The sequence below is a fragment of the Colossoma macropomum genome, unplaced genomic scaffold, assembly GCF_904425465.1.
Source record: "Colossoma macropomum unplaced genomic scaffold, Colossoma_macropomum, whole genome shotgun sequence".
NCBI classification, from domain to species: domain Eukaryota; kingdom Metazoa; phylum Chordata; class Actinopteri; order Characiformes; family Serrasalmidae; genus Colossoma; species Colossoma macropomum.
Window position 1 is genome coordinate 20,162,962 of NW_023494801.1, and position 72,089 is coordinate 20,235,050.

General features: G+C 38.0%; 1 protein-coding gene across 1 annotated transcript; it reads right to left on the reverse strand.

Annotated features, from left to right (window-relative positions):
* Positions 1-25,035: 25,035 nt before the first annotated feature.
* Positions 25,036-56,314, reverse strand: LOC118820976 (SEC14-like protein 1). Its single transcript, XM_036589344.1, has 16 exons — positions 56,083-56,314; positions 53,715-53,811; positions 39,291-39,440; positions 37,864-37,995; positions 36,410-36,538; positions 35,669-35,858; positions 35,072-35,181; positions 33,279-33,468; positions 31,699-31,787; positions 31,549-31,619; positions 31,285-31,456; positions 30,669-30,803; positions 29,330-29,464; positions 26,446-26,697; positions 25,593-25,765; positions 25,036-25,281 (listed from the first exon to the last, which is right to left on the reverse strand). Exons 2-16 carry the CDS (start codon positions 53,775-53,777, stop codon positions 25,176-25,178), a joined length of 2,097 nt encoding a protein of 698 aa, XP_036445237.1. The 5' UTR covers positions 53,778-53,811; positions 56,083-56,314; the 3' UTR covers positions 25,036-25,175.
* Between the last annotated feature and the right edge of the window lie 15,775 nt (positions 56,315-72,089).

Genomic DNA, 72,089 nt, shown 5'->3' on the forward strand with positions numbered 1-72,089 from the left:
ATTAACAGATGCTCCTGCACCTGTTCCAGGGCACAGCTCGATTGGACTGGAGTCAGACTCATTTGGTTTGTGGGACAAAATCCATAAATCACCCTGTCTGGACTCAATGTCGCTTCAAACATCTCACAAACTCTCACTGAACCAGCTTCTGACACTTTAAGCAAGAACAAAAGTTCATGTCAAAACAGAGGGATTTTTAATGTCCTCATTTACTCTTTAGATAAACTTCATTCTGTGTAGTCAATGAGAACAACGGAATTAGACTCGGAGCATCTGAACGTTTTCTTTTTTTCTCCATGCCAGTTTGGCTTCACAAATACTTCTATCCCAGAATCTACGGTGCTTCTCACAATAATAAACAGTGTAGTTCCTGAATGGCCGTCAGGCTTTAGGGGTGTAAAAGTCAAAGCTGGATAAAGTCTGCAAATGTTTGATTTGAGTAATCGAAAAAACAGGATTCACGAAACTGTCGCAGTAACCATTGATTTGAGCCCAACTGATGAACTAGCTTCAGCATTTGGTCTTCAGGGTGTGCTCACCTTCTGGCCAGAGTTTATGCAGTGTGATTAATTATTATCAAAGAATGTCTTTGACTGCATTAGGCATTTTTGTGTTTCCTCATGTTCTTCTTGTCTTATATTCCATTTTGTATGAGGATCTGAAGCCATTTCAAGTGACAAATAAGCAAAAATAGAGGAAATCGAGAATTTTTTACAGCACTGTAGTAGTCTTAATGATTTTAAATCAAATGTGTTAGTTCCGCTGTGTTTATAATGGTTCAGTCGTTAACTCATTCACTGTTTACTACAAAGGATTTTGCATCCTGCATGGCATGACTGAAAAAGCAGTCAAGCAGCCTACACCCCCTTGACCAACCAAATCAAAAGGAAGGCAGGCCTTCGATTACAGTTGTAATGAAGGAGGGACTAGTGGATGTAGTCATGGATGCTGAATAATGACAGACAAAAAGCAGCTTTTATTAGTTTAGCTTGTTTTTACAAGCAGTATGACGCTTGGTTAGGCGGCCTAGGGTGCCAGAGAAATTTAGAGAGAAATTGAAACTTACCTGCTCTTCCTAGCAAGACGGATTGCATTCGAGAAATTAGAGATACAGACACCAAAATAACCAGACTTCTTACCTGTCTTCTCATGACTAGTCAATATCAAGCTTAAAGCATCGTCGCCGAGCATTAAAGTCAACAGGTCGACTCGTCTGTGCAAACCCTACCCAGTATAGCAAAGATGAAAGTTAAAAACACAGTGCTAACAGTGGGATTACCTATGATCCCAGGTTCTTATGTTACCACGACCATGAACAAATCCTTCTATCTCTAAAAAAGTAACTTTATAAAAAAAGAAAAAAAATGTTCTTAACGTTAAAATTTGAGCAAAATTCATTGATTTTTCATTGATTTATAGACCTGTACAATTTCTCTGTCTTCCCACAGTAAAGCGTAAAGAATACCAGAATGGTGATTTCAGCGTTGGAGTACTGGCACATTGAACAGTTAACCAAGTACTTGAGTACCTGTGCACATACCTAAACATTTCTCTAATAGGGAGCAATATTAAACGCAGCTTTCATGATGCACTGAATTCTTTCCTGAAGAACTGTAACTAAAAGTCAGAGATTTCTACCCCTACAATCCTTTTTTCAAAAGAAACAATAAGAATAGACTTAAAAGCTAAAGATGAATTGCAGTACCATATTACAAACTAGTAATAGTCCTACTCCAGCATGCCAGTACCTAATCCTCTACTAATTATCACACCTCTACAGACTACAAAGAGGGACAGCAGTTCAGCCACAGGTTATGGTGCAAGTGGACGGTTACAGGTGCCCACTCAGATGCCAGTTGTGCAATCTGGCTGCAGCTGCTGTCAGGCTGGCTGTGATCAAGTTTTAGTAGCCCTTGGCTGTGTTCCACTGCCCTGCGGCAGGTATTAAGCCCGCTACGTGAAACCATCTCATTTACGGAGTTTGACAGTCACTCTGACCGCTGAATGGACCGGGCTGACCAGAGGCTACTCACTTTAGATGATAACATTAAATCAGCATATTGCCTGTAAATACTTCACTCAGGGGCAGCTTTGAAAGCAGATTGTAAACAGTTAGCAAACAGATGAGCTCGCATGAGATGACATGCTAAATGCCTTCCATTCTAAAGCATGTTTATCGCTCTGGTCTTTTTGAAAGATGGCTGTATCCATACAGCCACGGATGCTGGAAGAGCCGATCCTTCATGTTTAATTAGAAACAAATGGCTGAGATAAGTCCTGTCATGAATACCCAGTCATTAAAATAAAGCAGCTGTGGCATTATTATGTTGGTAGTTAGAGAGAGTAAAATGTGAGCATACTCTGAGGCATTGGAATATAAGCTTCATTCCAAAGCCTAGGCTGCAGCTGAGGTAGTGGAGGCCTCGGTAGGACTGTCCTATGAAGACTCCTCCTTAGTAGCCTATCGGTCACACAAATGGAACAGTCCTAACGAGGCTGCGTGGTGATGTCACCAGAGTGGCATGGAACTCGTGAGGGAACTGGTGAGAGAAATGGAGCCCGTTGCATTGTGTTTGTTGCCTTTTCATTTCTTCACAGAAATGGAGGAGATGTTCTTGTGTATAAACTACATAGACACAAATACTTCATAATAAAATGTAATATATGGACGATATACAAGATACGGATGAATGCTTTAATTAATCAGTTGTTTTACCTTTTATAAGGTGACGAAGACGAATTCAAGGATGCGATCGACTTACATTTTAAAACAAGCTGTCATTTTCATGGTGTCCCTTTGCGTCATTCACGTGCAGAGAACTGTGGGTAACCAAACGCCTGGAAGGATAGATCTGATGCGCCCTTGAAATCACTCAGAATGTAGGCTGCATTTCTAGGCTGTATACGAAGGGTCCTTCACTTTGGAACGGCCTGCTATGATGTTGCGGCCGAGAAATGCAGCCTAGGCTTTGAAACGCAGCTACTGTGTGGTAGGCTGTCACTAACGTTCCAAACTGGATAGTACCAAATCCATTAGATGAGGTAAAAAAAGAATGCTTTGTGCTATTGTGTATAGTAAACGATATATTTTATTTTTTATTTATTTATTTTATTATTATTATCTTATTATCTACATATTTTTAGCCTTACTGAACGACTTCATCATCATCAACAAATGATAATTAAAGACCAGTCTAAGATACAGCACTGCATCCAGCATTCTGCCACCCATCTGGTGCCTCCCTCTGTGTGAATGTTCAGTAGTTTATCTCAATCATGGTCTGTAGGAAGAACAAGAATTTCATTTTGAATTCAAATGAAGATTCAGCCAAGAATACAAGAGAAAACAAAACAAAACAAAAAACAATATGTCTGTATTTGAAGAGAAAGAAAAGAGATTTATCAACATCTCCTGCAGCTCTTAATAGAAAGAAAGCTTATTCTATAGTAACTAGTTTTCAAATGGAAATGATGTGGTGAAGCTCTCCAAACTGAACTATGTGTGTTATTGCTGATTTTAACTTCTTTTCCTTCATAAATCAGTAGTACATTTCCTCCACTTCTGTATCAAGATGTCATTCCTCTCTACCACTGAAATGTAAAAGTTTGACTTGAAAGTGAAGGGTAAAATAGAAAGTGGTCCATTATGTGTGCTAAGGACAGCCTCCCCTTCTATCCTTCAGGCTTAATGAGGTATGGATGGATTGAAACAAGAATATTTCCAGCATTTCATGACTGAATTTCATTATCTATAGCTGGATAAAGGAATTTTTTTTGGAGATTTTGGTAGAGTTGTACAGTTGTAGAGTTTTGCTTCAACAGTCAAAAAGCAGCACTTTTGAGAATCAACAATTTCAGCCTGTTGAATACAGAATATTGATATGCGGTCATGTTATTATTTATAATCACAGCCTGTTGCGTGCCAATTAAGAGTTGAAATATTGGAAGTATAATAAAAGAAATTTATGAAAATTCTGGAACATATGGTGGGCTCTGCCCACGACCGTGTTCTATGGTTCAGATTTTGCGTGGATTGCCTGAAGCCTGTAGTGAAAGCTACACAAAAATCTGTAGGCACTACAGCTATTAGCTACATTTCATAAAACAGTAGAAGTTGTTGTTTCCAAGAAAATTTCAGTGAGGGAACATGGGGCCCTGGTAACATAGGCCTACTTACAAATAGGGAACACAGGGCCTGGGGAACATAGGGTGCTTAAACACAGGAGTGTTTTCTAGACGTTTCAAAGAGCAAACAAAGGGCCCTGGGAACTTATGACACAGGGAAAATAAGGATTACCCCTGCTAACATAATGCTAACTGGACATTATTGTCCTGCTTAAAACAAACGTTGCATTCTGTGTTTGGGCTTCATAGCAAAACTAGAAACTTGGTTAACACAATCAAAAGATGTAGACACGTCCTACAAGGGGGCGGCATGGGTAATGGAAAACAGAACTCATACAGTTGCTAACCTATTCAAAGGGCTGCAAACTCGTAAGTCCCCAAAAAGCATTTAAAGTGAAATTACATTCCAACTGCACTGTACAGCCCTCGGGAAACATTACAATGAACCCAGCACATTTCATGGCCCAGCCTGAGGCGAAAGGGATAATGAATTTTCATTGTTCAGTGCAGACAATCAGCGCAGAATCTAGCGGAAGCTGGAAGCCATTTACACACCGGCCTAATGGGTAATTTCCCCACTGCAGACACTGAGAGAAGAAAGAAGTTTCTCCTCTTATCCGGTGCTACAGTCTGCTTTCGAGCAACACGTTACAACAAAGCCATGTACAATATCCTGTATTCGGTAGTAAGATGAAAACTAACTTCTACTAACATAATTACAGCAGATAATGACCACGTTGTATGTGCCAAAGCAAAGGGTAGCATCATACAGTATATAATGTCCACTCAATCTCACGTAAGAATGCTTTTATTGGCATCAAGTGATACCGCTAGAAGCTTATTTCATTGCTGAAGGCAAAAGGAAGCATTCATAAGACACTACACAGCACTGAGCTAGCGCATATTAAATCCGTGCAGGCTACGCAGAAGCTATAACTGATTTAGGACGAGTGCAGCACTGAGGATCAGCTTTCCAAGCCTGAAGACTTCCTCTGGGCCGTAATCAGGTAAAAGAAAGGAAATCCTCTATCATGGCAACAGCTCACAGCGCCTGATCCTTTTTTAACACCTTCTGCTGCTGAGAAGCTGCCACTGCTGCTGCTACTCTTTGATCTCCTGAGCAATCGTCAATCTGAAATGTAGATTTCCCAAGTGTTTGATCCGAACCTCAGCCTACCGTAATGCAGACTGACACTCTGATCAATCTGATCTCTCAGGAACATGGGCACGGTCTGATGAGGCAGGGGATACGGCAGTTTTCCTTCACTCTCTCTGTCTAGAGTTTCCGAGAGAGCTGGATTAACAGAGTAGCGTGCTGGGATATTACATCTGATAATGCATGGGAGGAACATATGATGAGTGCATCTGGCTCTCGTCAACCAGTTTTAAGGACACATACAGTAGCCTATGCTCTTCAATAACTGTTTTTATGGCTAATGCTGAGCAACGCTAACATACACTAGCCCCCTCGCTTAAAGCACCAGAGATTATAACTGCGTGGGAAACAGAATGAGGACACAATGACTACAACAAGAACTAGTATTAAAAAGTTTTGTCATAGACCACAATCTCCCAGTTTTTATTCAGTTCTGAAAGAATGATTAGCGGAGTATTGTGCTAAGCTATTACCTTTAGCTCAAAGGAAGGAAGTAAAATGGCAAAAAAGAACTTCAATTCCAAGTTTTCTTTAGTGTGGTCTTCTCTTTAGTTAAAAAGAGTCTGGTGCTCTTACATAAAGTATGCTGTTGAATAATAATCTTTTTTATCCAAACCTGGACAATGCTAGCATAGCATACACATAGCACCACTACATACTACTTCACCTAAAGCACCACTGGAGAATATGGTTGTGTGGGAAGCATATAGATCAAGAAAATACATCACCACACTAAATTTACATAATAAACTGATGTTAAAAAGTTTTGTCATAGACCACTTTCTTCCAGTTCTTACATCCCTCAGAGTTCTTGAGAGAAAATGATTAGCTGAGTATTAAGATATTAACTTTGAAGGCTCGGAAGAAAGTACAATGGCAGGCAAAACGTTTTGAGATGTTTTTACAGTGTCTGAAGGTGTCGAATCAGACTTTAAGTACATGTCGTATGTTTACCTGTAGTTTTTATGCCAATGCTAACAGCACATACAAGCTTTCTTAGCACCACTGAAGACCATGGCCCTTTTCACAAGAAACGGAAGTATGTAAATGCCAGGGTAAACAAATTCTGCTATGACCTTACAGACAATTATTAACCTCAGAAACATTCACGTTTGAATTACTTCAGCTCACCATGGGAAGGTATGTCACTTTCTCTTTGTCATAGTTGTAGTTTGAGGAAGTTTCCAAAATGGTTAAAGATCACCAAACACCAAACAATGTGTCAACTCACCAACAAGTACATGCTCTCTCAATTTTTTGAAGGAAAACATGCAAATTGTTCCACTGAAAGCAGCTGGGAACAGCACCAACTTTGAAGTGCAAACTGCCTCCAAGGTAACGTTAGTCAGAAACGGTGAAATGCTAACACCAAGATACTTCCCCTCCGTATGACAAAGTTTATTCCCATGTCCCTCCTAATTGCACAAAACAATTTTTTCTTTCTTCAGTTTTCTCATAATCAGCTGAGAAGCCATTTGAAATGGAGGTAAGGTTGCTTTTGCTTTAAGCTCAAACACTTTGGTAAGCTGTAAAAGCTCTTATTCATACAATGAGTAATACCAGCAGAAAAAAATGTGGAAATGTGAAAAGAGCCTATTGTGGACGTACAGGCCACACAAGGACACATTTAGAACTTGAACTGATATTAAAAAGTTTTGTCATAGTTTTTCTGCGCTCATGCTGTCTAAAGTAGTGTGCTTGAAAACTCATGGGAAGAAGGTATGATGGCAAACAAGAACTGAACTTCGATTCAAGGTCTTCTTGACAGTGTCTGATGCTCTCAAAACAATTCTGAAGCACATATATATATATATATATATATATATATATACATATATATATATATATGTATGTTAAAAGGTCATTTTTATGGCACATACTGAATGAAGCTAAGATAGCAAACACTTACCTCTTCACTTAAAGCACCCTTGGAGATTATTACTGTGTGGGAACAGTACAGGCCAAAATGAGGACACCACGTTTACAACATAAGCTAATATTAAAAAGCTTTGTCATAGACCACTTTCTTCGCCAAGGATAAGATACCAGTGCACTGCATATACTGTGTGTGCCAATGTAACTGATGAAGATAGGGAGTGCGCAGAATAATAATACAGAGGCACTGGAGAATTAACAGGGAAACAGTGCAACCAGGTGGCAGGAATAGATCCTCTTTTGCAATGAAGAGAATGATGTGGCAAAACCCTTTGCACTATTTGCTAGCACCTAAACGATGGCTAAGTCATTCATGCCAATTGTTAACCATAAGGAAGTGCTTTATTCATGTAAACATGAAAATCCCACTTCTGGCCTCTAAATTCTTTTCATTCACTGCATCAATTACCACTGAAAAGGCAACCTTCAGATGTCAAATAAGCTTGGCTTCTTACAAGGTCATTTTACTATCTTTAACAATGTTAACAGGCCTGCAAATGGGAGATGGTACATCTGTAATCTTCTTTAACTCCTTCACCTCTGTAAATCACAAAAATCAGATTGCACATTCATGAGTCTCTTGTTCCCCAAGCCCTTGGTATGAATGGCATGCTGGCAGAAAATCAGTTTAAAATAAAAGAGCCGTATTTTAAACGACAAACGTGGCAGAGAGAGCCATTACAGCCGTTAGGTTAATTAACTCGGAGCGCGCCGGAGTACTGTCCCCAGGACAACGGGGATGGCCGAGTCCGTCCCCGGTCATGAAAAGTTCCACCCGCTCGCACTGTGTGTGGGAAGATGGGATTTTAATTGAAGCGTAATAAAAGTGGAAGAAGGGAGTTTAATGTGATTTGCTATTGCAATTCTTCTTCGCCCTCCAAGCGCTTGTATCAGCTAAAATGGTTGTGAAAGAGCGAGGAACGAGATGGATGACTGATGGTGCCAAAGAAGAGGAACATAAAATTTGGCTCACGTTACAAAAAAGTTCAAGGAAACGTGAACAGCAATGGCTGATTCTTTTTCGGGAAACATTATTATAGGAAATAGGCCACAAACACTGGGTGAAAGATGAACAGATTGTTTCTGGCTAAAAGGGATCAGGAAGAGCAATAGCTGATGTTTGGTTTGATATCGTGGAGGGACAGTACAGATTGTGTTAGGCGCAAAAGTCGCTCGTCTGCTGCGAGTTGCAATTTTCTCCAGGCCCCTTTGGATGAGATGGCTGTGTTTACCCACACTGCAGTCAACAGACTGCTGCTGGGTGTCTCTTATGAAAAGTGAGAAACATGCTCTAGTGATCTGTCAGTCATGCTGTGTGGAAAGAAAATCTTGCTTGCAGTCACTTCGGCACAAACAGCACATGCTAAAAAAACACCAAAGAAAAAGACAAATGAAAGATTTGATAAAGAAAAAATTGTGGCCTGAAGTAATATAAGTGGATTCAAATGGGTCAGAAGACTGAAATATCTAATTGCTCTTTTTGTATTCGCAGTAAGCATCATACAAGCCAACCCATCTTGCCATAAATGTAGGCACCTAGACACATACTATACTACAAAAATGCAAGGACACCCCTTCTAATTATTGAGATTGGGTGTTTCAGCCACACCCATTGCTAACAGGTGTATAAAACCTCTCCATAGACAAACACTGGCAGTAGAATGGGTCATACTGAAGAGCTCAGAGACTTAAATGGTGCACCTTTGCCATAAATCAGTTTGTGAAATTTCTGGCCTACTAGATCTGCTCCAGACTACTGTAAGTGCTATTATTGTGAAATGAAAGCATCCAAAAGCAACTACAACTCAGCCACAAAGCAGCAGAACATGCAAACTCTCACTGCAGGTCTGCTGAGTTCTGAAGCACATCTTCTGTTGCATCAGTGACTAAGTTTCAAACTGCCTCTGGAAGCAACATCAGCACAAGAGCTGTGCATTGGGAGCTTTATGAAATGGGTTCCCTAATTTCACAGTCGAATAATCTATCGATTACTGAAACGAATAATCGATTATTCGGATTATGAATCACTACATTACAGATTAACTTTTATGTAGTTTTCTGCTTTTAAATTTAGCTTGAGGTTGTTTTATACATTTGCTAACTAACAGTAAAGACAATAAAGATGAATAATATTAAAGAATTCACTGTTTTAATGAATTTTCCTGCTAACACAAAAGATACACAACTTCAATGTATTTTTCTTGTCAAAATTTATAACCAAGGATGTACCAAATAGTAGCAATAAAATACAACAAACTAAATCAGTTAACTGACCTGTGATTGTAAAATTTAGTTGCGGCAGAGTTTAGACAGACAGCAGAACGCACAGAGCACGGACTGCACTGTTCAAATTTAACATTTAAATTTAGATTTCTTTTTTTTTATTTATTTGATTAAAGAAAAGTGTAAACGTTATCTGGAAAGTGAACAGGGTCGCTGTGAATAATAGTTACTCGCTCCTCTGTTCCAACTCTGTTCACGATTTCAGAGAGCAGCATTTTTAAATAGAAAATGTTACAGCTCGGTTCATAACATGGACGGACAAGTAGGACGGAATTTAGCGCTTACATTAGCTAACCAGCTCGCTAGCGCCACTGTCGCTGCGTCCCAAACCACACACTTCTGTACTTCACACACTTCACTAATGAGTGCAGTTATAATGGTATATGCGCTATTTTTACACACTATTTAGTGTGCTAGTATGCGCTTTGGGACGCGGCGTATCTTACCGAGATGAATCTTCTTCATCCAGTGAGCCGCAGAGTTTCCTCTTCAGATACTCCAACATGGAGGATGTGCTCCGTGCCAGCTAAGCTCGGCTTTACAAACAGCACAACTGACTCTTTTTTTCTGAGTTAAGCTCCTGCACTTTTGAGGATTTTTTTTCTTGAGGCTGCCATCGCGCTGCTGTAAACTCTCCAGTGAGCTGTAATGTCAAAACGTTTCTAGTGAGCGCAAGAAAGACGCGTAATGACGTCACCAACTAATCGAGTACTAAATTAGTTGCCAACTAATTTGGTCGTCGATTTTAGTCGACTAAGTCGAATAATCGTTGCACCCCTAATACCTACTACCTTGTTACTCCAAATAATTGGGATATTTGACCATTTAATTTATCAGTTTAATAGCCAGGACTTGTTATTCATTTCATTGTAATTTAATAAGACTGTCTTGGAACTTACCATCATGTTACTTAAAATAATTATCTAGTACTTTGTAGTTTGTACCTCGTAGTTACCTGGTTAATACTTAGAACTTACGGAAATGTAAAAGAAAGCATTATCACAGTTTTAATGGCCTGTACAAAAGCTATGTTTTATGTATATATATATATATATATATATATATATATATATATATATATATATATAAACATAAATATTTATATTATATATAAATATATAAACCCCATTTCCAAAAAAGTTGTGTAGGATGTAAATAAAAATAGGATGCAATGATATGCAAATCATGTAAACCATAAGAAAATACTACAAAGACAACAAATCAAATGTTGAAACTGAGAAGTTTTAGTGTTTTTTGAAAAATATATGCCCATTTTGAATTTGATGCCAACAACACGTTCACCACTGTGTTTCATCACCTCTTCTATTAACAGCACTCTGTTAGCGTTTGGGAACTGAGAGCAAATCACTGCCAGCAAATACTGTTTTTTGGCCTTGTCCCTTGCATACAGAGATTTCTCCAGATTCTTTGAATCTTTTAATGATATTATGTACTGTAGAAGATGAAAAGCAAAAGTTCTTTGCTATTTTACGTTGAGAAACGTTATTCTTGAATTGTTGCACAATTTGCTCGCACAGTCTCTCACAGAGTGGTGAACCCCTCATCATCTTTACTTCTGAAAGACTCAGCCTGATGCTCTTTTTATACCCGATCATGTTTCTGACCTGTTGCCAATTAACCACCATTACACAACTTTACCAGCCTTCTGTTGCCAGCGTCCCAACTTTTTTGGAACATGTTGTTCGCATCAAATTCAAAATGGGCATATATATATATATATATATATATATATATATATATATATATATATATATATATATATATATATATATATATATATATAAAACAATAAGATTTCTCGGTTTCAACATTTGATTTGTTGTCTTTGTACTATTTTAATGAAATATAGGGTGCACATCATTGCATTTTGTTTTTATTTACATTTTTTTTTGGAAATGGAGTTGTATATAAATATCTTAACCTCAGCAAATAAATAGAAATTGTGCAGTAAACCTTCAATAAAAATGCCATATTTAAGCGTGTTCTCTGTAAAAATTTGACCAAGGGTGCTGAAACTGTTGCGTACAACTGAATGTCATATAAGGTCCACACCATTGGAGTGCCTGAAAGGAGCATCTCAGGACGCTAACACCTTTATTCCGACTCAGCTGACCACTTCATCCCTCAGACAGGATTGTCGTTCACACAACAAGTACATAATGGGCTTAGGAGCTCAGAACCGCTTTAAGACTCAGGATTCACTAGTCTTACTCGTTCTCAGGTCAGCTCATTCAGCCAGACACCGGCTTTCGCCAATCCATCCAACAGCCTCACACCAAATAGATTGTGATACTGCGTGGAGATTTGAGTGAAACTGGCACATGAACACTGACATGGATCCAGTGTCTTCCTACAAAGTTCTGGCAGGTTTTCAGATCCAATCTTTAATTGTCCAAGGGTTGCCATGACAACCTTCATTGTGAGGTCATAGAAAAGACATCCCTGAAAATCCCAGCAAGGTCACAAAGTCTTTTCTATTGTAATGATTATGAGGGTAACTATTTTGAAACAAAAATTGGTTCTGTATTTTCTGAGCAATATTAATGTTTTGTCATTCATAATCTTGCATTTTGGAGACTTTCTGGACATCCACTTTTTAATTTTTTAAACTCCAGGCCTGTTATTCAGTTATTAGCCTTAGGGCTTGTTATTCATCATGATGAGAAATTATTCAGCATCTACGATGAAACTAATATGTATATTATGTAGTTCTGAGGATGTAGAATGGAACTGCCTTAAAGCTTAAACTCCCTGTGTGAGATTTACTGCAGTAGAATATTAATAAGGAAAACTCACCAGCTCTCAGAACACACTTAGAGAAGAAACCCTGGTGCCTCAGATGTAAAAAGAAAATAAAATCCAGACTGTAGGAACGGATTAAGTGTAGCTTCATATTAGTATGACTGTACAGATAGGGTCTTAAAGATAGGGTTGGTTAAAATGATGATACTTTATCATTACAGTGATTAATTACATTTTGATTTATACCAATTATACAGAGCCTATAAACAATAACAACCAGTGTACTGTAACTGCATAAACAGCACAGTAACAAGTAACTGATTGATTTATTTCTTAGTTTTTGCGATACATAAAAGGTGAGATAGTGGTTAGAAAATGCAGCTACACTTAATTTTTTACTTTTTTTTTATCAATAAGCATATACTGCCTATACGTGCCCAATCCTGGTCCTGGAGATCTGCCACCCTGCAGAACTTAGGTCCAACCCTAATATGATATGGGTAATCAAGGTTTCCAGAGGCATCTGACTACTAGAGTCAGGGCTATTAGATCTGAACTCTCCAGGACCAAGACTGAGCACCCCTGACCTAGACAACAGGGGTGTAGCGACACAAATTTCACAATACAACAGGGACTATTGTTTAAAATTAGTACAGAAATGCTAACATAACCTCAATGCTTATGCTTGTTGGGTTTTTTTTTTGTAATTTCTATTTTTATTTCTAGCTGCACAAGTCCATTTACAGTCAGTCAGATCACTCCCAGCAAACTGCGGAAGCCACAACTAAGTAAAAGTGGACTCAGCAGTGACATGTAACCACTGCTGCAGTTAAGGTGGAAGGAAAATTTGAATAAGATGTTTAAAATAACAATAACTTAAGCTTTGCGTTCTCTCCTCGCTATGGTAACTGATATTTGGCTGATGTCTTCACAAATGAGTTAGCATACTTGGTGTTAGCACAGGTATTTGATACTCGTCTTAAGCAATGTCAGCACCCTGTTATGGTTCAATCTACCCTTCTTTGTCCATCATTTTTGTATTTAACTGCAAAAAATTGCAAAAAATTCAAACAGTTTGGCTAATCAACCTTTCAAGGTCATTTTTGTTAACTTCTGAGAGCTGTGCAGTGAAGATTTTCACATTTGAGGTTATAACTGTTAGCAATGTCATGGACTGTGTTAAACTAATGTAACTTTCTGAAAGAGAGGAAACCCAAACCAGCAGGACCTCACAGATGCATGTACAGCAGTTGTACTCAGGCTAATTAGAAACTGAAGAAGAAAATGAAGAATGACTTAAAATGTACTCAGGTGAGCTGATACAGTTACTCTGGTAATGTATATTTTAAATAGTGCTACTGGTCTCTCTTTTAGTAAGGAATAGAGCTTAATGGACACTTCAAGGTTTTTTTTTTGCTATAATATTTTATATTCATTTTTTTTTCGAAAAGTACTCGACTGTACTCAAGAAGTACTGTGTAGAACCTTTCAGTACTTGAAAGCCCAAATACTTGTTTTGTGTTGTTTTTTTCATGGACCTTTGCACATGTAGAGCATGCCTTATTGCCCACCCTTAACTAGAACTGATCTTGGAGCAGTGTGGTACACTTCACATATATACAGGCCCAGATAGCTGGGAGAAGACTTAGGAGTGCTGTAGACTCAAAGGAGAAGGATTCAATGGGACAGACAGCTGCAGGCACAGACACAGCCTCAGGCTCCTCCAACCTGAGACCAGCTTCATTTCCTGTCTTCCGCCTCTGCAACACAGACAGGAATCCCAAAGAGACCAGGCTACAAGCAGACAACCGGTCCCAGAGGAGCCCTCAAAGCACAGGAGCGCTCTTCGTTTTCTCCACTTTCCTACTCTTCATCAAAAGAACCCCCTCCCCCATCCCATCACCAGGCAGAGACAGTTGCCAGGGTCTATGCTTAGTCAGTGAGAGTTGGCAGGTGAGTCGAGATAAGATGGATGTTCTGAACTCCACCTTCTCCATGATCTAACAGCCCGGTGCTGGCAGAGATAGATCTCCTTAGGTAATTGTTATGGGCCTTTTTTCACCCCATACACAAAACTTGATCACTGGAGAGAGGATAATTGAAATTCATTTGGAAAGCATTTTGGTACGAGTCGCGGACTTCTGGTCTTCTTACTGACAGAGATTCAATGTGCGGGGTTAGCATTCAAACCCTGGGTTCGGCGGCCTACAAACAGACACACAGCGCTGCAGTGGTATTCATCAGAATGGGTCTGACAGTTGTCAAAGGTCTGAAGATGGATGGCTGCACTTTTAACATTTAAAAAGAGGTGATATTCCTTGGCTGGCTGGACCACCTTGTGTTAAAGAAGGGCAGAAACGAAAATGTCACCAAATGAAGGCAGTCAGGCAGAAAAACTGCAGCGAAATAACATCCGCTCTGATCTGCAGATACCAGGAAAACAAAAAAGTAGGATTTGAGCAGAAAGCCAATAACAATGTGATCACTCGGTAAGCCACTCTAATACCTGCAGAATCAGGCAGAACCGATTTGGAGAGAAGCAATTCGTAGAAATGTATTATACTATAGTGCTCAAAATCACCCAGATTCAGTTTGGAGAGCTGAATTGTCCAGCATGAACTATTACTTGGCTCATTTTTGGTGTGGTTCATTAGGTTCATTAGAGCAGTGGTTCTCAGTCTTGGTCCTGGAGTACCACTGCCCTGCACATCAAAGTCTCCTCTGCTCCCAAAACACCTGATGCAACATCTAATAAAATAATGAAAAAAGCCCTCTCTCAGGTCAATTGGGTATCCGGTCACACCAGATTGCTGCAGCGCTATTTTCTTTGCTGGGTGGAGCAAAAATTAGGCTAGCATGGGCAGTGTTAATGAGATGGGGTTTTGGAGGGAAGGTTTACTTGGTAAACTCACCCTCTTGTTTTCTACTGGTTCATGCTTCTGAGGCTTATGGATTCATGGAGTTTAACTTAACATGAAGAAAAATTAATTCCATGTTCATGAGTTCATGAATGGATATACAGTGAACTGCAGAGAAGGAAAAAACAATGGCAAAAAAACTTACTAAGACTACTTACTTAATAGCTTACATTTATTTTGTTTTCATGTCTTAAGGGTAACATAACAGAGACTACTTAAGAAGATCTAATGGGCTAAAACTACAGCTAAAAGGTACAACAGCGGATGCTAATGGAGATCATCTTCTACCCCCCCATAATCCAATCTTTACACCTCCGATTTACTACCAGTCCAGTGGGGCTGCCCCGATTGTGAATTGTAAATATTAGACATGTACAATATTTACAACTCAGTATCCTGTACTGTGGGGTGGATGCCGATTCTCTGGCATGAAATGCGGTGTTAACGTCATGCCTGAAAGGCCGTCAACCAATTAGAGCAGAGCTGAATGAGCTGAACGCTTTTTCACCAAGCACACACCAACAGGCATAGCAACAGCCTCGCTGTCATCCACCATGTTTGTTTAGATATAAAGTCACAAGTTGCTGAGAAATCTCACGATGTAGCAGTTTGCAAGAAAGTCCTGCGAGGTTTTGAGAATCAGACCCATTGATTAGGACAAAAAAAAAAATCAGTGGAAAATCTCATAACATCTGTTAGGATCTTTAAAATCCTCTAGCGTGGGCCGCGCATAACCGAGTACTTGAGTACTTGTGCACATCCCTAGTTTGGTGTGATTCTGACTTTTGAGCAGGGAAAACACTAAAACATGCAAGGGGAAAGGAACGAGAACCACTGCATTACAGTGTTTGTTCACCCAAGTGATAGAATTTATAAAATCGGAAAAGATTAACATTAGTACAATGCAGTCCTTCTAACACCCTATCTGACTGGAAAACACGTTATAAATGTACAAGCAATCTGGAGAAGTCTGAAAGCTCAGCCCAGGCTGAAAAGCATTCTTGCATAGGGTTTAAAAAACAGCAATGTATAATACTTAACTGTATGTATTAGCTGTGATAATCCAGGTTTGGACTGTGATTAATTCAGGTTTAGACACTCAGACTATGATTAAGACAGGTATAGATACTCAGGCTGTGATTATTCCAGGTGTAGATACTCAGGCTGTGATTAATTCAGGCATAGATACTCAGACTGTGATTAATCTAGGTTTAGATCCTCAAGCTGTGATTGATTCAGGTTTAGGAACTCAGGCTGTGATGAATCCAGGTTCGGATATTCAGACTATGATTAATCCAGGTTTAGATACTCAGGCTGGGATTCATCCATGTTTAGACATGCAGGCTGCGATTAATCCAGGTTCAGATACTCAGGCTGTGATTATTCCATGTTTAAACATGCAGGCTGCAATTAATCCAGGTTCAGATACTCAGGATGTGATTACTCCACATTTAGATACTCAGACTGTGATTATTCCAGGTTTAGATACTCAGGCTGTGATTAATCCATGTTTAGATACTCCGACTGTGATTGATTCAGGTTTAGATACTCAGGATGTGATTAATCCAGGTCCAGATACTCAAGCTGCGATTAATCCTTGTGCATGTGCACACAAAAGCGTGACGTTTATGATGAACAGCCATGTGTGAGAAACATGAGGAGTTGCCAAAAGAGGAAAAAGAAATCACACTACCTAAATACACAGAGAGTAATGCATTTATTATGGTGAAATAGCAACACTGTCATCACTGCCACCAGAGTTAGACTGAACTTAGCTTAAAGCTGAGTAAGCAAGAAATACAGACCTCTCAATGCTGAGACCATCTGTAATTTAAACTGTAACTTAGAGCTTTAAATGAGCATCCAACCAACAGCAATATACAAATTGGCCAGCCATAAATGTATATAATTTACACAGCTTGTGGAAGTCATTGTTATTGGTTTTTAATTTTACAGTGCCTGAGCTTGCAAGCTGGGTTCTGCCAAAAAATCTTGCTTATGGTCCCTAAAAGGCTAGACACCAAATTAAGAGAAAGGGAGCACTACTCAGCCAACTGAAGAGACCCCTCTTAGCCTGATGGTTGTGCTATAGAGCATTTTAGCTTGCATGGGGTGTTTTAAACTATGTATATTTACTGACCACATCTTTAGAAACAGACCACCTGGCTGGATGTTTTTGGTTGATGAACTATTTTCGATTCAGCAGTAACACTAAGGTGATGGTATGTGTTTCTGATAAATTAGCCAAGTGTAGGTACAAGGTAGATGTGTCTTAACTAGGAAACACATACATATATACATATTCTGCTCATACAAATACACAAGCAACAATCTACCACTGAGGCACTGCATGAGCTTCATGCTATAGCCTTCAGCTACAGAAGACACAAACAGAGGGAGTGGCACTGTGGACAGGACCATGATCAGGCATCATTGCCCATTCAGCGCAGCGCTCATAATACATCCACAAATCAATAGGAATGGCTCCGAGTGCCTTGGCTGGGGACCAGGCTGTTGCTGCTGTCTGGACCAGTCTTTCTCAATTTCCCTGCCCTCTCTTCTGCACTTTCCTCTCACCACAACACAGTCGCTCTCTGTTAAACACTGCTACCATCTAATCAGGCATAACAGGTGGCTTTGCGATTAAACATGGCGATCGTTTGTAAAGGGGGTTGATGAACATTTGGCTTTATCTAAGAGTTATTGGTGATTCCTGCAAGCTCTAATGTTGACTCTGGGCTACTGAGCTCCTGGATTTATAACCTATGTATTACTGTTGTTTATAATAAGTACAGCTGTCACAATTAATTGACAAACTTAATTATTAAATAAAAAAAATCTAATTTACCATCTTGATGAATAAGCAATGATCAGCTGTCAACAAAATAATTATTACCCAAACTGCAGGTTGAAAAACCTCCAAGGGTCATTTCTGTTTTTATCATTGAAAGAGAGGAAACCCACAGCAGCAGGATCTCATGAATGCACATATTGCTGCAGTAACAAATTGCGTATATATGAAGCAAAGGGTCTGACACCATACTAAACATATCTTATAAGAATATTGTTTTGTTTACCAACTAGTTCTCAAAAGCTCAGCAGAAAACTAACAAGGTAACAGTCTGCTCCAATGATACCGACAGTCAGGTTTTAAATGGCACTATTTTCGTAAGGACTGACGGTGAAACTGTGCATACAGAACGTTACTTGAATGTCTGTTACAATGTCAGGCCTTGTCCACAAGTAGGCAAATATTTTTTTTTTAAATGTAGTTTTTTCCCTCCATTTTCCCATCTGAAAAAAATGCCAGCTCAATAGGGAGGTAATACCATACAAATTTGATGTCATACACCTCAAGAACATCATTGTGAGCATGTGCATTGTACAAATTACAAAACACACAGTGAAGCTAAAATTTTGATTTTTAACAATATGAGGACACCGTGTTACAAATACAGTAGACTTTGACCTGAAGGCCATCAAACCTCCATAATTCAATATTTCACACAGATTCAAGTCAGATTTCTGCTGGAAAATCACATTTGCCCTGTGGTTGTATACATTGCCAGTAGACCTGTCACAATTATTATGTAATCACATGATCACAATTATTTGCGCGGATCATAATTTTTTAAGCTGACTGCAATTATTTTCCACAGTTGTTAGCTTTCACAATGACATGTTTGTGTTGCAACAAATAAACTCAATTGGGTGTGAAAACATCTTATGAAGTTCTGACTGCTGCTGTAACACCTTTAGAGGGCCGCGATGAGTAATGTTTGCTTAAGTGAGCTGGAGCTGTGTCTGCTGTCAGTTGGGAGCTACTAAGTATCAACAGCTAGAAAGCAAAAAAGCTAATAAGCTTGCATTTTGATAGATGCATACACCACATATAACTGTTAAACAAAAAGAATAAAAGGCCAGACAAAACCTGTTAATTAACAGTAATAGTATGTTTTCTTAATATGGTAAAAATCTGTAAAAGTACATTTAAGTCATTTAAATTCTTACTAAATACTACTGTAATTCAACAGTCTTATTAGTTATCATTGCATACAGTATTTCACCATGATAATAATAGTAACAACCATTAAAATAAACAAATGTCTGTAAAAAAAACATTTTGGTGATAATCTGTTTTTTGGGAATTACATTCCATTTCTGCAAATTAACAACAGCAGTGTTACAAAACAGCATACATATGATTTGTATACATTCGTTTAACCTTTTAAAAAAAATGGTTATTGACCATTAAATTTTACAGCACTTCTGAATACATAATAAATGAAAACAGCTACAGACATGTGTGATATCAGCATTTTCAAAAAGCTGCGTTTTGCCTGTCCACACAAAAACAATGCCTTAGTGTTACAACTGATACAGCTGTTAGTGTTTAAGCTAGAGCTGCTGTACACTGTATTAAACCCAGTGTGGGAAGCAAACAGACACCAGTAGCTCCCCGCTAACATAACACTGTAAATCCCATCGGGTTCCATTAGCAGAAATCTGCATCACCGTATCAGGGGGTAATCAGGTACACTAAGGGCTTGTACACAAAACTGCAATATTCTCTGCATTACTGTGGAAGGGTTATGATTACATGATTATATTAAAAGCCTTCCTATTTTTTCTTCCTATTTCCAAATAAACAATTTGTAAAAACTGGAAAGCTATAAATAATTAATTCAGTAGAATAATAAGTACTAATATAATTACTATTACATTAGCATCTAATAGGTAACACAGAGCAAGTACAAAAGCAGATCAAATATAACTTCTAGTACAGAGACTTACTGAAATCTCAGTGGTAAAATGAATAAAATCAATAAAAAAAGTAATAAATAAATAAAAAGACAAAAGCCTATTTAAATATGTCCCAGGAAAGCTTGACTTATTATAGAACCATTCCACAAGCACTGAAAAATGCTCCCTCACCCACAATGTGCTAAGACACACAGCATTACAACTAGGCCTGAGGAAGGGTGAGAAATGATAGCAAAGATGGAGAGTTAATGTATCCGGTTGTAGCTGCAGGCAGTTGATGAGTTTATGGAAATTACACTTGTATATACAGTATGTAAATCAATCTGCAAAGCCAACCTCTAGCTCCTGAATTGAAATTAGAAGTGGAGCAAAAAAGATAAAAGAAGAGCTACACATTTAGGCACATATAAACACAGCAATAACATCAACATTCAATATTCCAACAATATTTCTCCAGTTAGTAATCTGTGTAGACCTAGGGGAGGAAAGTAGAACAAGCCTTAGTCTCTTAAACTGAATTATGAAAATGAGAAAGGAAGAATTTCAGAAAGTGAACTTTTTGAGGGAACGACTCAATGACCCTGCAGTATGCTTTCTCAGAAATTAGATCTCACCTAGGAGCTGGCGGGTTTCTTTTTGGTAATATTTCGATGTTTCAGTTGTCAACAACAAAACAGAATGAAATTAATCACAAAAAAGTGAATGAGTAAAAAGTAAATATCTTTACTCACTAATACACCTGAGTGGAAGTAAAAGTATTACGAGTCGAAAATACTCACAAGAGTACAAAATCATCAGTATTTCACTTAAGTACTTGGACTTGAGTAAATGTAACTAGTTACTACCAACTTCTGGTCACAATATGCTTTTCTGAGCATATCGTGTATCTCATCAGTGCTTAAAGAATAGACTACCGGCATGTTTCATTAATAAGAGAACATAAATAGTGATGATTAATTAGATTTGGTTCAGTGCAGTTTGTGAAATACTGAATTAAATGATAGTAGTAGTAAGTTTATTGTAGTATTTTTAGAAGTGTTCATAAGATTTGGCACTATGGGTTCTACTTTGACTGATCCAGCCTATTAAAGCTCAGAAAAATCGTGCATATCGTGCACATTGTGTATCGTGAAAATGTATTGAAGTATCGTGATCATATTTTTGCCATATTGCCCACCCCTAAACCACACATCTGATTGTTGTTTTTATGACCTGACTGCAAAACTAATGTAAACCTGATTAGTTGACAGCATGAACAAAGTATCTCCCTAAGGTTATTCCTCTCTCTGAAGTCTTCTACAGCTTCTACTGATAGTTGAGACATGTGTTGAGGAGGGATTACTCATTTTCCATATTTAATAATGATGGTGCATCTACCATGTTCCAAAGGCTGTTGGAATCTTGTTAGAATGCACCTCCAACTAGGGCAACAATCCAAAGCAAACCCACACCTCCAAATCCAGATCAAAATGGATCACTGACCACAAAATCAAGTTTTGCAATGGCCATCACAGTCCCCTGATTTCAACTCAGCTGAAAATGCACCAGTTCCAATGAGCAGGTTTGTCAAGGTTTTTGGATGGAGAACTGGTCTCAGATCTTTTTGTATTTGTTCTCTCATCTTATCCTGCATTATAAGAGAAAAGTCACAAATCACAAACTTTTGGAAGCCTGGTTGTGCCACTGGAAAAAATATATAGCCATTTAGTAAGTCATAACAATGAGAAAACATTCCATACTTGTGACTTTGTGTCTCATAATTATGACAGCACATCATAACTATGATTTGCTACCTCTTAATGATAATGAGATTCAATCTCATAATTATGCCTTAATATGTCAACTGTGATTTGGCATCACATAATAATGACTGTCATAGTTATGATTCGGTATCTCATAATAATGATGTAGCATCTCATGACTTACTATGCCATACTTATGATTTTACATCTCATAGTGTTTCATAATTATGACTTACTTTGTCACAGTTATAACTTCTAATTTGACTTTGTCATACTTACGACATGGTATCTCATATGAGAAAAAGTCATAGTCACGAGACTACAAAATTTCATTATGAGTTAAAATATAATTATGGGATGATGATCATATGAAAAAACCTGTATTAAAAAGCGTACATTAAAATACATCACATCCAGACAGGACATAATAAACACATCTATTTATATTTGTCTGTACACATATAAACATATTTTATATATCTTGTCTTTTTATTATGCACGTATTAATTGAGATGGATTCATTAAATAAAGCTATAACGAACTCAAACATGAATAGCCTGGCAGGCAGTTTGTCTGTGCCCTTTTCTCCATGTTTTCCTTGCATATAGTCCCCACCATGGTTTGCTCTGCTGCATGGAGATGCTTCAATTGCTCGGAGAAAGGAGTAAAAATGTTTGGTTTCTCCACTGACACAGAGAGAAGAAAAAACTGCTGCAGCCACACCACTGGGAAGCTTAACGTTTTATTTATTAAAAATAAGGAACAGGTAAAGAATTGCAAACCCCAGGGAGTTGAGACTCAGGGTGCAGGGTGGGGGTGCTGTCTTATTGTAGGGAGTCTCTAGGCTGAGTTGAATCCCCCTGTGGTTCTTGCCATTAATCCAAAATCAACGTAACTGCAACATAATGTTCAGATAACAGTCAACAGAATCACAAAGCCTGCAAACACTCAATCCATAAGTCTTATATTTGTTTACTCTTTAAAGTCTCCAATATGCGCTCTAAATCCGTATCAGTAGTGACAAATCATGAAAATAGCTCCTTCTTTTTACTGTATAACTTACGTTAGCTCGTACTCCAAAATGGATAACGATATTCTCATTTTATCTCCTCCACCTCCTCCCCTCTACAAGCTCTGCCCCAATGTTATATTTAACTAATATTTAACTCCCATCCACCCCGTGCAAAATCATGTTTAGAAGCCTTTTCTAAGATTCAACAACGGTGGATGAAATGAAGTTAAGAGCAGGGATTTTACAATTACTAGGCTGTTTATGGTTCACATTATGGGTTCCTAACTTTACTCGGTATCCTAGCCTGATCTGTTATCTGTTAATGTTCCTTAAATCTACTAATTTAATCGGGGATAATCCATGACATATTTTAATCTACATATTAATTTGATTCAGATGTGCTTATTATATACAAACTGATTCTTTAACTGTTTTACCCTTTTAAAGTGCATCACAACCGGGCTATTCTACTGCAACTCGGCCGCGCTGCTAGTATTTGCTGCTAACTTCCGAGAACTACTGAGGGGCTCCACGATCCGCCATTGCTGTAAAAAATGGTTCATTGGAGTGAACGGAGTTGACGCAACTCTCTCTGTATACGGCTCTGGGGAAACCCAGCCCTAGTCGTTTCCCGCATACACTGGAAAGACTAGGCAAATGCAGGACAGCTCCTGTTTGCACGCAACGTAGCCTGAAGCCAAATTTGACGTTTTTCCTCCTATGGTGAAGAATTATCCAACAGGTCAGCACCGCCTGATCCAGGTAAGCTAGTGGTGTTAGCTTTATTATCTTGAACTGCGAACTGTTAAGCTTGGCACCCAAAGCAGTGGGAACTTTATCAACTATTAGCCTAAACATTGAGCAGCTAATGTCCAGACTATTAGCAAACAGTGCCTGACTACATAGCAGCTTAATGCCTACACTGAAAAGTCCACCATGAGATACTAACAGACTGAAATAGAACCACTGACGAGGACAAAACTCCGAGAAGGTGGGCTGGAGTTAGGGTTGACTTCTTTGTGCTTTAATGTCAAACTCCTTTAGCTACTTAAGATTGTAAACATGGACGCGACTGGAGAACATGGAGGTGGTGGAGTGCAAACATTAGGAAGGATGAAAGGAGAATTTACAGAGTATTCTTTCTGTTATTGTACAAAAATGTACACAAACACAACTTCCTAGCATATAATAGTAAGTAATGTACAGTGAGGCCTGCACAATCTGTTTGGGGAGCACTCAGTTTAGACGCCAGTTTTGGAGTCACATGTATTGTTATGCTACTGGATATTGGCGTCTACAAACTTACAGAACTGCTACTGTGGACTGTAAACAAACTATAACTCATTGATACATTTTAAACGCTTATTTTTTTTGCTTTTCTTTATAAACGTAATGAAACAATGACCCAAAGTGCAAACTTACGGGAACACCTGCAGAGCCGTCGGCGTGTTTCACTGCTCGGGTTTGAACACATTCCTCATCACTGGATTTCGCGCCATGTTCTTGAGCATCCTTTGACTCTCAGGGTGTAACACTGCCATCTCGTGGACAACACGAGTATTGATGTTTGCCCGAGATCACTGACGTCAACAGTTAATATCCACCAGCAATAAATAATCTCACAATAAAAGAGGGGAAATCGGATGAGGAAGGCAAAACAGTTAACATTGCTTTTCTCCAACAATGCTATTCTGCACACTTAAAAAGATGGTTCTTCAAGAGTTCTTTTGTACAGGCAATGGGTCTATTTGTTCTATATAGAACCATTTAATGCTTAAACTGCTCTTTGCATGGTGAAATTTTTTTAGGGGAATGTGTTTTATGTGGTTGTATACAGAACCTTATTGGAAATGGTTCTGTATAGCACCAAAAAGAGTTATTCTTCTATTTTGATATCAAGTGTTATTATCTGTCTTTGCATCAGTCAAAAGTTTGCAATACACTTGACTTATTGTAATCTTAAATACAATTTGCCCTAAAGGTTTAGGCTAAAATGCAAATACAAACATTTGTTTTAAGATGCAAATAGTGAAGTTGAAGCCTATGTGAGGACCACAAAAAAAAAAAAAAGTGATTTTCAGTAACAAGATCTCAGCATATTTATTTAACACTTTTTTGGTCTCTGCCTAATTTCATATAAAAATAAAGAAAACCAATCTATAAGTGTGTCCAAACTTTTGACTGTACATAGAGTAGCCTACTCCTTGTCAAAACTCAAAAACATGAAAGAATGACACATGAAATGACATCTGAAAATTTATTTGTAAAAATGGACATACAGTATGGTCACATGGATTGTATAGCTGACCTAAGAAACAATTGACTGAGCTTTAACAGGTTTTATACAAGAATTACATACTTTTACATGTGCTTTACTGACAGTTCCATTCATCTCAGACTGTATGTCATGTGTGACTTTGCACTGTAAGGCAAGTTCAGTTTTCTCTTTGGGTTGGGGGGGACGTTGATTTCTGGTTCTATCGAGAAGTGACAGAGCTGGAATGTGACTGGCCAGAAGAGGTGGTGGCAGCACTAAGCTGGGAGAAACCGCTGTGACTGGACGCCAGACTGGTCATTGAACCCCTGACATACACATACACAATTGAGAAACACATGCAAACAGACTGGTAAACAGTAACTATAAAGACATTTCACATTTAGAGTTTTTGCAGTACAATAACAGAGACAGGTGAATATAATCATTCTGATATTTTTGTTCACTTGTTTTTATGTGCAGTAATATATCCTAAACGATCTGATGTTTAGCTCTTGCTTGCTTGCCTTGTCTTTTTTCTTGTCTCTTTTGAAAGTTTAATGCAAACACTTTAGGCTAAACCTACATTATGTATGACCTTTCCTTTTTGTTAAAGAAATATTAAAAGTATAGGACAGACCTGAAGTCGGCAGAGTGCAGCACTTCGGTGTAGTACATGACCTTGCACTTGTGGGAGGAGACCTGCAGTGAGGCCAGGACATCGTCCACACGGCTGGATGCAGAACAGGCTGGTGTGTTGTGGAACCGCCACTGCAGGATGTAGAAGCCAGGCCAGCGTGTCACATGAGATCCCTGCAGGGAAAATCTAATTTCTACCGTTTTCCTTTCAAACCAAATGTAATCAATCAGCCAAAACAGATTCAGTGTCCAAAGTTTGCTTCTTTGGAGCTACGAGGTTAATGTAGCTAATATTAATAAAAATCCAGGCTTCAAGATGGCTGCTATCACTGTTTTTAGCTATGCAACACACTTTTGTTCATTATTTTTCTCTTAACAAATAAGCTCAAAAGCGTTTAATGCCTCTACCTCACAGAATGCTATTGCACCAAATGCTGACAAACACACTGTATGATGCCTAATATGTTGCTTTATGATAGTTTTAAAATTAAGGCTTTGGCCTAAAATGCGTTTTTTTAAAAACATTCTTGAGAGAAAGGTACATGCAGGATGGTATAAGGAAAAATATTTTTTTCAGATTTACCATCATTTTACCATCAACATTTTATATAAATGTATATTATTTGTAATGTTTATATTTGCGTTGTAGACATTGTACAGAAACCTTGTTAAGTTCTGATAAGTTTTTCTACAATAAACCATTTCACATAAAACCTGAATGACTTGGTTAACATCTCAGTGATTGAACTATGCAGAAAAATCACTATAATTCTCATTCAACTGATCACAGGCTACATTAGCAATGCTTGATGACATTCTGAACACATATGCATGCCACAAATAGCCATACACACCTGTATGCTCTCCCCTTCCCTGCAGGTGAGGGCTGACTCCACCATGCTGTAATCCTGCCCCAACATCCATGACCTGTCAATCACCTGCATGTTGTTACCGCTAGGTCCCGCCAGGCCATGACTACCCAGGGTCTCTCTCTTCGAAGGCTGTGTAGCTCTTTTAGAGTGGTAGATGTTGAAGATGATGTCACCTTTACACACATCAAAGTCCCAGGTGATGACGGAGGACACCTCTGTGATCTCAATCAGCAGCTGAAAATAGAAAAGGGCATAGATTTAAAAGCACAGATTTTAAAACAAATCTGTTTTGCTTTGTAGAGCTGTTAATTATGACTTCCAAATTCCAAATTCTGTTCAGTTGAGTTCAATCCAATCAGTTCAATAGAACCTGAATTATCCCCAAAGGGCAATTAGTGGCAGGCAGGCCCAATACACATACAGTAATAAAATAAAAAAGACACATATAAAAAACAACACAGAACAATGAGATATAATATTCAGTCCATTAGTTCAATTTCCTTGATGTAGGCGATGCTATTACAGGACCAGTTTTCTTTAAAAGGGAACTTGCAATTGGGATAAAATACCTCCTGTGGACTGTTGTACTATATTCAGTAAACACTGATTATTTTGCTTTTAATTCTTACTGCATTACTTTAAAGCATCAGCAGATGGCACTATTCTCCATAACATTTTGTGGCAACAGAGCCCCAGAGCTTCAGCCAGGGGTATTCAGTCCTTTGCCTGGAGGTCTGGTGCCCAAACACACATACAAAACCTAGCAATTAACATACAAGTTGAAACAGGTGTGTTTGAGCAGGGAATCACCCTGTCATGCTAAACTAAATACCCCTGTCCTAGAGCCTAAAAGTAGGCTAATTGCGCTACTGCTTCAGCACTGGATGAGTTATCTAAAGTCAGGTAAGTAAGTCAGTGAACTGTGTGGACTGGACACAGGGTTCTGTGTGGCAGTTGGGTTGAACGGCATGTTTTAACACTTTTCCTCAGTAAACGTTATCACTGGTACGAGGCTGAAGTTGACTTCCTACTTGCTAGCTCGTGTAGCAGTTACAGTGCCCTGCCAAAGTATTTAGCCACCTTAAAAGTCATCATTCATCTCGATTACAGATGATACTTTGATATTTTGTGCTGTGTCATATCTTAAAAGACTGACACACAAGTTTAATTAATTTAAAGTGATATTGGTTTCATGTAGAAAAGAAAAAAATCCTGTGACAAAAATGTCTAATTACAAAATGCTGTTTGCCTAGGTATTCAGCCCTTGTGCTGTGAAAGCTTCAAGTTTACACAGTCCTTATGTACATTGACAAGACAGGAAAAGGCTACAAAATAATATCCAAAACCATTTGGAAATCCCAGTGAATACTGTTGGACAAAGCCTCCCTTAAAACTCAGCATCAGAGCAAGAAGGAAACCTGTGAGTTACAGAGCTAAAGGGTTCAGTCCTTCAGTGCTTGAAGGTGCACCAGTCAACAATATTAATCGCTCTGCAACTGCTATGTATGGTAGGGTGGCTAGGAAGAAGCCATAACTGAAGAAAAAACCACAACAAAGCACATCTGCGGTTTGCCAGAAAGCATCAGAGTGATCCAGCTTAAATTTAGACTAAGGTTTTGTGGTCAGATAAGACAAAATTGAAAAACCTGTGTGGCACAAACCTAACACTGCCTAGTCATCCGCACACACCATCCCAACAGTGAAGCATGGGGGTGGCAGCACTCTATTGTGGGCATGCTTTTCCTCAGCGGGGACTTGGCGTCTTGTTAAAATTGAAGGAAGGACATATGGTGTAAAGTATAGGAAGACACTGTAAGACAACCTGCTTAGGAAAAACCTAAAGCTTGGGAGAAATTCACCTTTCAGCAGGACAGCGATCCCAGGCACAAGGCCAAAGCAACACAGGAGTGGCTGAACAACAGAAATGTGAGTGTTCTACAATGGCCAAGTCCAATCGAGAACCTGTGGCACTATTTGAAAATTGCAGTCCACAAGCATCATCTGAACAATCTGGAGCAAATCTGCGAGGAAGAATAGGCGAAAAACTCTTCCAAACAGTATGCAAAGGTGGAAGAAACTTACCTGAAACTTACTTGAAAGCATACTTTAACAGCATATTGGTTTGCAATAAAAATACCGGCTGGAACAATCTGTGCAAGTGTCATTTATAGTCCAGATAAATCTAATGTCTTTTAAGGGGGTTCAGTATTTTTGCAAAGCACTGTACGTTTTGTTGCCAGCGAATTTTCTGTTCCACCTTGAGCTATGCACCAGAATGTAACTGCTGCATTGTTTAAGGTGGAACAGAACATTTGAATAAGAAGCTAACTTCAGTCTCATAGCATTAGTGATATTACTGCTCAAACACTGAAATAATTAAACATTGTCATGTCGGTTAGTCTAAAGGAGAAACTAAAAATGTAAAGTTAAATCACATAATATGACCAACAGATAGTGAGGTATAACTTTACTCCCAACCTGTACAACCTTGATTATATTCTAATAAACATTAGACAGCTAACTGAAGCTGACTAACTTGTCATGAGATCCTGAACTTACCTTTGTGGTGAAGAAAGTAAATCTCTAAGAAAAGCTTGTAGCCCTTATCAAGCTTTTTTCCTCTCAGAAAATAAAAACTTCTCCATCAAACGATCAATGTCTTTCATGGGAAAAAGTAGGTAAATAGATGTTAAAATAAGTCAGTCCTCTACATCAGAGACATTATAAAGGAGGACTTTGTCTGCATTTTTATTTAGAAACGCCTGTGCTGCTGTATTGTTTTCCCTGCTATGACAATCTCTGCTGCTTTATATACAGAAGTGTGAAAAGGCTCTATTGTGGAGAAAGCCCAGCAGGAGAAAGCTACCTCATGTGGAGCTCCTTTGAACACACTGGCAGTTTTGTAGATGGTTTCAGTCCAAAGTTTGACCTCCTCGTTCTCCAGCTCCTCAGCTGTGTGGTATAAAGACTTGGGGACCAGCCCGCCTTCTGGGACATCACACTGTACAGTGAAGAGAGACAATGAATCAGCAGAGATTGGATCAGCTCTCTTTACTTGGAGATTATTTTTGTCTTTTAATTCTTGATGGACTGCTAATTTTGAAGATTCTTTGATACAGATTAAAAATTTGTTTTATCTTAGGTTCCCTTATGACATAATTCATTTTTACATGATTTCTCTATCATTTGAAATTAAAAAAGTTTAATTCCTTTAAGACTGATGTATGTAAATGACCTCTGTCCTGTTTGGCTTCCCAGTGTTGTGTTTCTAAAATCAGTCCAGGTTGAAACACTCCTTATAACTTCACTGTGAATGGGCTGGGCTTAACTGTTGTAGGCTGACTTATCAGATGTATGTAAATGTTTTGGTGTTTGTGACACAGAATTAGAATGAATAGATAAGAATGAAACCCTATAACCACACCGGCCCATTGCGGATAAGAGATAGAGCAGGAAAAACACTGTCCAAACATCCCTGTTGCAACTAATTCTCTAATTAGTAGCTTGGAAAAGACTAAAATATGTACCAGAGTTGGGAACCACTTCTGTAAACATATGGCATAAATAGAGATAGTAAGAAGCTATATATATATATATATATATATATATATAAATACTTTCTATTGGGTGGTAGCCGTTCCAAACCCTAACCCCTACATTTCAACTTGTAAAAATAATACTTAAATTGTTTTGGACATTTTTTATTTCTTTTAAGGTGATATTGAAAGATTTAGATTTATCATGAGTTTAGTCCATGGGCGGAGCCTTATTTTAGCCACACCCCTGCATATATCCCATTGTTTTTTAAGTAAATCTGCCCAAAAGTCTTAAAATCAGTTTGCAACATTAAGAAATGTCACTACTGAAACACATCTTTTCTGTATTTAAGTAAACATTTTTGTGTTTTAATGAAACATATGATTTTCTGTGTGTACAACTGGCTAGCGTTTTATAGTGATAATTGTTTTGGTAGTGATACAATGGAACGTTCAGTCGTTTTTTCAATAAAAAAACAATTAAATTATAGGGTCATTCAGAGAAAACGGATTGTAGTCTAAAGTCCAAGTCAGTTAAAAGTCTGTGTTTTGTGTTTTCAACTCTGAACTTCGAACCAATTTGGTAGAATGAAGTGTTCTTGTATCTCTCACCCCATTAAGTTTGACTCCACTTAAGCTGAACATCTGACCACTGCACAAGGTTCTTACCTGACAGTCTCCTCCAAGGAAATCAGGGATGAAGTCTCTGCTGATGTAATCCACCAAGCCGTCTGAGCCCTGATAATCGTTCCCAGCGTAGATGAGGAACTTCTTACGAGTATTCTCATCAATAAACGGGCTGATCTATGTGCGTAAAAGGCAAAGGTCAATAATGCCAAAGGCCATTTGCATCTGCACTGCAGTTAAACAAGTACAGCACAAACATGGCATTTACAGAGGCCTTCTAATTAGCAGCGCTAGAGAGAGTAATAACATCTTCCAAATATGGACTAACATGTGACATTTAAACACAGATGGTTCGATGTCTGTTGACATTTAGAGCCAGTCAATAAAGAGCAGATAGGTGAGTGTCTGGATATATGTAAGCAAATACGACCCTTTCAGACAGGACAACACAGTGTGTGTGAAAATCTGTGTGACACCAGTGTAAGTGTGCTTGGATGGTCTCTAACAAGTGAGTGTGAATGTAACATACGCTGCCAATAGCTATTTTAACTAGCCTTGTAGGTCATAACTAATAACTAAATTGCCCCATAACGAATATAACCACCTTGGCATCATTAGTCACGTATACCCAGCAGTAGGCTTCACCACCGGTTCTTACCAGCGTCCAGAGCACAGGGAAGACTCTGGGAGCCCTCACTATAAGCAGCCGTCCTAGTGTCTCAGGGTAATTTGCTTCCACCACCTCAATGATCCTCAGCAGGGCTTTAATCCCCGGCCTCCACAGGTGCCTCATGTTCAACCCCTCCAGATCCACCAGGCATGTCCAGCAGCTAGCCATTTTAAAAAAGATTACACACAAAAGAATAAGTATACTGTACTTCACTACATAGACATTAGCAGCTGTACTAATTCAGTTTACTACCTGATGGGTCTACCAAAGATATTTGTGTTCTCTTCACAGCGTCTGAGACCTTCCTCATTGATGGACAGCACCTGATGGAGGAATGAGGAAGAGATCAGAAAGTGTTTTTATGTTATTACTGCATAGTCAGTCAGGGGATGTGCTGCTCACATGTCTAAGAAGACTCTCTTCTCCCAGTGCACGCACAAGTCCTTTGGTGTCCATTTGTCCCAGTCGTAAGATGTAGAGGGGGCGGCCATCTATGTGAAACACACACAAGCACATACACGTTTGCCTCCTTGCTCTGACTTCAAAATATAGAGTCAGCTTTCATATTGAGGTGACTGTACTCCATAATGAGCCTGTCACTGCAGTGGTACTATTCTAATTACTAATTAATGAATTCAGATATTTCTAATAATAATAGTAATAGTATATATTAATAGTATATAATAATAGTTTATTGGAGGCAATGCAAAACCTAACTGGAAACCACTGAAAACTGACCGGAGTAATCTACTCAAACTTTCTTTTCCTCATAAGCATTGTCATATGCACAGAGAAACAGTTTGCACTATATAATGAATTTCTTACTTTACATATTCATGCCTGGTGCCACAATAAATACTAAAAAGAAAAAAAAAAAAACATACAAATAAAAAATGAATATAGGATTATATACCTTTAGACAATAGAAGATATTAAAATAGAATCAAACTACGTGAAAAAAAAAATATATATAGATTAAATGTAAGTATAAAGACTAGATGGTACAATAAAAGCTATTTACATATATACAAGAAGTAAGAGGACCAACAATAACAGAGGTAGACACTGAAAACTGTCAAATAAAGTGCAGTAATTATGCAAGGCTATTAGCAGTGCTACAATTAGCTACATAGAGACAGAGATGTCTTTAGAATTTGTCTTAAAAATTAAAATTAGAGTGTTAATCTGTGCCTAAAATACATCACACAGTAGGTCAGTGAGTGAACTTGTCTGTGGAAAATGTGCAGCTCAAAAACTGAGTCATCACATTACTGCTCATTTGCCATTACATGTGGTGTGCTCTCTGTTTTCAGCTCAGGTCAGTGAATGAGGGTATCCATTAACAGATGCCTGTCTGTGCATTAGACCAGTGTAACACAAGTATTGAACTATATATATAAAGCTATAGCTACATAAATATATAGCTTTTATGACATGCAAACAGTTTTAGGAGAATAGTTTAGAGGAAATAAAATCAAATTTACACAATATTTCCCCTTGTACCCCAAATGCAGACATCAGCCAAGCCATGTTTGGTGTCTGAAGTTTGCTTCTTTGGTTTTGTTCTAGAGGCTGATGTAGATATCAGGTAAAATTAGTTTAAACCCCACCAACTACTATTAAGTTATGGACAAAAATAGACAAAGTACGTTGCATAAAAAATGTCTGTCCATTGTTATAGATAACAGTTTCTCCTAGAAATTTGAGATACCTAACAACTCAAAGCAGTTTGAGGCAAGTTTGCGATGATTTAGTCATGCAGATTGCACAATACTAACTGTGTAGATTAGCTTTCCTTCCTTACTTAGCCTCTGAGTTCCAGTGCAAAATTAAAGACGCAGACTTTGGACACCAAACATGTCTCTGCATAACGGCTACGTTTGGGAAAGCAGAAAAATTGTGTAAATTTGATTTTTCGCTGAACTACTCCTTTAAGCATAGTTAAACAGCAAAGAGTTGGATGCTATATAAAGCTATAATGCCTTTGTCGTGATGGTGCCATCCTCCTGTGTAGTAGTCGTGCAGCAGTTGCGGACATTGCCACGTGTCCAAAAGGAAGTCCACCTGGTGCTGTTTCCTCCAGGTCAGCGTCTGGCACAGTGCCTCCCGAGCCTTCTCCAGGCTGAAGTCCCGTGAGCGCAGGAAGCGCAGCACATGCTGGTCTTTGGGGAGCTGCAAGACATGGACATGACAGAAGAAAACTAATATTGTGTATCTATTAAAGCTTTAATCAGGCCAGAAACTTGGAACCAAATTTAAACACTGCCTGAGAACGTTCTGCCCAAATCCATGAGGTTTTGAGTTTTACACAAACATAGCCTGACAAAATTTAATCCGACCCCAACTTAGTACCAACTGTAGACTAATTAAAGCTCCACATGTCTAACAGTGATGTAAGAATGTAGTGATGCATCGTGCTGCACTGATCTAGGGGCAGTCGTGGGCTGGAGGTTAGGGAACCAGCCTTGTGACCGGAAGGTCACCTGTTCGATCCCCTCAGCTGACAGTACATGACTGAAGTGCCCTTGAGCAAGGCACCTGACCCCCGACTGCTCCCCGGGCGCCATGGATAGGGCTACCCACCGCTACCCACTGCTCCGGGCAAGTGTGCTCACCGCCCCCTAGTGTGTGTGTGTTCACTAATGCGTATGTGGTGTCACTGCATGGATGGGTTCATTTCATTCATTTCATCTAAAGGTGGTGACTCATATCCATTGAATTTTGCGGTTGACTGTAACCTATAATCAGTTTTAACAATATTCAAAACTGTGCTTGTTTTGACAGTAAAATTCATGCTATTTAAAATGCAAAAGTGAAAAAGCCTATTTTATTATCTATAGTGAACTGCTAACAATACTGTGCATTAATAAATTCTGCATATTTTGAATCATAGTAAAATCTGAGACTTCATTATGCACAGAAAGGTCTCCTTCACTGTAGAAAGTAAAACAGGGCCAAAGTTGATTCAGGGTTTTAAATTGATGCAAAATATTGCTTTTCTTCATATGATCTAAAATGTTACTTTGCTTCGTGCCATTTACTGTATTGATTTGAGATTAAAAAACAGGTCAAACTGATTGTTACCACATGAAGTAATTTTTCAGGCTTAACCGACAAACTGTTTCTTTGAGGGTAAAGAATCGTAATGAAATTGAATCAGGATCAGAGATTTACCCCACTTGTTACTAACAATGGTTTCCTTGATGTAACATAAGTGGGGTTTCCATTCAAATCAGCAGTCTTTCCATCAACTGCTGTTTTGCACAAATTCCTGAAGATGTGACATGCTTGTGCCATACTGCGTGAAACAACGCTCTCGCTCACTGTGTGTGGCATATGCAATTGAGGGATTTGAACCTTTATTATCTCTCTGTAGAGCAATTTTGACAGCCCTCTGTCAGCTGTATGTGACCAACAGGTCAGAGTCATGGAGTGGCAAGTGGCCCAGTTGCTGTTCCACTTTGTTGTCACCAGTTTCTATCACACTTCTTTTGCATTACCACTGTATCAATAAAATACTTTTTAACCCTATCCAAACATAAAAACTTCTCTTGCAATATTTAGGCATTTATTTTGAATTTCCATCCAATGTTTTGATGCACATTTTGAAAATTTGCATTAAAATGTCGACAGAAAACCTTCAAGTTTCAGCTTTTCAGAATTAAATTCCACTTGGGAGATGGCTGTGAGAAAGCTGACCAAACGAGACATAAATAGTCAAATCTTATCAATCAACACTATTCCAAGTTTTAGTGTGTATGTGGCGTCTCGCTACCTTGCCCTTGTGTGTTTCCTGCAGCCACTGTCGCAGACGGATGAGGCAGCTCTCCTGCAGAGGGCTCAGCTCTCCCAGATAGCGCCTGATGTAGTCTGCATCTAGCTTATCTGGAACAGACATACCACAACATTAACACAAATTATACATAAAATCCATCTGTAATACATCTAATCATGTATACAATGTATACAAATGTATACAAATGCACTTGAATTCTAGCCGTATTTTTCCTTTCAACAGTCTTTCCCATTCAGACACAAGTTAATACCCACTGCTTACATACTCTCCCTCATCAAATGCTTGGGGAAACATTTTCAAAATGTTGTGATAACTGAGCGTGCTTGATCTGTCGATCAACCAAAAATTAAATAGAAAATTTATTAAAGAGAAGCTGTGGGTTACTATTTAAAAGATGCTGTGGGTTGTAGAACATGCCCCATGTATTAATAAATAACTGTTTTATGTTTAAAAACAAAACTTTTGACCTAATTGAAAAAGTAAACGGCCTACTTTGTAAATTTTCTAAGCTTTTGACAGATAATGTCAAGCTGCACACAAATATAGATATCTAGAAAATACTGCAGGTCACCTCACCTTCGGGAGACCCAGGTAAGACCTCTGCAGGGCTGTTGGGGGCTCTGCTGTGCTCCTCTCTGCTGCTGGATGTTGGGATGGCTTTGGCTGAGCTAACTATAGCGCTAGTGGAAGGAGGGCTCCAGCGGGGTATGAAGGTTACACCCTCTGCCTCCAGCTCCCTGAGATAATACTCAATTATCTCCTTCCCCTGTAGAGAGAAATATGAGAGAGAATAGAGAGAGAGAGAGGGAGAGAGAGAGCGATAATAGGAACCTCCTTAATAAAAGTCACTACAATTAAAAATTTGAAATCACTTGCCAAATATATAGTTACATAATAATAGCTAACTTTTTTTAAAAGTCAAATTGTACCATTTTTCAAATTCGAGACATTTTAGATATTCATTTTATTATTATTAACATTGCTACACAGCTTTCTCAATGGAACCATAAAGAGCCCTGTTCACTCAACATTTCGTAATTCCATTGAATTTAATTTTCAACATCTACTAGGTTGCAGAGTACTAGAGCAATGTTGCATGTATCTGCATAAAAACTGTTTTTATATTACTGAAAATACAGATTCCAAACTTCTGTATTGCTTTCAAACAGTAATGTATATACCTTAGCACAAAACCTAGTTCGCATAGTTCATACCATACACCGAGAAAGCTTCTAATGATGAATGTACCAATCATCACTAAAGTGAGTGGATCTAGAAGTGATGTGATTCTCAAAAAATGCAATCTATTTTTTTTACCTTTTTAATACTGGCGGCATACTGCCTCATGGCGATCTTCTCTGCTGTGCTCTCAAAGCCGAAGAAGGACTTCATATCCATGCTGGCTGATTGCTCAAAACACGTCCAGTCCTCATTTTCCGGGTGCACCTGTGGCGGAGATATTGGACAAGGACAGAAAATATAAATGGAAACAAACCTTATTTAACCTTGTGTGAAGTGGTTTACGGCAGATCAATCCTCCTACAAGTTTAGCAGTTAGGTCTAACACTAAAATCTACCACAGCTGACTAACTATAGATTAGATGAAGCAAGTGTGTTACATTTGGGTTGGAGAAGGTATCTCTCCAGAAGGGCTGCTGACCACTAGTCTTGGGGAAAACTGATCTAAATAATGTCATTATACACTGCATTGACAGTTTATTAGCTTGTACCCATAATAATTGGGCATTTTATCACATACACCACAAAGGTGCACAATATGGGAATACAGTTACTGATTTGTTATAATTGCTGCATGATGTTTCAGCCTGGATAGGTCTAGCAATATAATGGGACAACCACTGGACCACCACTTACCAGCTATTACTTGGGTGCGGGACCACAGCACAGCAGTAACACCACAATGGTAGTGGCAAGGTGGGGTATGTGTTGCTAGTACGAGTGTATCTTTATGTCATTATAGCTTGGGGGGTAAACACTGTGTAAACATATTGCACACATTTCTAGACACACCTACGTAATTGGTACAGCTTGTAGGTGTACAGTAGGTTCATTCATATACAAAACATCGTTTGTGTTAGCTGTGTTAACTTGTAGCCCAGGCCCCGTGTCAGAAGGTCACTGTCCCACCAACTAGTCATTATGTCCCCCACTATTTTATACATGATTCTATAGCGGCAGGCTGCAAAAACAATCGGCGTGAAAGAGCTACTGCTACTGCTTTCCTCATGTGCAGGGCATTAACAGGCTACACTGATTACTATAGGAGGGTTTGAATACATCACTTTTAGGGATGCTGCCTTTTAGGGATGTTCTGGATATTGTAGTAAGATAAATTAGCAAATTTTCTAAATGGGCAGATCGTTGGTGATTGGCTATAAATGTAGCCCTGCTGCTGATTGTCTCCTGAAAGTGTGGCTCCGTTGGTCAGAGACATCATAAATTTCTCACCCCATATTTTCCTTATTTATTTATTTGTTTATTGATTGATTGATTGATTGATTGATTGGCGCATGGAAATACAGCACATGCAGTGACTATATAACTACAAAGCGCATAAAGAAAGGCACTCAGTCCATATTATATTTTTCTTTAAATATAATAGGAAAAGATATCAACACTTGATTATCCGATTCACATCTTTTGTTTTGAGGTATAACAAACAACAAAGTAAGCTCTCTGTTTTTCCCCAAAAGTCTGGGTTAGGAACATCTGCTCTAAATTGCTCTAAATAAGTAATGTGCATTCCTGACCGTGTAGCTGCAGTACTCTCTGACGACCACTCTGCTGGAAAAGGACTCATTGTAGGCTTCAATATGCAGTGTTCTCTGTCTCCAGTCCAGGGTGTTCTTCTGCACAAAGTACAGATATTCCACCCCTGCTATCTGTAGGTATACACAAAGGCCACAGCTGGTCATTGTACATCCAGTCCTTGTGAGAGTATATGAGACTGTAGTGCTAATCTATCCATCTGATGAGTTAGCTTAAGGGACAACTAGGGATGCCTGATGACATCAGAATCATATGACTATCAGCAGATAATGACAATTATAGCAATTATCAGCATTGGACAGCTGTTTAAATTTCATTAAAACAGATATAATGATGTATTTATTGTATCTGGATGAGCTGAATGTTTAAGTGATACTAGGCTACTGAGCTAAAATATCTGCATTTTATTCATTTTACTGCATTTCTAACCCTGCAGAAACAAATGCAATGCTAATCCAGGAAGATGCAATCCCAATTTCTACATTTTATAAATGTACAGTATCTGTATCAGCAGACATAGAAAAATATTCAACCCACAATTCCTGTCTCAGTGCATCCCTAGTAACAACTTCATTAAAAGAATAGTTATGCTTGAACTCAATCATGAACTCTTAAAATGATTAATCATATCTTTTAAATTACATACTGACATGACTACATTTTGGATGACAGGAAATTTCGTGAATTTGATTCCTGAAATATCATTTTAAGTCACTCTTTGGCAGTGTTACTTCTCTCAAACTGTAATGGGAGTACTTCACTGATTACTTCCTGGAAAAAGTAATCTCACTACTCATTACTTCACTTCTAGGTTACTTTGTAAAACCCACACAAATCCAACTTGAAAGTGAAATCTCACAGTCTTTTCAGCTCATTATTTAGAAAGAAATAGCCAGTCACACTAATCCTAATTTTCACAACGTCACAAGCCCTGCCTTTTAACGAGATAAAGCTAGATTTGCTAGATGCATGGCTGTTTGAAAGCCTAGAACCTAGTCAGCAGAAACTGTTCAAAAACAGCTCCCTCATAATATAATCTTTCTAAATTAATTAGTTGCTCCTAAATGAAAATCGAGGCTGGTTGGTTTGGGTGTCGTTGGGGCTTTCTCTTCATCAGCATGGGGATTTTTATTCATCAGTTTTACATTAGTGTGACTAGATGGGTCAACAGATTGTTTGTCGAGTTTACTGTGCTTTACTTTGTACAACGATACCCTCTGTTCTCTTTTGTTACAAGCAAAAAGTAGTCGCATTAATGTAACGCATAACTTTGTACTTTGGTAGCCCCAACACTTCTCTTCAGTCATAAGAGTCAGATGTACATGGGGTAAAACTTAAGATTAATATCTGCACTTGTGTGTATTATTTTAGGTTGCCCTCCAGCCTTGTGTTACACTAGGAGGATTACCCTTTTCAGTAGTCGAGGGGCGTCCACGTCGAGAGTGCATCTGCGCTCAATGACATGAGTCGCTCCATCCTCACTCTTGCTCTCGTAGATAATGTCACTGTGTACAAAAATGGGGATGAGAGGACATGTTGGGAATCTTCTCTGGTAGGCCTGTGGAAATGTGGAAGAGGGCAGAATAGTAAGACACTATTAGGACAGTAAAACAAACATGACAAACAATGCTCTTCCATATCTTTGTGAATAAATCAACATATCATTTGTTTAACACAATACAAGCCTTTGAAACACTGATATTGCAGAATGCTGCAAAATACAGATGAGCCAGTCACTATTTTTAATGTGTCTACTGAGTGATCAAGTTGACCTCAATTTTGGGTCAAGATGGCAAGAGGAAAAGATCTGATTTTGTGATTTTGAAAGAGGGTTCAAATTTTAGCTGAAACTAATTCCTGTATAAAAATTTGCGAATGGCAGTTTAATTGTCTTGTTCATTGTACACTGTTTTTTCACTGTAAGAATGCTGTAAAAATTAATGGTCAATACCTGTTTTTTTTAAAAAAGGGTTATGCATGTAAACAAACCATATATATACTGTATTTTAACACTGCTGCTGTAAATTTAAAGAAATAGAGGATAAATTCACAAAAACAAATGACCACTTATTTTAATGGTTCTTAGTGTTATTATTATGGTTTTGGGTCATTCTACAGAAACGTCAATTTTTGTGTCCCTAGCGTTTATGGATATATTACACAAAAAAAAAATGTTAGGGTTACAATTTATTTATATTTGTAAAAAAGTTATTTTAACAATTACACCTTCTTCAGCCATCAATTTAGCAATATCAGTTTTTAAATCAATCATCTAGAATTCCAAGCACCACAGAAGTGCTTGTCCCCACAGTCATGTGTAAAGGGTGAGTGGCATATTTTAAAGTAAAAACACGTTTTTTTGCAATTTTAACTACAATAATCTATACATGACTATGGAATATATAAATTAAATGACAAAGAAAACAAATGGCAAATAAATATTATAAAATATATAAAGAAAGTTGTTGTCCCCAGGGGTCATGTCACTGGTGTTACCGCATAACAAAAAATCTCTTATTTTAAAATAAAAATGACTGATTGACTTCCTTTTACCTATTTTCTGAGGATCTATGAAAAAAGCACATGGTAAGTCCACTGTGTCTTTCAGTTATCAGAAATTTTCTCATTTAGCTCATGATTTCATATGAAGCTTTTAGTTGAAGCCACTGGTACAACCTACTTTATTCTTAAGTAATTATGAAAAAATAGAATACAAATGGATTAAATTACATATTTTAGTGGATATTCCATGATTGACAACATGTGGTTTGATGCTCTGTAGCAGCAATTTTGTAAAATTCATTTTTCATTAAAAATGTCACTGTGTTACTGTCACTCTTGTTACGTTTCTTATGTGTAACACCAAGGAGGATAGGTAACACCAGTGACACCTATGGATAGACAGAAAAGTGGACGTTTCTGTAGAATGACCCTTATATACTGTTTGTTAGAGTAACTAGTTGAACTACAGAAACTACTGAGTTACAAGGAAAGGCAGTATTAAATGACCGTAATTTTACAGATTTTTACCCTAAAACATACTTTTACTGTTGATTAAGTTTTGTCTGGCACCTCTGCTGCTGGACATTGTACCATTTTTTACAGATGTTTCTTTACTGTGTGCATCTATTAAAATGTAAGCCTACAGTGTCCAAATAGGCTGATCAGGTATCTCGTTCCCTAACTGTCAACACTTAGTAACTCCAGTTCAAAAAACAAACATTACTCACTGCTGCCCTCTAAATGTGCACTAGTCAGAACCTGGAAGACTCATTATGTGTCTCAAAAAATGTCTTCTGCTTTCTTTCATTTACATGCATTTGCATTAATCAAACCAATGAAAACACAACCTATTCACATTCTGTTTATTGTGACCTAAATATGTCATTGTAAAAGCTTAGACAACTGTGAAAAATAATAGCAACCAGCTTAAATAATTCATGCGATTAAGTAATGACTGTGACAGGCCTAATGTCAATGCAGGACATGATCAGACTGTGTCAACAAGAAAAGTCCATCCACAACTACATACCAAGAAATATTATGGAATATTATAGCAGGGTTGCAGTGCCAAAACCCCTTATTAGAAAGAGGAATGCACGTTTGAGAGTGGAATATCTTTTTGGCAGAATGGAGTTCCATTTTTCCAGTACAGCTCCAGAGACTTTAAGTATCTATGCCAGGTGCACTGAAGCTGTTCTGGCAGCTTGTGGTGGCTCAACACCTTAGTACAACACTTTAGATCGGTTCTCTTTTCATTTGTCACCTGTCTGTTTTTCTCAATCACAATACCTAGCAGCACAAATGCAATATAGAATTTTTCCATATTCTGTAGGCCTAATTACAAGCAGTCATGTTACTACAGTGAGTGCACAAACACTAGAAAAACACCTTCAAAAACTTCAAAAAGACAAGGCCAGGCCTAAAGGCATTTGCTTTTATGGCTGAAAATTTGTGAAGAGTCAAGATTAAGAACAGTATTCCACTTTACTAAAGCATCAGCTTTACTGCCTTTTGACTCATTTTCTATAGCTGTCTTTAAAGCTCATATGAGCGAGCTAATTACCCACACTATCTCTGTCAATATTTACCCAGAACCTTCTGTTAAACAGCCATCTCTGTGCTGCTGGCTGTCTGCTGATGTGACTCATGCATACTACTCAGTTCCTTCTAGTCTGAACTTAAGGACCCCCATCGAACTAGACAAAAGTCTTGCACATATGGTTACAAGACATAACTATTAACGCAATATTAGCACTGCAGCTAAAGCAGTTCTGGGTCATCTATGCACACTTGTACCTGAAGTCTGGAGCAATCTGCCAGCAGCTTTATTGACTTTAAGGAAGGTCAGTCCAGCAATGCTGAGACATTTTGCTGTAGCAAGATTGTTTTGTATGAGTGGTTAATGTGTTTGACCTGGTGTGTTTATCCTTGTGTTATGGAAGGTAACATGCAGGTCAGAGAAGTTCCTGCTCCTGTCTAAAATTAACACCAAGATGCACTCACTCACTCATGTGGGGGAGGAGAATAATACACAAACAATTTAACTTCACAACACTTGAAAATATTTTTTACAATATGTGATACGTATCACTATGTAGGGCCAGACTTTCTTTGTATCTCCTTTTCTTCATTTTACATTCGTTAATAACTGTTTAATTTGAAAACTCCAGTTTCTCTGGAGTTTGCACGGTGTTACAATTTCACCATGAGTGGACCAATAGAAATGGTCCAAAAAATCTTCTTACATGAGCTTCCATTACAACTTAAGAACGTTTCTCTACTCTTGTAAAGTTACCATTTTGAAGATACAAGGTTTTGTCCCAACGGCAACAATATTTCACGTGGAAAGAGTTATTGTGCAGCCTAAAGTGGAAGCAAAAGAAAAAATAAAAGACAATGGACAAAAATCAAAGAAATCCAACAAAATTAGCAGAATTATATCCTTCTTTTTATAGAGAAGAAAAGGAAAGCTTGGTTTAATTACACATCTGAATTAATGAACTGAAGTAACTGCAGCTCTTCTCCTAGGCTTTGAAAAAAAGATTTTTCCAGTCAGGTCCTGTCAATAAATCATTCCAGACTGTTAATTTGAATAGCCTCCTTCCTATTTTTGCCAACAGGCCCATGCCTGAAAATGCACGTTCATTAAGCCAGAAACGCTAAAACCTGCAGCTCAGTGGTGCCCTCATGTGTTTGTGCAAAAAGACTGCTGCCTTAGTAAATCTGGCCTTTAGTTTAACTATGAGTACAATGTTTTGTATTCAATGTCAATGAACAACTATTCTAGAAGTACTGACAATACCCATCGTATGTTAAGAAAAACATACTGTTACATAATTTGCCATGATATAACTAACATATTTTCATATTGCCCTTTCTGACATTCGTGCATTAAACTCTCACATTCAAACTTCTTGTTTTTCTGTGCCAAACACATGACCTCCAACCAGCATCTTATATCATGCTCCTTTGAACTGTTGTTCTCTTTTAGTCTGATTCTATGGAACTATTTATTTATCTGTTCTGCAACCTACGTTATTGTTTCTCTGTCTGTGGCATACAAACATCCAGACCTTTAATGTTACACCGACTGGTGTTGTGTCTAATCAGTATACTGCTGTTCGTAGGCCTCTTCCATTACAGTAATTGATGAAATGATGAGGTGCTTACAGTTTGGAGTAAACAGCCTCGCTGCTAATGCAACAGACAATGGAAGCAACATGTATTTCCAATGTATTGGAACATCTAGTTCTCCATTCCAAATATAAAAGAAACTCTGGAGCAGCCCAGCATGTAGCTGATGTTTGTTCTACAACTTAGTCAATGAATGAGTCAAGACATGTTCAGTGTTTAGCCTTGGATTAACCACTAAGCTTCTATACATGAATGAAGTAAATTCCTGTATTAAGTTTGCACCCTGAGGCAATAATGTGTGTAATTATTTGAATGTAGTGAGTCATTCCTACTGGATGGAGCTACAAATATGGACATTAACACTAAAAATACCCCTAAATATCAGCGTTGCTGAATGATTCATTCCAAGAGTCTACACTGACTTGTTAGTTTATTAGACACACTTACTTTGTACCCACATTCACTGGTAACAGAAACATTTGGCATAAAGGTCTTTTGTAGATGTACAATTACTGACTGTAGGTCATCTGATTCTGCACAGTTTATCAGCCCTCCTCTACCCACCCATCAATGAAAAAGGACCTCCACAGGACCCCCACTGGCCAGATATCATTTGGCTGATGGACCATTCTTAGCACAGTAGTGTTACCGACATGGTAGTATGTGATGGGTTGATATGAGTGTATCAGGCACCTCAATGTCACTGCTGGGCTGAGAGTGGTCTGCGAATCACAATTATCCAGACAACAGTGGTCTTGTGGTCAGAAATTGACCACTGCTGAAGGATGAGTAGCTTACCGAAGGATATAGAAAGACATGCAAAAAGCAAAATAAGAATTAGAACTGTAAGCACATTTTGTGTATTTTTGTGCTCTTTATGACACACAGTTTCACTGCAAAGTGCTGCTCTTATGAAGCATCAAAAGCTATTTGACTGCTGATAGGTCTTGTGAAGATTTAGATTTTTTTATCATAAGCCAAAAAGGAAGAAATATATATTTAACTTCTTAAAATGTTCGATATGATGATGCAGGTTTGTTGTGACAGCAGCAATTACTGCTTCATATGGAGCCCTACTGGTGACATAACGTATAAATAAAAATAATGCGTGGCTACACCATATTAACACATGGGAATGAGATCCTAATGTGTGTCCACTACTTAGTAAGGTGTGGGAATGAGATAATTGAGTCGTGGCCATGACTTAGTAAGTTCCCACGCCTTACTAAGTCATGGCCATGCATTAGGATCTTGTTCCCATGCCTTACTAAGTCATGGCCATGTCTCAATTATCTTGTTGCCATGACTTAGTAAGTCATGGCCACACATTATTTTTATTTATACAGGATGTCACCAGCAGGGCTCTGAATCTTCACACATTTTACTACATGCATTTTACACACAACTACAAATATTTTTTACAGGCTTGCAGTTCAGGATAAAGTAGTTTTGAGCTGTGCATGTGTGTGTTTTATAACAGTCCATTTAACTGAATGGTTAGGTTACTTACTCTACATGGACATTCTATTGATGGCATGTGATGCAACTGCACTGTGTAAAAGTTTGCAAATGATCAGCACGAATCAGCAAGTCATTCCAGCCCTCCTCCAAAGTCTAGTTTCATTAGTGAGTTGCAACAACATGATTGTAGTTAACATTTTTCTTCATTTAAATTTTGTTCAAAATATAGTGAGAATATGTAATCATAAATCCAGTGCTGGGTGATATATCAGTTGAAATTGTTTCAAAGATATGAGTGATTTGCCACAAACAAGCAGAGATAACAGCGCACATACATACAGTGCAAAACACGCTAAGGTTAACTCATTTAGCTAAATGGATAATGGCCAGTTTAGCTGAATGAAGTCAGAGATATTTCAGTCTAACGTCACAAATGTAAGCACAAGAGACTTGAAAAATCCAGACGAGAACCATTTAGTATGCTTTTTGCTGGGATTTAGAGGAGCTGCTTACGCAAATTCACCACAGGTTTAGATGTAAATTGTTCAGGGGTCATAATACTTTCATCCTAAATTAAGATCTGACAATATCATTCAAAAAATCATATTACAGAAGCAAATCTTCTATTAATTTAGGACTTTTATCTTACAGAATCTCATCTCAAGTTAGGAAATTGTGAACTGCTTGATCAAGGTCAATAATCAGTTCTGGACGATATGAGTGAACTGACGATACGCACACAGCTAAAGTAAAAACTTGTTATCAAAATAACGTTACAAATGTAGGTTAGTAAGCATGAAAAGCTACAGCAAATGTCTAAAGTGTATAAAAACACAGGGCGCTGCCCCTCCCCAGTTTTTTCCATTTCCTAAAGCTTTAGCCAGCTGCACTAACATTAATTCTCCTAATAAACAGCCACATGATCAACTCAGTTTCCTTATTATTGATTGTCACCACTGTGATATGTTATTGGATGAGTCATGAACATTAACACACAAAGGTAATAAGAGGGAAAAGGAAGAATGTGTCTGTAGTGTCCGAAATTTTTGACCCACTGAGTTACAAAAGACACAAGTGAAACCACCACTTTGCAGTATGAATGAATGTAACATCATTCTGTCACATATAGTGAACTTGTTTTGCTGACTGTTAAAACAGAGTTAGTTGGTACAGTATTTAAGAAATTTTGTATAGCTAGGATGTTTCTGTAATACTGTTAGAGTAGAGTTATGATAAGATTATGAACCCAGGATGTGTTATTCAATTACAGTTACTCTTCTAAATTCAGTCCTAACTTTAGGTTGTCAAGGTGACTCAACAGATAAGATTTTAGAGTTAGGATGTTCCTGTAATATGGTCCCAGTTTTGTTTTTACTATTTTGCATATTAAAAATATTTAAACTAACTTCAGTTTTTAAAATGGTATGTATAATAACAACATTAATCTACAAAATAATATTTACCGTACAACCTAAAATGGTTTTACTTAAAAAAAAGGGTAAGTACACTATTATATATGCATATTCAGTGTACATAAATACAAACACGTGGATTTTTTTCTGCTCATTATTGCTACTATTTTGAAAGGGACAGAAAATGAAGTTTGTGGCTCAACATGCATGCCACAAGATACCAAACGAACCTGTTAAGTAACAAACTTAACTGCTTTAAACTTCTGGTTTACAGTAAAACTCACGTCTTTTGCCTTTGCAGTGGTCCAACTGCAGTGATTGTATCTCGTGGGTTAAAAAGTTGCACAAAACAGTCAATACAGAGCTTAGATACGTTATTATTATCATATACATATATTTGCAGTGCCCATCAAATTAAAGCCAAGTACGTTGACTTTGCGCTAACATTTAAACAGGCTACCAAAATGGATGCTAAGCAAAACCAGCATGTGCTGATTGCATCTGAATGCATTAAAATTAGGAGAAACTTTGCAGAGTTTGTATGCATGCTTAAAGATTGTGGCATCAGGGCTGTTTGATATTAAAATGCAGTCACACAACTAGTGATGTGCAGCTCAGATCTATTGGCTCAGCTCACCAATAAGAACCAACTCTTTTGGCTCATAAATGGCTCTTCATTTAGTAGCACTGACAGCAATCGGGCCTACAGGCCAAACTAATAAGATCTGCTTCTAAGCATATGTTAATTAGATAAAAGACAGAAATAAAAAAAAACAACAACAAAAAAAACCTGCAAGAAAACAACATAACAAATACAAAATGATAGCTGCTAATATAATTTAGGTATTATAAAGGTAATAGCTTGGATATTGTAGGAAAAATCTGATTGCTGAATTAAACGTCCTCACTCACTGAGAGAAGAAATAAAAAAAGAGGGTATAATAAAGCTTATAGTTTATAAGTCTGTGCTCACAGAACCCTGTATACCGTGATATACTGTGATTTTGGCCATGCCACCTATTACTATCATGAGCCCATTATCGTGAATCAAATCAGTGGTGGTCCTATGGCGGCTATTCCATCATGCAGCATTTTGCAGCTATACTCCGGTAAACCTGGATTTTTATGATTCTGAAAATGTAACCAGATTACTAACATTCCTCCTAGCCTCCCAGACAGTTTTTACTCTTCCCAGCTCACATCCCACCCAAATCAGGTAATCAAATCCAACACTACTGTGCTTGCCTGACTCTCCTGTGCTGTGAGCTGAAATAGAACAATAGTGTTGACTGCCTGGGAGGCCCCGAGGACCTTTTTCGGAACCTTTGCCTTAGATACAGTGGCCACAGAGCTCACGTCATGTCTGCGGGTTTCAACTGAAGTTGCACTGACACTGCAGCATGCTGACTTAACAGCACAGTTCACCGAAAGTTCTCGCTTCCCATGCTGACTAAACCATGACGTCAAACAGCACTTTCTGTGAATCTAAAAAAACCAATACGTGATTGTACAGTCCAGCCTGAAAATCATTAGGTATATTCCCACCGTGGGAAATTATGTCATGGGCGGATCGATGGATGTACACTGTCACCTAATTGCCGCGGTGATCGATTTAGCTGTAATGATGACACGACACTACTGCTTGGCAAGATGGATGCCAAAACCTCAAAACAAGTGCCCTTTAGGATAATATCTATTACAAATTATGCACAATTTCTGGAAGTAAACATTGCTAAATGATTAAAGAGCCCTGCCCTCACTGCAGGCTACATGTGCTAACTTTGAAAGAAGCCAAAGTATCTTTGTGAGGTCAGAAAACTTTGTAGAGTTCTGCTGAAAAGGGCAATAACCTCAAGTATGATTATACACCAAAAAGTTCAGCAGACACCTGAGTAAGGGTTACCAAACATGGGAAAAGGCTCATTCATAGCCCTAACTTGGAGTTTGCACCAAATAAAGTGATCAGTACCAGCACAGTAACACTAATGAACTAACTCAGTGAGATAATACATGATGATACAGATTTCATAACTCTATTAAGTGGCAGTAAATAAAACCACCGAATACTAGTGATTTCATAACTCTACTACGTATCAGTAAAGATAAGGCACTGTGAAAGAAGCCAGTTGCTCCCAGATTTGGTGATGTTGTGAAACAGCTGAGAGGCTGAGGTCTATAAAGCAAAGAGAGTCGAGTCAAATTCATGTGTTGTTATCAGTATTATCAGAGTGCACCAGCTGGTGTTCTGGAGAACAGAACATACTGCTCTACTCTAAATAACACCCAAAAGGATCCCTAATATTCTGAGAAGTACACTGTGGGTTTTCATATCCTTTCCCTGAATTTAATCACTTTATGAATCATGAAGTCAAACCTTGACTTGCTTCTGAGGAACTATTTCCCATAAACATGCTGCAAGGCCATGCCGTTAAAGAATTTGTTTGTCGACGCTTAACTTAATTGCTAGCTAGATGATGGAAGACAGCTATCAGTTATTAGTAATGGCAGTAACTATGTAAGATAAGCCAGAACAATACATTTCTGAGATACTGCCCAGTACATGGAGGAATCTTTGATGCTAGAACAGAAACACCAACTAACACAAACAAACAGAAATGATTAGTTGGCTTTGATTGCCGGGAGATTTCTGATTCTGGATTTTGACTAACTGGTAGCCAATCAGTTATATGAACAGTTCAATTCTAAAAATAATTATAAAATCCAGGACTGGAAACTGAATTCAAGGTCCAGATTTGGAGACCTGTGATCTAATGCTCTCTCCCCCTTGACTCTGGTTGATTTTGCTTGTGAGTTCTTTTTCTGGATATTCAAAAAGATGCTGGAATGTTTGTTGCAGAACTTTTGGTTGGTGTGTTCACAACAGTTTTTTATAAGTTAGTAAAGTCTTTACCCTTAGTTAACAATAGTTCATTTCAAACTATGCTTTTACTAAGGTCAGTTGCACCAGTCATGTCTAGCTAGTGACAACTGCTAATACATCTGTCGCTTTAACATGCAATAACGTTCAGAAGCTACAAAAGCACTGCCATGGAAACGTGATGCCAGCTTGCACTGACTTTTTGCATTACATGAATAAATACTGAGTACAAAAGAGAACAACGTGCACTGGTTTACAATTGTATGTTTTCACAACTAAAGTAAATAAAACTGAATACCTGTAGCCATTGTTTGGTTATTTATTTGTTAATAATTAACTGAAGGTGAATTTTTTAAGCAATGGTTTCTGGCCAGCTGACACAACAGCAACTCTCACCTCACCTTAACTGAAGCTATGGATGTCAACTTCATGTTCAGGATTAAAACCAGGGTCATGATTATAGCTGTACGTAAAATCACAGCAGTGTTTTCAGTTTAGTTATCTTAACCAAAAAAGTCAGGTTGTCTTTTTGGTCATTGGTTTTCCCAACACTTACAGGTGCTTAGGGTTCTCTAGGCCCTCAGGCAGATTATGTCTCCATTTCCAGAGTTTATGCTGTAGGATGCCAGTGCTGAGTGGCCTTATTAAGGTTTTAACTAAGATTTGTGGTCAAAACAGGGAGTATAGTCAGAGACTCATCCAAATATAGAGAGATCCATAATCGATAAACAAGGCAAGAGCACGAGCCAGAAAACACTTGAATTAACCACCCAGAGGAACAAGGAAGAAGGAATACAGCTCAGTAATGCTACCTTCAAGTTGTTGACACACAAAGTGAAACAGTGTGTAAACAGTGATAACATGATAATGTAGTTAAAAAGACACAGGTGCAGGTGTAAAGGGGAGGTGCCAAGGTGAAGCTGGAGCAGGAGAAAACCAGTCAGGACCGGAAGAGCCAATGTAAAGTCTCCTAGGGCGGAGAGTTCAAAAATTCAAATGCTTAAGTCAGAGTGGGCAATATGGCAAAAAATATAACATCAAAATACCTGAAGATATTCAGTTTTGGATATATTTAGTTTTTCTGAGGTTTGCAGACAAAACACACTAGCAATGGAGTAGCGCCATGTTAAAAACAGGTTGTAAAGAAAACAACTAATATATTTTTTTTATTCAGCATTTTCGAAAATAAACCAAGAGGGACCAGGAAGAAAAAACAATTGGTAAAAGTAAATGGGTAAAAACATGATGACATCATAATCGGCTGACATCCAATCAGCTACTTGTAGTTTATGCATTTGTCATGTTCTGGTTGTTGTTGTTGTTTACAATGAAGGAATGTACCGCTGTGAAATGTGTTGATTGCTGTGTTTTATATTATTATATATAGTATTGTGTGTGCATGTGCTGTAATTGTATTTAGACCTTTCTTTTTTGCCTATTTTTGTTTATTCCTGCATGGTCATATCTGTCACACCTGTCATTTGTCATGTATAGGTCGGGCCTAATCTTGGGCCTGTAGAGCTGTGTTAGTCCACTGTTTTACGGGCTGGCTAAAGGTCTGGTACCTGTGTGCAAGAAATATATTTCAATTCTCCGAGAAAGAAGCCTGCTCCCTGGTTTCTGAAGGGGTTTGGATTCTTCATTAGGCTCCTTTGATATAAATAAGTAGTCTTTTTTATGATACTTGGAGCTGATGAGTGTTCTAAAAGTGCTGACAATATCAACAATATACTAAAAAAGCATCTGACATTGTGAGGTGATTTAGCACAATAATGATAACAAATTGTTATATTATCTACTCTTATGTGTAAAACTAAACTCTTCACAATGATGGTTTTTCAAGGGTTCGTTAGCAAAGAAAATGGTTCTATATAGAATCATGAACACTTAAAGCATGGAAAGGCCAGTTCAGTCATATTAGACTCTTAAAAAAATGATGCTTTTTCAAGGGTTTTTAGTAAAGACAATGGTTCTATATAGAACCATGAACACTCAGAGAACCATTCGCATGCTAAAAGGGTTCTTTGCTTCATGAAATGGTTTTTCAGACTGATGGAGAATGTGTTGTATATGGTTCTATATAGAACCTTTTTAAAAAGGGTTCTATACAGCACCAAAAAGCATTCTCCTATAGTTACAAGCTTGACATTGTAACAATATAAGAACCGTTTTTGGTGCTATATAGAACCATACACAACAATTTAAGCACACAAATGGTTCTTTGAGTGTTCAAGGTTCTATATAGAACCGTTGCGTTTACTAAAGAACCCTGGAAGAACCATCTTTTTAATAGTGTAGAGTAGGAATGGGTTACGGACAGGGGAGGGTTTTCGGAAGGTTACGTTCTTTGGTAGATATCTGGACACATGAACTATCCACAGTCAAACAAGATGAACAATAAAAAGTATTAATTCTCAAAAGCCTATACTCTACACAGCTATAGACCCATAGCTGTGCGCTTCTCGAAGACTAAATATAAATGCCCAGCAAACGTCTTTTACAATTTTTAAATGGAAGTCAAAAAGCTTGGCTCCATAAGCAGGTCACCAGGTTCTCTCCTGAACACAGACCAGAGCTCTTTTAAAAAGTAATAAGCAAGCGTAGCATAGTCATGTCTGCCAGGTGTTGGAGGTGGTGGGGTTAAATATTCACCCAAGTTGGAACTGACCCAGCTGCTTGGCAAACAGAAGACAACAGACAGCCATAGAAAGAAGCAGGATAGTGAGCAGCAGCTGGGTTTTACTGCCCTCAGGACAGAATAAAGATAACTCTGTCTGATATAGTTCCTGTTTCTAAAGACTCAAACAAATAGCACATTTTTTTATACATACATTTTGACAATAAGGCACCACACTCTTAAATGTAAAGGAGCTAAATGGGTTCTTTGGAGCGATGCCAAGGAGGAAAAACTTTTGGTTCCTTTAAGAACATTTCAAACAATAGTTCTGTAAACCCAATTAAAGTCACTTGGTTGAAATGTTTTTTAGGGGCCTAATAGTAGTTCTTCTATTGTATCACTGCAAAGAACTTTCTGACATTTTTATTTTTTTTTAAGAATTGTAGATGTGTAAAATTAGCAATGCTTCAAAGGATACTTTTAAAAGGCCACAGATTTTGTTAGATATACAATACTGTGCAAAAGTCAGAGGCCACTCTTCATTTAGCCATTAGCCATTATATGGAGTTACAGAGTAACTGACGTTTGGGAGAAGGAATTGCCTGAAACCTCTCCTCCACCCAATCTAATGCCCTATAAATGTACATCCTCACCTGCAGTTTCCTGGAACAAAGTTCTCCCAATCACCATCACCACCCCATCTCCTCCCTGTTCCTCAGTCCCATGACTGAGTCTTACCACACTTATCAAGGGCGTTCAGTCTTCTAGCATCAGGCAGAAGCTACCCAGAACTCCAGACCAAGTTCTCAGAGTTCTCGTCCCTCCCTCAATCAGTCTTCCCTCACACTACCACCATATGGTGAAGGCACAATTTGAACTCACAATGTACAAGTTTTATTCATCTTTCAGGAGAGGTTAGATACAAGATCTTCTTAACCACTTGCATAAGGAAGGAGAAAGTCAAAGAAGGGCGAGAGAAAAAACAGGAGCCTCCGAAACGGGATTTTTAGACTACAAAAAGAACATCTACAAAACAAAGAAAGAAGCTGCTGGCGTCCTCAGAACAATAGACTGGTCACCCCAGAGTCCAGACCTCAACATCACTGAATGTGTTTGGGATTACTTGGGTGGCAAGAAGCAGAAAATGCAACCCAAATTTATCCTTGCAAATTTCTTTAATAAAATCAAGACTCCCAAAAGCAATGAAAACTGTAATAAAGACAAAGTTTTTCTTTATGCAAAATACTGAAAAATCTGTTATACAGACATATGCAAAAATCTGTGTAAAAGTTTACATTTATATTTTATTTTTTCCAAAATGTTAAACTCAGCAAGTAAATTGAAACTGTGCAGTAAAATTTGCAGAATAATGTCACAATTAAATGTGTTCCCTGCAGAGGATGTGTTAACTTACTTTTACTTAAGAAATCAACAAAACATTAGTTTGTCCAGAGATATGCAAACTTTTGCATATTGCTGCATTTAATTGTTGAGACTTCTGTGTAATTTTCTGTTAACTATGTGCTCTGTAAATTTTCCCTGAAGCTGAAAAATAAATATCTTGGGCTAAAAGGCTATTTTGACTGGAAATTAAATAAATAAAAGCTAGTCTCGGTCTTTTGCATAGTATCGTACACAATCCCTTTTATTGGAACAAAATTTAACTGAAATAAAGAAATAAATGCATGTTTGTTATACTTCTACTACTACTACTACTACTACTAATAATAATAATAATAATAATAATAATTATAGAAACTATAATTACAGATTTACCCTCACTGAATCATAGCTGACAGGAAATATTTTCTACACACACACACTTACCTCCATTATGAGTTCAAAGGGGTATTTGTAAACCCTCACTGGTGACTGATATTTCTGCACCATGGCTGCAGCTTCACCTTCTCCTTACCAGCGAGCTCTAAGTAGAGAAATAACACATAATGGATTTTTATAGTCAAAAACATATCCTTCTCAGCTGATACACTGGCATTCTGCTGTTAGTCAGCTGAGATGTGTCATATGAGCCAGAGCCCAAGGGTTGGACTGAGCAGAGGTCATGCTTTTAAGCTTTTGTGAACATTCACCAGTTTCTGTTGGTTCTCTGATTTGAAGTAAATATCTCCTTCGTTTGAGTATTGAGTCCACTGAAACGCTGAATATCAAATCTGTTCATTCAATGACGCATAAAACAAATATGAATTAATACTAATCTCAAAATTCAGGTGACAAATAGAGGTCTTGAGGGACTACAGCCCTGAAGAGTTGAGTACTCCCCTAACTGAATTCGACTACTAAAGGCCTTGGTCATTGCAAGAAATGGCAGGAAAATTTGCCAATTGGTCTCATGACAATGATGTTTTTCGGCATTATTGCATTAAAATATGATGGAAATGCTTCAAAAGTATACAGTTGCATGCAAAAGTTTGCGCACCCCTTGTCTGTTTTATTTATTATCTAAGCAAAGATGTGTATGCATTCTCTAAAGAGAACACACGTCTGCACATTTTACTGCACAATTACTGTGCATTTGCTGAATTTAACATACTGGAAATAAAATGGCTTCTTTAAAGCTATTGCACATTTTAGCATTTATGTTTTATGTCAAATATGTTAAGGAAATAAATAAAAATTGTGCATGAAAGGTTTCAGAAAAATGCCATATTTAAATGTATTCTCTGTTGAAGGTATTTATACTTTTGCACATGGCTGTTCATGCAGAATACTAATATAAATGATGCATTAAAATCACTTTCCTGCTGATATTATATTAAACTTTAGAACATCAAAAATCAACTTAAAAAAATGAATGGTTTTCACAGAATAGAGAGTTACTGAACATACTGCATATTTTGACTGCATTGTTGAGGCACATCTTTTGCAGAGAGTCTGTAGCAGCAAGTTATTTATTTCTATGGTGTCTTATTAAAAAGATGGAAACTATACACCATTATCTGATTTATTATAAATTGAAATTGTGTGGCTATCACTGAGTTATATGCCATTGTATATCATCAAAACCAGTAGTTCCTAGTCATTGTCTCCACAAAAAAAAAGATAATCAAATGTATTGTTCTTCACATATTCTGTAAGCATTACACTGTCATTTAACATGAGACAGAATGTAGGCCTTGTCTTATAGTCGTGATCACACAGTGAAAATTTAAATAATTAAATGTGAAAATGAAAAACTCTTCAGCGCGGTGGCCCTCAAGGACTGGAGTCTCACACACCTGACCTACAGTGTGACCTCATGATACACAATGTTTACAAAATATGTGCTCTCAGAGGCACAACTAGTTACATTCACTCAGTTAGATGCACTCTAGTAAAATTTTAGTGGATTTATGCTTCTCACACTCTGATACTTCACTTCTACACATGTATGTCTGTGAAGAAAAAAATCTACTTACTGCACTTAATTGTGAATGTTTAGTCATCTAATAATCATGACTTAGTATGTCATAATAAGTACTTACTACCTCATAATGAGGAAATGTTCTTATAATAAAATAAGTCATAATTATGAGAAATAAGTCATAATTGTTAGATGCTAAGTCACAATTATGAAATTGAATGTCATTATTATTAGATATTAAGGCATAATTATGAGAAAGTAAGTTGTAATTATTAGATGTTAATTTATAATTATGAGATTGTCAAGTCAAATGACCCTTTTCATTATTATGAGAAACGTCATAATAATGCAATAGAACCTCATTATATAAGATAGCAGGTCATAATTATGTAATACTAAGTCCTAATTTTGGAAAAGTTAACATTACTGTGACTTATTAATATGCTATATTTCCCCCCCTACAAGTGAGCTGCTCTGCTGATAGAAGCTGGATGTACTGAGACAGAGGAGGTTTAGAAACTACTCAGTACTTTTTTGACCTGGTACTTTTTTTTTTTTTTACCTTCGACTAAAAATACTTGTACTTGATTCATTGTTCCACTTAAGTAACAACACTTTTAGGCTGCTCTCCTGACCTCTGAAACTCCCGAGTGCTCTTCTTGATGCTGAGGTGGACAATTTGAGAAACGTTCCTGCTGGAAACATCAGTCTGACCGACAACACAATACTGGTGTCACAAACCAAACTCTGACTAGACTACAGTCTGTGAGGAGAAGGTTTTTGACATCTCAGCTAACGCTGGAGTTCTTCAGGAGTTCAGGACAGTGAACTTACCTTAAAAGTAGCTGTGACTGAGACTCCGGGACAGGGCTTACAAAAATAACAGTCCAGCAGTCCAGGGACATGAAGACTCACACTATCCGTTAAATCCACTCCATTACGGTGACGTTTATTAAAAAAATCCCGGTTTATTCTCCCGGTTGGAGCTGACAGATGTTACACAACTCTGCTGAAGTGCTCATTCAGTTAGCCTGCACTTGCCTTCACTTCCTCTAACTCCGCCTCTTCCCTGTCTGGACCAATAAGCCAACCAGAAAAGGGAAAAAGAGAAAACATAGACATTCCAGTCTGTTGACAGGTATTCGTTTAACTATTGCTTCGTTCACTCATTCGTTAGGTCGCTCGTTCATTCAAACATCCGTTGTGTCATTTTTTTAGTGTTATTTCCTCAGAAACCAGCTGTCATGCCTGTCCTGGCCAGTAGAGAGAGCTGTGACAGTTTATATTCTAAGACCACAGAGAATTACAACAGTATTACCAGAGTTTATGAGGAGTCTGGTCTTCTATTTTATGGAGTTAGTTTTGTGCCAAAATGTTTGAGAGAAGATCCTGATGTTTGAGAGAGGAATGTTCCGGTTTGAGAGGACAGCGGTGCTCTGAGCGCGCAGCTAATGAACTTGAACGCACTTGTCAGCACGAAGTGCGGCAGGTAAACGCCTCGGATTTGCTCAACAAAACACTCTGGTTTCATTCAAAACTTGAAAATCTGCACAACAGTGCATTTCCCTCTCAGAACTCGTATGTGCAAAACACTCCGGTTTTCACTCAAAACTGGAAAACCTGCTCAATCATGCTCTTCACCTTCAAAACTCGCACGTGCACGCAAATCATTTCTGCTCTCAGCTCCGCAGCGCGCGCTCAACTTTCACATCCGCTCGCTGCGAAATGTCTCAATGTTTGTGCCAAAACACCAGCCAATCAGAGCTGCCGAGGGGCGGTTCCTGTCAGCGCACCAATCATGGCGTCTTTTCTTGCGCAGCTTAATGCCAAGGTCAAGGTACGTTCGTGGCTGTGGTATTGAGTCGGCTAGTGTGCTTGTAGCCTCGACATTAGCTAGATGGTTTCTTGCTTTCTCGTAGCAAATGAATAGAAACGATTTATCAGTAATACTGTGTCATAAATAATAACGTATTAATCTAACTAACATTGGTAGCTTGGCCATTTGTTACCTACCAGAGGCTTAACGGTAGCTAACTTCAAATAGCTTAACATTAATCAACTAAGCTGACGTTAGCAAGGTTTCTTTGACTGTAGCTAACAGTGTCTAACAGTGTTCTACTGAACTCTCCTATAGTGCTTGTCTTCATAGGCTCATCTTGTTAATCCTGTATATTTATCTTCTAGAGTGGCGTCATCAAAAAACAATACTGATGCCGTGCAGTTTTATATGGACAAAAAAAAATTCAGGGATTAATAAAGTTCATCCTATTTTGTTTACTAGACATAAATCTGTGCCTCTTTTCTAAGGGCCATGTTGTTATTTAGCACCCATCAACAGTAGGTTGGTTTGAAGCCAAAAGTCAGTGTGTTTTGATAACCTAAACTTAAACATTCCTCTCTCAAACATCAGGATCTTCTCTCAAACATTTTGGCACAAAACTAACTCCATATTATTTCCCTTCGTTATTTCAAAAACAGGACTGCAAAACAGCGGAGGGCGCCCGCGAGCAAAATTATGAGCCAGGACGTCATACTCTCACTGAGTGCTGATTGGTTAGCATTACTGTTACTGAGTGCTGATTGGTTGGCGAGCTGATCAGCTGACTGACCGAATGAAGTGATGTCATGAATGTATATGAGGCAAGGTTATAAAGTCCTATGACTAGAGTTAAAAATGCTCAAAAAGATAAGAGGAAAAGAACCCATTCTCCTATATAAAAAACGTCCAAGCATTTACAAACTATGATTATGCTTAAATGCTCCATATGAACCCATTAATTTTCACTCACTTAGGAGCGCCCTCTAGTGTTTGACAAACCTTAAAGACATTACTCAGTGGCAATGTGCCTCTCTACAAGTTTTCTAAAACTACTGCTGCTGTTCAGGTTCTGAATAAATGGATTAACGAATGAGCGAATGAATGAACAAAAACAAGTAAGAAGGAAATAAACAGTGGATGTAAACCCTACTTAAGTAAAACTACTGTTTCTTCTGTGACAAGACCTAAGTTGAAGTAAATGTATACAAAATAAAAACAAACAAGTAAATAAATAAAACAGGCCAAAACTTATTAAATATTGAGTTCCCCATGTGGAACGTCTTACATGCTCTGTTCTTCACTTTTTGATGCACTCTTGCTCTAAATTAATATGCTACAGCTCCAACAAAACAAAACTTATTTGTAGGAACTTAAAGCTGCACTATGTAAGATCTTTTAAAAATTGAATAAAGCAGCATTACTATGGAGGAGCAGATTTGCCAAATTGAAAAATAAAATTAAAAAATAAATGGCTCAGTAAATTAATCAGTAAATAAAAAAACTAAATAAAGTATGTATTGCTTATTGTGATTGTAATTATACACATATTTCCTTTTTCTGCAGTTATATATTTCTCACTTTATTTATTTCTGTATTATTTTTGTTTTATTAATGCCATTTTTATATTTTTTCCATATCTATATTTTTAACAATTGTTTGCTTTATTCTTTGATTCATGTATTCATGTATTTATTTTTTCATCAATTCATTTATGTATTTCTGTATTTCCTCCTTCATATGATAATGAGGGTGCGTGTTTTTCACGTTCAGGCTTAGCTTAACTTCATAAAGAACTGCATGGACAGACAAATCTGCCGATAAATAACTCTCAATGGCTTCCACAGGCCATATGTGAGAAGGGCGTCTGAATGTCTGAGTGATCTGAATTTTGCAGGAAAAGACGTTCAACCACCTCCTCCAAAGTTTTGAACACTACTGGTCGCCCTCTGTATCAGCAGAGGCAGCAAAATGGATCAAACTGTTGCCACAGCCTCCACACGAACGAGTAAACAATCCGGACCTGCATTTTCAACCAGATCAGCCGAGACTCTCGGGTCTCTGACTGTCTCCTGCTGTAAGAAGCCGTTATTGTACTGTCTTGTCCTTAGTTACCGCTGAGAGAGCAAGACACGTACAATCGATCTACAGAGTCTGACATCGATCAACCAATAGGAATATTAAGACGCTGTGACATCATTGACTGACAGCCCCTTTATTAGCATAAGGACAAGGAAATACAGAAATAAATAGAGAAATAAATAAATATAGACATTAATAGTTATGGAAATAAATTAATAAAATAAATTAATAGAAAAACAAAAAATGTTAATAAAGAAACATGAATAACAAAAAAAAATAAATACAAAAATTAATGAGAAGGGTAAATTACTAAACAGACATATAAATAAATGCAGACATTAATTTATATAAGATTTTAATTATTAATATATTAATTGTTATGTATGTTTATTTATTTTTATTTTTATTATTCTTTGCAATTCTACTTCATATATTAATTTAAGTCATTTATTTAAGTCATTTATTTATTTTATTTATTTTTCATTTTGGCAAATCTGGTCCTCCATACATTACTGAGTCAGAAGAAAAAAAAAACACTAAAATATGGTGCGTGTGCACCACTGGGAGTTGCCCTGTAAAGCCTGAAACAACCTTTTAAAAGTCAAAGGCAGTGGGTAGGATTTCGCAGCGGTTTTTTGAACTATATCTTTTAGTAATAACACCCAGACAGCCTCAAAAAGCAGGTCTGGCTGGTTGTTTAAGTCTCAAATCCTAAATCGACATCATACTGATGAAGTTACAATGACAATAGTAGATAATTCACTTACATCCTTGTAAGACACATCCTTTAGCAAGTTCTCTTTGAATACTCTTTCAACGCACTCACAATCAGATTCATCCTCTTGGGGAAGGGGTCCGAAGCATTGCGTGCAATTACATGTCTCCACCAGAGAGGTAATCAAACCGCCAAAATGTACAGAGTATAGCTATAATATCAATGATTAAAACATAACTGAGTAGTAAAAAAGAAGATTCCTTTCTTCACAAACATACTTCAAATTAATCGAATACACTGAAAAGTACAAAATTCATCAAACTGTAACTTGAGTACATTTTACTTTTACTTCTAGCCATCAAAAGCTGTAACAGAACAATGTTTTCCAACTCCTGCAGTGTACCCGCATTGCTCAATTTCCTATTTTTCCTGCAACAGTCTTATCATTAGCTAATGATCCTTGGCTAATGATCTGAAAGTCCTTGTTGGGCTGAATCAGGTGTTTTAGAATAGAAAAACATGAAATTGAGCTGGGCAGTGTGGGCCTCCTGGACTGAGTTTGGAAAGCTTACTTATTTACAGCAGAAAGAAAGAGGCTGCTTATTGAGTTTGAAACTTGAGACATAAAGGAAGGTCATATGTAGAAGTTTATAACATAATGGAAGTTTAATAGACCAAACTGTGGTTTTAATCTTCTCTCCAAGTATGTGGTAAAACACTAGCATGTTAAAACTCTGTGATGAACTTGGTCTCTCATAGTCACATACGCTTAGAATAAGAATATGTTCATAAAACTTCTCAAAAACTGACAATTTCTTGATTCTTTTAGGTTATTTGCTTTCCAGCCACCTGAACTGGTAACATTAACTGCTTGGATATTAACTTTTCTTTACTACCTTAGTTTTTACTCTCAGGCAACTATTATTGGATATTGATGTTTAAATGGCTGAAGTTACAGAGGTATTTGCAGAGCTTAAGATGACTAAGGCTTAGACTGCCTACACTGCAACTTTGTACTTACAGAAATAAAGAAACCGCCAAGCAGGTCAAATGACAACTCAGCACTGCATAGTATTGCATCTCTACGCTGAATGTTTTAAAGCTAACCTGTAGATTCAATAGATAGAATTCGTTATTAAGAAAGGAGAAGAAAGACGGGCAAACAGCTCTGGATCCTGCAGGCTCTTCAAGTGCTGGTGGTCAAGGTTGTTATTCAAGGTTGCTGAAAGTGCCTCCATTAGTAGACTTTCAGTGCAGACTGCTCTCTCTGCATTCCTTCCTAAATGCACAGTCACAGCTGAGATAGCAAAGTAAATATTCATGACTTGGGAGGGAAATAAGAAAGGAGAAAAAAATAAACAGCTGGTGATGGAAATGCGGTCTGTAATTTTCATTTCCACAGCCTCACTGTCATATGTCGCCACCGCGAAGAGCAGGGAAATTGATCACAAAGGAAAAAAAGACTGGCAGCTCCTCCATAATGACAGTAGTGTGTTGCAGTAATGGAGTATCCATGGCTACTAAGTGGTACATCTACAACCACTCAGGCTGCTTCTAGCCATAACCTTAACTGATCATATCGTTCACATGAGTACTTATTTATGCAAATGTCTACACATTTGCTGTAATGTACTCCTAAATCTTAATAATCTATTCAGGCCTCTTCATACAGTCCCAAGCAGCAATGCTAGAGCAGCACTCTGATGATTTCTCGACAAGATAGTTCTTGCAGAAATGTGTGACCGTAACTTAAACACCAGCTATATTTGGACTTTGTGTACAGCTGGTGAAATTTCCCCTTAGAACTTCACTTTAACCACTTGCTGTTCTCTTTACAGATGAGAAGTTCTAAGAACAGTTTGTAGTTTATAGCCTAGACCTGAATTATACGCTCAAAGAGCAACTTTGTGATATTTTATGCTTTAACGATAATAAATATTGTGATATTTGTAACAATTACTCAAAACTAAATCCATATACAGCAGTATATTACTGTAATCAACAACCTCTTTTCTAAATATATGTATTTTTTGGTACATGAAAGTATAGGATTAATAAGTATGTCTTTCAGTGCAAGTGCAGGTCCCATCTAGGGGGCCAAAACATGTTAGTGAACCCTGGTGTTGTGGTTATACACCAATCAGGCATAACATTATGACCACCTCCTTGTTTCTACACTCATTGTCCATTTTATCTGCTCCACTTACTGTATAGGTGCACTTTGTAGTTCTACAATTAAAGAATGTAGTCCGTCTGTTTCTCTGCATACTTTGTTAGCCCCCTTTTACCCTGTTCTTCAGTGATCAGGACCCCCATGGACCCTCACAGAGCAGGTACTATTTGGGTGGTGGATCATTCTCAGGTGGTGGTGTGTTACACTGGTACGAGTGGATCAGACACAGCAGTGCTGCCGGAGTTTTTAAACACTGTGTCCACTCTCTGTCCACTCTATTAGACACTCCTACCTTGTCAGTCCACCTTGTAGATGTAAAGCCATAGACGATAGCTCATCTCTTACTGTACAGTATGAGCTCATCATCCTCTAGTCCTTCACTGGTGGTCACAGGACGCTGCCCACAGGACGCTGTTCACTGGATTTTTGGTTGGTTGACTATTCTCAGTCCAGCAGTGACACTGAGGTGTTTAAAAAATCCTGCAGCACTGCTGTGTCTGATCCACTCGTACAAGCACAACACACACTAACACACCACCATCACGTCAGTGTTACTGCAGTGCTGAGAATGATCCACCACCCAAATAGTACCTGCTATGTGAGGGTTCATGGGGGTCCTGACCACTGAAGAACAGGGTAAAAGGGGGCTAATAAAGTATGCAGAGAAACAGACGGACTACAGTCTGTAATTGTAGAACTACAGAGTGCACCTATATAGTAAGTGGAGCAGATAAAATGGACAATGAGTGTAGAAACAAGGAGGTGGTCATAATGTTTGTTGGATCATGTGAATGCCTTTATGGTCAAAAGAACCTGTGTGATTGGTCAAAATCCTCACAAAACATAATAAAGCAAACATTCAGTGTCTGTTTAGAGGCATATTTCTAAATTGCATAATTCTGCAAATTAGTATTGTGAAAGCAGATGTCATGATAGTGATTAAGGAAAGAAATACTGTATAGTCTTAACATTCTAACAGGCCAAGCTATTTCCAAGGCACTCACCAATTAAAAAACTCTCTTTTATTACAGCTATGAACAAAAACAGCCCAGTGCATTTTAGTCGTAATCATTTCAGTAGTACTCTCTAGTCTTTATTGGACATCCTCGTCTCAAAGCCTTGCAGTGCTAGTGTTGAATCAATCTATAGGCTGTTTATGTCATACTCTTTCTGTAGATGAACCTCTGGTCTGACCTTCTTTTCCACAATGCTCCCAGTGGTCCTCCTCTTCATTAGCACCTACTATGATTGAGTCTTTGTTTATTTTTTCCACATTTCCAGCAAGCTCGGGTCACAGGGGTGCCTCTGCAGGTACAGCTGTTATCTCACGTCTTTTTCTTCTGTAAACCATTAGCCAAGTAAACAGAGCTGCATGAGGAGAGAGATTTCTCCACCTCTAGATGTCACTGGTACGTTTCACTGTTTGCTGTTTTCTTGTCTGTGGAGAATTTACTGTAATTAGCCCTGGTGCATCGCTTTAGGAGATCATTTAGCTCCTCTGTTTGTGGTAGCTTTTGGGGGGCTCTCCATAGGGATGTGGTTGACTGAAAGGAAAGGACGGCTGTGTCGCTGAAGGCGCGTGTGAGAGAAATTGTGAGAGAGAGTCTCTAGTTTTAACTCTGCAGAGGAAATCATTCAAAATCCAATTATCAGGCATCCATACTCTTCCTCCTCATCCAGAGGGCTACTGCAGTGTGCAGACGCACTCACTGAGAAGATATTAATATTAAAGGGCCCATATCATGGAAAAAATAACATCATTATAACATATCATGATTTTTTTTAATAAAGAGTTTAACATAGTGTGTAAACACTGTAAGAGTTCCAAAAGTTCCAAAATGTACAATTTACTCCCTGCTCACGTATGTAAATTAAGCTACGAAAACTTTTTGCTTTGAATTCATTGTTTTTGTGATGTCATAAAACACATTTACATGTATCCACATATTCAGCCTATATAAGTTTAGCTCCGTCTGTTCACCCTGAAGTTATAAGTAATCTTTCCACCTGGACTGCTTGTAAGAATGAGTAGCAATTCAGCCAATTCATCCAATCAAAACAAAGCTCATTTATGTTTATATCAGTCTTAAAGGCACAGTAACAAAAATAGCCTGTTTAATTATGAGAGGATTAAGAGAGGTTAAAAAAATTCCATGTAAAAATGAATTGTTTTTGATACATAAAAACTAAGCGGACTTCAGCGTAAATATAAAAACTGAACAATACTGTACAATATTGGTTTCTTTAATGAAGAAAATTACTCAAGCACAAGTGAATTAACCATCGTTATCTTTAAAAGATCTCTTCTTCTTTGAAAGATTAAAGAACAAACTTAACCTAAATCCGTTTTATTTCTAATTAGGTTCATCTTGTCCTTGTAGGCAAACAGTAAATCTGTACTAAGTATACTCTTTGAATAATTTTCCAATGACCAATAAATGACTGAAATATTTCACCATATTTCTCTATTCTCATTGTAAACTGGGCCATCCTAATCTTGGGTAACACCTCCATGACCTTTCCTCTCACCAATCACAAGGCTGTTGTCTTTCGCTCCACTCACACAAAACAGTTACAGAGCCAGAGAAACTTAGCAAGCTAAAGACAACCCAGAATAACTGAAAGCTAGCACGCTAGACCACCTGCCTGTAGCTGCCTGTCGCCTGTTCATTTGTTTATCCATACATGAACATTGTTTGTTTGGCAGTTACCGTCACATAAAAGTTGGAAAGTGATTTTAGCTGTATGAGTGGCAGACCAGGCTAGGAGTGTTGGACAGACAGCTGTCAATCAAGCTGCTCATTAGCCACGCCCACACAGTTCTCAAATAGGTCTCAGCAGTTTTATTCTGTGGTTTATCATATTTTTATCAGCTGGATGCTTAATATTATACTAAAGTTTAGTATCATATAAGCATTTTTAATATTTTACTCCCTGGAACTTTAACACTGTTTTAGCAACCTGATGCATAACTTTTCCTCGTTTTGTAAGGATGGCTATGAAATACGATTTCAGCTTGGTTAGATGTTTCAGAAGTGCTCTACAGAAAATTATACACATCTTCTGTTTGGGGATTTAGAGACCCCAGCTATAAATCATGGTCAAATGCAATGGATTTTCATATACTCTTAAAAATACAGGCTTCTTTTTGGAAGTTGGGATTTAGAAAAAACCCAATTAGTCTAATTAGTACAGAACCTTTACATTACATGGAGGTTCTTGAGTAAAAGCTAGCACTTGGTTCCTCCAAGACATGTGAAATCAGCTGCTGCGTCTTTTTAAACTGCTACTAAAATGATTAAACAACTCAACATACATAGAGGATAAAGCTATGAATATTTACAGTTATACAGTCGTATGCGAAGGTTTGGGACAGCAAGGTATAGCATAATGAGTAATTACCCCATTACCTTCCATGCGGCAGACGAGGGTTTGATTCCCTACTTGGCCAAGAACACCAAGAAAGGTCCTATGGACTCCTAATGCTGCACTCACCTACCTCTGCGACATGATTAGATTGTATGTTGCATTGGATGAAAGTGTACAACAAAATGCATAAGTGTAAGTGTTTGAACACCCTCAGGCAAATTCATTTTTTTTAGTTAATTTTCTAAGTGAAAATAAGTTAACCATGTGAACCTGACCCCAAAAAAAGGAAAGACGCTTGTTTACATCTGTCTTCAGAAGAGTTACATCATATGAATGTCCCTGTTGGCAACAGCAAAATCATTTTATCAATTTCAATGTGTAGAACTGATGAAGCTACGGTTTTCTATCATTTTAAAAATAATATACAGGAGGGTCTCTTACTTGCTGGATCCATTGCATATTTTTCAAGTGTATGCATGACCTCATTTACAGCTTGGATCAGTAAACAGTTAAGGAGATAAAGCATCACTGATGTGACATTCTAATTTATGTGCTTTATGGTACAAAATAGTGATTTGTGAGACAAACTGAATAAAAATCTATGAATTTTCAAGCTTTGCTAAATCATGTTTTTTACAGCATAAAAATAATTATACAACAGCACCGAGAAATTACATTATTAACAGAAAAGGGTAGATATAATGGCAACATTTTGAAATAATTAAATGGTTAAGATAGTAGAAGGCAGTGATAGGAACCAGATGTCTGAAAAGCCTCTCACTGAAAGTAGTCACATGAAATATTATGCCGTCTGCTGTTTCATAATAGTTTTAAGATGAAGTTTTGGCCTAAACATATTGTTAAAAAATCCATTAATAGCAGAGAGACACATGCAGGGAAAAAGGAGTGAATAAGCAGTCAAAAAGTTCAGACATTAAGGCATTGCTCCTTAGGAGAATGTTACAGTGATTTTAACAGGAAAATTAAAACTTTTGCTACACCGAGACTAAAAGCTCTGAGATTAAAACACAGGGAAATGACTGATCACTGGAATGATCCAGTTGACTAATTTCAACATGCAAATGCAATATAGTTAAAGGCTAAACTGATTTCCTGGGATTTTGCTTTATTTGTTGAAATCTATTGCTTACTATACCAAAGTCAAAAGATCAGTCTGGTAGAAATCTTATTTTGAGACCCCTCATTAACAATAATTATAAATTGAGGCCATTCTAAAAACTAACTAGCCATCATTTGTGTTCTATCTGCTGCCTGTATCAGTTCTCTTAGCTTTCAGCAGTTTCAGCAGTACACAGAAATCAAAGTGTGCTAGAAGTTTAAAAAGACACTTATTCCACATGAAAACTGGGAAGGACATGATTGTCTTAGTTACAAATAATCATCTTTTAAACATATTAACAATTTGCACCCATCATTCAAAAACTGCTAGAGAAAGAAAACATTAATGCCATTCATTTTTACAAAACACATCAATGATCCATACCACATTCCTGCAAGTTTTGTTGATGTCTAGATCCTCACATCAATAAAAAAAGGGAGAGGAGACCCTAACACATTCCTGCAGTGAATAGGGCTGAGCCCCAGATCTTTACCTAGCCAAGGCCCTTGTTTGAGGCAGTGGCAGGTAGCAACAGCTGCTGGGCTGAGAAAAGAAGGCGGAGCCTGGCGGACAGTGTAATGATTTTGATTGGCCATAATACAATGACAATGCTCACAGAAATCCAATCAAATTTCAAATTTGGCTTAATAAATATTCTGACCCCATTTGATTGGGTAGGCCTGTGATCAATCTGGGTAGGCTCAGGCCAACCCAGGCCTATATGCCTCTGCATTCAAGCAACAGCTTTAGGTTTAATACATGGCTATTGTGCTTGTTATTCTAAAACAGCAGTTTAAAAAAAAATATTGAAAGAGCACAGTAGCTATTTAGCCACGATTAGTTAGCCAGTTATCCTCAGGTTGGACACTGAATTGTGAAAAGCAGAGATTGTTTTCCTACTCTCTAATGGTTATTATATATTAAAATAACTATGATAGTATGGAAGCATATCAATATCAAAATTAAAATGAAAATGTAATATGTGAAATATGCACTGTTGGAACCTCCCTGATGGGATGACTGACAGGTTGGGAAGTCAGTGAAAATAAAAATGCAATCTGGCTTAATGCATTTTCAAAAGCATTTTGACGCTGAATGAAAGCCATAGACAAGAATATGTATTCGCAAAGATGAGAGGTGCTGTTTCCCATTTACAGTGGAATTATGACATCTTTCTAGCTTAGTGTCCACTCTAATAATGAAATTTAAAAAAAATATCATTAAGGAGTGGGCGGCACGGTGGCGCAGTGGGTAGCGCTGTCGCCTCACAGCAAGAACGACCTGGGTTCGATTCCCGGCCAGGCAACCAGGGTCATTTCTGTGTGGAGTTTGCCTGTTGTCTGCGTGGGTTTCCTCCGGGTACTCTGGTTTCCTCCCACAGTCCAAAAACATGCAGTCAGGCTGATTGGACATGCTGAATTGCCCCTAGGTGTGAATGTGTATGTCTGTCTGTCTGCCCTGCGATGGACTGGTGACCTGTCCAGGGTGTATCCTGTCTTCCGCCCAATGACAGCTGGGATAGGCTCCAGCACCCCACTGCGACCCAGAAGGATAAGCGGTTTAGATGATGTATGTATGTATGTATCATTAAGGAGTGCAAATACATATGAGTTAAATTACATTTCAGTTACCATTTTGACACCATTGTTGGATAATCGCATAAAGCATAAATATGCAGTTCTGAAAATACATTTAACTTTAAATAAAGCTACTCATAAAGCATCTAAATCTCTGTGTAAATGAAATGTTAATAGTGCACCAAATGGCAAATGTAAATGGAATTATTGAAGTTGAATTTTCATTTTGAGCCCAAACTTGCACGTATGAGTGGAAAATTAAAATACAAACTTAGGATTACATTGCCATTTTGCATATTACAGTTTCATTTTAATTTTCATACTAATATGCTTCCATATGTTAGCTCTGGTAAATGTAACATAACTATGAAATAGCTTAAAAAGTATCATTACAGGGAAAAGTGTACTCGAGTCCCACCTTGGTGTGAGCATGTATTTGAGGTGGTGCACCGGAGAGCTACCTCTGTCAGCGTGAGGAAAGGAAGGAGCCCTGAAGCTTCACTGACTCCTAATGTGGGCTTGCTGAACAGTATCAATAACTCATTAACACCACACACATTCGCAAGACTGTGCTGAGGTCAGTAGGCCTGCCCCATCACCAAGACTATTTTGGGACATTTTGCGTAGACTTGGTGATTTTAAAGCAACACATATGTAAAAGCCAATGTAAAAATGTGCACATATATTTATTTAGATGTTGATATTGTTTCTCTGGTCCTGTTACTTTAGGAACGGCAGCACATCCAGCTTCTTCTTTTATAGTAGCCGAAAAAGCCCCCGGTTAACTAAAGGGGTGGGGGGGCCTGGCCGTGGGAGAGAAAGAACAATGTTTAATATAAGCAATTATGAACATACCGGTAATATGAATGAATGGCCAAATAACATGTCAGCATATCGCTGCTGACGTTTTTCAGTTTTTGACGTAGTTTGAAATTGTCTGTTGACCTTTACATTGTATGTAAATTCATGATGAATGGACAAACAGAAATGGCCAAAAATGACTTGGAAAAACGTCTGGTTCCATTGACTTACATTCAAAGTAAAGTAGGTTTTTTCCTTCTCCTGTAAAGTTACCATTTTGGAGATACAAAGTTTAGTTCCGACAGCAGCGATATATTTTGTCTGCATTAATATAGTTAGATTGTTATAGACTATCCTCTGTTAACCCACCTGCTCTTAGCAATGGTTTGGCTTAGTCTGATTAGGGTGGGTCTATGAGTTTAAATCGTGGGAGAGATTCAGTCTAAGAGGGAAAAATAATGGGCATAAGGCCAGTTTGTGGAGTTAAAAGTCTAACCGGCCTTGCAGTCTCAGAATTGTACTAAAGTTGAGTCAGGAAGTATTTTTTATTGGACTGATGTTTGTAGACTAGAACTAGAACATGTCTAGAAACTGCTTTGAATTCATTTATTTTCCTTTTTAATTCATTTATTTTCATTTTGAGCCCAAACTTGCATGTCTAAGTGGAAAATTTGAATTCAAACTTGGGAATTCATTGCCATTTCGCATATTACAAAAGCTGCACACTAACAAATATGGACATTTTGTTGGAATTTACCTCAAAGTATTTATCAGTCCTTATGCAGCAAACCCAGATTCCTGCACCTAGCACTCAACCACACATAAAACCATTCCACAAAGACCACCACTCCTCCACCCTTAATTAGTTTATAAGGACATGGGTTGCCAGATTGGCTGAAATATAGGTCATATGCATGAACCCTCTCAGCGTGCCTTCAGCACCTGCTATCTTGAAGTGATTCAGGGGGCTGTCAACATGAAGTTTGGTATGGGGTGTAAAAACCACATAGCTGGGCTGAAATAAAAAAAGATGATGAGAAGAACAGATATTTTTTAGTTAGATCTTTGACTCGAACGAATTTGGTGATTTGTGTTAAAAGAACAGCCTGACTTTTTGTTCACCTAGAGTTTTTACCTGGTGTGTGGGTGATCAATCTTTACAAGTTTTTATTTCATCCAGTTCTTCTTGCGTCATGCGCCGGAGCTGTGAGGCCACTGTTGCTAACAAGCAGAGAAGGCTAAGTTTCACCAATTAGAGTAAAGCAGATTTTACCAAAAAAAAAACACAACATAAAAATGTAGTTTGATGAAATAATTTTGCCTATAGCGACATTAGCTCATATTATATGGTCATGGCTTATTGGGTTTAGCTCTATCAAATGCCGCAGCATCACAAGAGGATGTCTGTAGGCTCTATGTAGAAAAAATAGCTCTGAAGAGTCTCAAAAGTTTTCCTCTCTAGAGTTATAACGCATGTGTTCCACCATCTCCCCCACCTCCACAGCTATGTACACTCACTGAGCACAGTTCAAATACAAGTCTCATAAAAACTTAAACATGAAGCTGAGACGTGACTGATATGTTGCAGCTATTTCTAAACTTAACTCTCCAAACACACTACAGTTTTCCAGATAGATGTATCTGAAAGTAGTCTCAGGTAGCAGGTAATAGGACAGCACTGTAACACTATAACTATGACTACATATTACATTGTTGGAAGACTTAGATTACATGTTTCATTTGATGTGAAAGCTAAAAAGAAGAAGGGTAGTGTTTGTTGAGAAAGGTGTCTCCCAGAATAAGATGGAGGCTGAGTTTAATTTGATTTTATAACTATCACATTACAATGAAGATTTTTTCATAGAATAGTTTCTTTTTTATGTTGTCATCCATAGAGGTGACAGATTAAAGTAAAACTTAAATAACTGACTGGAGAAATATAATGAGTGCAGATGCTTCCAGATGGATACACTGGTACAATTAAGCAACTGACATACTGCCATTAATCAGAATCCAAAGCTTTATTCCTCAAGAACCGCACCTAAAAAGAATTTCTTTTGGCATAGGTATCGGCATAAAATTTAAATCCAATAAAATAAATATAGAAAGTACACTATAAATACACACTATATGGCCAAAAGTGTGTGGACACCCCTACCAATTATTGAGCGTAGGTGTTTCAGTCACAACTGTTCATAATAAGTGTTTAAAGTCTCCATACTCAAACACTGGCAGTAGAATGGGTCGTACTGAAGAGCTCAGTGTCTTTAAACATGGTGATGCCACCTTTGACACAGGCGTTGGAGCCCTGACTCTGCCCCTGGCAAACACGATGCTGGTACCTGCTCAAAGCATCACTGGAAGGCCACAGTCAATGCCGCCAGGCTGCCATGCTACATCTGCTGCTGAGCCTTGACGCACTGTTTTCTCTTCCCCGTTTGCTGCCTGTCTTTGCCGTACTGCTTCTTTTTCCACAGTCCTCAACCAGGCTCAATTTTCTTTGCTATCTGCTTTGAATTTGTAGAAGCACCAGTCTGCTGGGGGTTGTTATCCCACTTTTGCCACCAGTGTGGCATCAGTGAAGATGATGTGGAAAACACAGCACTTTAGAAGAAGTGAAGCTGCAGAGATGGTTGTTGGATAGTTTTTAGGGTTCTCACTTTTGGTCTCCACTGAGATGCTCTGTGTCATATGCAAAAATGCTAAGCATGCCAGTTGATCTCAATCAAATTGGCAAGAAGAAAAGATCTAGTGTTTTCTTTCCCCACTGGGTAGTGTGGTACACTATGGTTCCAATTTAATGATCTCACATTTTGTCATAATTTTCAGTGCCAAGCAAAATAAACCATAGTATAGTGTAGAGTACCTATACTGCATTTGGTTCTCCTTCTTGCTGGGATATAAAGTGTCAAGCTGGAAAATGTAGGTGGAGCTAGAAATTTTGCAAACTACCGAGTAGTCAAAGGCCATTATCACAGAATTGTTATATGCAGTGCACCCAGTGATGAATTGTCCTTGCTTGTCAAAATGCCCTACTGTAATGCATAAAATTGTAGATAAGATATTCTGATATGCCTAAATGGCATTAAAGCTATAGGTAGGATATTTTGATGGCCTAATCACCTTATCAGAAAGACTCTTAGCTGAGCCTTTAAAATACACTCAAAATGCAGAATTATCATTAACAC

Coding starts and splice junctions, on each gene's coding strand:
- LOC118820976 (XM_036589344.1), bottom strand. CDS start 53,777: ATGGTGCAGAAATATCAGTCACCAGTGAGGGTTTACAAATACCCCTTT. Junction 31,788..33,278: donor ATGGCACCATCACGACAAAG/GCATTATAGCTT, acceptor TGTTTCACATAG/ATGGCCGCCCCCTCTACATC. Junction 25,766..26,445: donor GGGAAGGGGAGAGCATACAG/GTGTGTATGGCT, acceptor TTTTCCCTGCAG/GGATCTCATGTGACACGCTG.